This window comes from Chamaea fasciata, unplaced genomic scaffold, assembly GCF_029207755.1.
Source record: "Chamaea fasciata isolate MVZ Bird 193981 ecotype frontalis unplaced genomic scaffold, bChaFas1.0.hap1 SCAF_16, whole genome shotgun sequence".
NCBI classification, from domain to species: Eukaryota; Metazoa; Chordata; class Aves; order Passeriformes; family Sylviidae; genus Chamaea; species Chamaea fasciata.
Window position 1 is genome coordinate 10550863 of NW_027094101.1, and position 68399 is coordinate 10619261.

General features: G+C 53.1%; 3 protein-coding genes and 1 long non-coding RNA gene across 4 annotated transcripts in view; 2 read left to right on the plus strand and 2 right to left on the minus strand.

Moving 5' to 3' along the window:
• Window positions 1-2489: 2489 nt before the first annotated feature.
• On the minus strand, window positions 2490-13770 carry SCNN1G (sodium channel epithelial 1 subunit gamma). The gene is made up of 13 exons (XM_066198101.1): window positions 13691-13770; window positions 13172-13496; window positions 12119-12413; window positions 11477-11670; window positions 10977-11080; window positions 10283-10446; window positions 7416-7514; window positions 6115-6232; window positions 5375-5453; window positions 5239-5296; window positions 4849-4910; window positions 4578-4653; window positions 2490-4165 (listed from the first exon to the last, which is right to left on the minus strand). Exons 1-13 carry the CDS (start codon window positions 13719-13721, stop codon window positions 3776-3778), a joined length of 1995 nt encoding a protein of 664 aa, XP_066054198.1. The 5' UTR covers window positions 13722-13770; the 3' UTR covers window positions 2490-3775.
• Window positions 13771-14301: 531 nt separating this feature from the next.
• USP31 (ubiquitin specific peptidase 31) lies at window positions 14302-43158 on the plus strand. The gene is made up of 16 exons (XM_066197956.1): window positions 14302-14883; window positions 25028-25165; window positions 25623-25711; window positions 26592-26684; window positions 27798-27933; window positions 28449-28593; window positions 29365-29548; window positions 30056-30167; window positions 30406-30500; window positions 31016-31093; window positions 31284-31413; window positions 32684-32803; window positions 32960-33185; window positions 33569-33727; window positions 34410-34562; window positions 35572-43158. Exons 1-16 carry the CDS (start codon window positions 14302-14304, stop codon window positions 37110-37112), a joined length of 3981 nt encoding a protein of 1326 aa, XP_066054053.1. The 3' UTR covers window positions 37113-43158.
• A 13325-nt stretch (window positions 43159-56483) lies between these two features.
• Window positions 56484-58997, plus strand: LOC136297953 (uncharacterized). The gene is made up of 4 exons (XR_010723252.1): window positions 56484-56581; window positions 57275-57444; window positions 58263-58349; window positions 58942-58997. It is a non-coding gene; the product is annotated as an uncharacterized lncRNA (long non-coding RNA).
• The window catches only part of HS3ST2 (heparan sulfate-glucosamine 3-sulfotransferase 2), a 10874-nt gene continuing 1314 nt past the window's right edge, over window positions 58840-68399 (minus strand). The window contains exon 2 of the mRNA XM_066198308.1: window positions 58840-60108. Coding sequence (XP_066054405.1) covers window positions 59490-60108 — 619 coding nt within the window. The 3' untranslated portion in view covers window positions 58840-59489. The remainder of the gene's footprint in view (window positions 60109-68399) is intronic.

Here is a 68399-nt window from a genome sequence, read left to right on the forward strand (position 1 = left end):
CCACTGGATGCCACCCAGATGTGCCTCTCTTGAAGGGGCCTGGGCAGTTTTTAACCCTGTCGGTGCTGCCCGGCTACATCTCCTGGGAGCAGCTTTGGGCAGCTGCCCCTTCCTTGCACTCTTAGAGAGGCTGGGGTCACCCCTTTAGGCTGACAACCCCACACGGGCAGATTCCTGCCATCCAGAAAATCTCTGTGCCGCTGGATTTCCCTCCTCCTCAGCCACTTTCCTTCCACAGCTCCCCCACCACCTCCGGCTCTCTCCCCTCTGGCAGCGGCTGCTGCGGGAGTTGCGGAGGAGCAGAGCGAGGTTCTCCTGCTGTGCCTCCTCTCCTCGAAGGGCTGGTCCCGGTGTGCTGGCAGCCTTTCCCGTGAGTCACCAGCACCTGCTGCCGCAGGTTGGTTTCAACACCTCTCCCCAGCCTGTCGCTTGCCAAGGCAGTGTCGTGCCTGCGATGCTGCCTGCACCTTCTCTGTGTTTTTGGGTACTGCAGCTGCTCCCCGCAGCCCTGTGGTGCCACAGAGCTGAAGCTGTGGGTCTGTGGGTCTGGGGTCATTGTCATCCCTGCCCAAGAGCTGGGCACGGTAACTGCAGCTGAATCCCAGGGATGGGGAGCAAGCAGGGACTGTTGTGAGTGAGGGGTGCCTGCTCTGGAGCCCTGGCCAGGGCTGGCTGGGCTCCCAACCCCTGCCACGAGTCTTCTGGGAGCACTGTCCCCATGACAAGAGACTGGGCTTCCCACCTGACCCTGAGGCCAGCGCAGTGGGGCAGGGGATGTTGCTGAATCCTGGATTTTACAGCCTGTTGTTCCCATAAACTCCAAGCTGGGTGTCTCAGACACTTCGGGTTTATGATGTTTAGTGTGTGCCAGTCCTAATTCTCAGACTGTCCCTGGTAGTTTTCTGTGTTTGAGGTGACTCAGGAGTTTAGGACAGTTCAGTGTTTAACTCATGATGAAGTAAACCGTTTCTGCAGCACCGTGGCTCTCTGCCTTCTGAGGATTATTCATATATGGAGAAAAGATGTTGCACCTGCCCCAAGAATAACTGCCAACAGCATCTGCGAAACACTTGTGCTTTTCCAAAGAATTTAAAACCAGGGTTCTCCCAAAAAAGCGCCTGTCAGGACACATATCCTGGGTTTTCAGACATTTCTGCTGCTGGCCCACTACAGGCTAGCAGCCTTGTTCTCCACCAAAGGACATTCCCCTTATTGGAACTGCAGTTCTTGGTATAAAGTCTTACCAGTCCCTACACCTCCTTTATTGCAGGGTTGGCACCACTCTATTTATTTTCCAAGGTTTTGTTTTGTTCTGGGGACCCATCCCAATCTGTGTCAGGTGCCAGTGCCTTCTGTGGCCCCAGAGCCAGGTGTGGGGGGGTTCCGTCCTGTTAGGGGGCCGATTGCATGATCAGAACTCACTGATTTAACTCAGCTTTGAGGGCTAGAGGGTTGTTGGGGGTGGGCAGAAGTGCTTGAGCAGCCTGAGGAGAAGAAGAAACCCAGGAGCAGCTCAGCAGTGACAAAGGAACAGTACCAGCATCAAACTGAGCTTGGGCAGTCTCTCCTTAGCCCTGCCTGCAGCAGATGTGAGCAAGTCCTGTGGAGAGCCGTGGTTTCAGGTGCTGCTGCACACACAGGTATAGATGTGGGATGGAAGTGCTGTGGCATGACTCACTTTGTGGTGTTTTCCTGCTTTCCCCAGGAGATGAGCCCCACAAAGTTCCCTGTAGGCTGTGCTCTGTGGGAACTGGGGGCAGCTGGCCTCTCTGCATTGGAAGGCAGGTCCTCAGTCAGGTGTAAGGAGCCAAACCAGCTCCTGTGCCAGCAGCACCAAGCTGGCAAGGAAGGACTTTGTGGTGAGGTGTCCCTTAGCTCGGGACTTTGTTGTTACTGCTGTCCCTGATGTAGTGGGGAGAGCTCATGCCTGTAACACTGAGGGGAGGGGGGTTGCCTGGGCTGCTCTGTTTTCCTCTAGGTCTGTTCTGCTGCCCATGGGGCAGAATTGTCACGAGTGTTGATGTTTGATGCTGTTAGAGGTGATGGGGATGAGCCATGGCTTGCCCAGAGCACCTCTCTCGGTGCTGGACAGGGGCTGGGGCAGATCTGCTTCTCACTTTTCCTGTGGCTTCCAAGGGACTGCCCAGGTGTGGAGCTGTGTGGGGACACCTGAAATTCCGGTGGTTTTGGTCCATTGCTGGTTAACATTGCTTTCTGATAGGCCTTTTCAGTTTCTGCTTGTATCCCATGTTCCTCCTGTCTGTTCCTGAGCTGGGTCCCACAAAACTCCCTGCTCCATCTTTGCTGGGAGGCCTGGGGCACCTGGCTGGGAGGCTTGGCCCTGCTGAGAACCTACAACCCCCCGGGGAGGCAGAGACAAGTTCCCTCAGCTCTCAGGATACCTGCAGGGAACTAACTCATACAGTGGTGATTTTAAAATGAAAAGGTCAAAGCAGTTACTCAAAAATATATCTTTATTTTTTTTTCAGTTTATCATCTATTTAAATAATTCAGTTAAAATAGGTTTTATTGCACATAAAAGAACCTTTCTGGATTCTCACTGTCCTCTATAAAATAAGCTCATAGAGAAAGGAGAAACTCCTCCACTCAGACACTCTTCACATGCTCTGCATCGCTCTGTCTCCACAGACCCCAGCAGCCAGCGTGGGGTGGGCTCTGCTCATCATCTCCACAGGTTGCTGGAGGCAGCACAGTGGGCGGTGGCACGGGGAGCTGGGTGCCCCAGCTCTCCCAGGAGCACTTGTGGCTGGGTGGGCACACACAGCAGCCCCTGGCCCAGGGGGGCAGTAGCACAGGAGGTAAAAGGTGGGTGCTGACACTGCTCTGTGGATGCGGGCAAGGTGGATGAGGTACAGGTGAGGCGAGACATCCTCCAGGCAGTGCCAGGGCAGGCAGGTGGGGAACTGGGTGGCTGCAGGAGGAAGTCCTTGCCCGAGATTGAGCAGGAAAAGAGCAGCCAGCTAACTCCCTGTGAGGCTTCTGGGAAGTCATTTAATGAGCTCCTTGGAAGTTATGTTTAAGGGTTGCCTGAGTGATGTGGAATAGAACAAGCTTGCAGAGGATGCACTCCATTACTGTGCTCCAAATTGGATTTCATGCCCTTTCAGATGATTCTTTGGGGATGACTCGGGCTTTCCTACCCCAGCTGTGTAGCAACTTGCTCTACAAGCACGTTTCTGGTTGTCCTGGCTTTTCATCTCACAAGAAAGAGCTCCTCAGGCCACCATTGGAATCAGGTTTCTATTGAGCTTTCAAGTGAGAGCTTTCCTTTAATGCTCTTTTGTGCTTTATCCAAGCCCCTGTCATGCCCTTCCTACACATGCCATCCTAGATTCCTGACAGCCTGGGGTTTTTCCCACAAGTCCAGCCACACAGCAGAGAGCAATTAGTGTTAATGCTCAATGTGGCATCAATCTGCTGCTGTGGAGCAATTCCTGCCCACATGCAATGGGGTGTGTGCAGCTGGTGGCTAATGCGTGCCTTTGCCTGGTGAGACATCCCAGCTTAGCACCACATCCTGCTCCAGCCATCTCCTGCCATCATTAACTGGAGAGCTGATGTTGCTCGAAGCTCCTGCTGTCTCTGAGTCCTCGGCTTTTGTGTCTGAGCTTTGCTCAGGGCAGCTCTGACTGCCAGTTCAATCCCTGAGTAAGGGTGTGACCTGACAGCCCTTCAGTGCTTGACTGGCTCTGTGCCTTTTGCCCCGGACATGTGGGTGCAGCACCCACCTCTCCGGGCAGGCGGGTGACGGGTGTCAGTGCTGGCCGAGCTCCAGCGTGTCGGGCAGCTGCTCTGTGAAGGCCGTCTCCAGACGCAAAGTGCTGTAGTTGGGCGGGGGAGTCCTGGGCAGGGGGCTGTCCTGGGGCAGCGGCAGGCGCAGGGCGGTGGTGAAGGTGGGCAGGTCCTCGTCGATGCAGGCGGGGTTGTCGTGGCCCTGCCTCTCGGGGTCGCAGGCCCGCGGGGCCTTGCCCGAGCCGCCTCGCTGCCGGTCCCGCCACCACTTCTTTGCCTTCTGCCACTGGCGCCGCAGCACGATGGACAGCGAGTCGATGAAGAACACCTCCACGATCTCGATGACACACACCACCGAGCAGCTCATCCAGAGCCCCAGCTGGCCCCCGAAGTTGGACAGAAGGATGACAAGCTGGAAGACCAGAGAGCACAAGGTTAGACTCTGCAATGGACATGTGTCCATGGTGCCGTTACAGCAGGCAGGGAGACCGAGCCGAGGCACCCAGGGCTTGCCCAGCACTCCCAAATGTAGTGGGCCCATCTCTGCTGTTGTTCTCTCTGGCTCTGCTGCAGAAGGAGCTTGGAGCTGAGCTTGCTGTGGGTAGCCTGCAGGCTGCCCCTGCACAAGGCTCGGGGCTGGACAGGTAGAGACGTGGCCCGAGATAAGGGCTGGAAAGGGCAGGACCGGCCCAGAGGTGCGTATCTGAGATCAGCTTCCTGCCCCTGCCTGTGTGGGATTGCTCCCCTGGGCAGGTGAAAGCTTCCAGCCTGCGTGGGAGGAAGTGCTGTGTCTCCTGGGAGTAGGGACCAGCATGCTCACTCACCGTGTTGGCAGGATTCTCCGAAATGAATCTCTCGTTCAGGTCCTTGTAAAACACCATGAGGCTGGCAAGGTCTGTCCTGGGGAAACAGGAGGCAGGCAGAGGGTTTAGTAAAACAATAACATGAAACATACTGAAAAACTATGCAAATAACCAGTTGGACCAGTAGGGCTGGGCTGCTCCAAGGGAGCTTTTTCCCCAATTGCCATCATTAGGGCTGCCCAGATCGTATCAGAGCTGGAGGTGCGAGGCAGGAACACACAGGGGGACTTACTTGTTCAGCTTCTTGTTGAGTTTTTGCCCTTTGTCCCAAGAGAGAACTCGGAGCATCCAGTCCTGGGGAACAGACAGAAAATGCAATTCTAGCTGCAAGTTCTTGTGCAGAGACCCTTGGGAAGGGACTTATGCTCCACACCTACCATGAGAACCAGAACTGAGTGTGTGAGAGGCTGAGCCCACGGGATCCCCCAAGACAAATTTCAGATTAATGGTGAACTCCTGGAGGGGGAGTTCCTGAGCTGGAAACTACAGACTAGTCTCTGGGAGCAGCATCACTGAATGCTACTGACTACCCTAGGGCCTCCTGCTTTTGTGCTGAGCCTCTGGGGTTACTCAATGCCTTGTGCTAGGCTGCTGTTCTGGTGCAGTGCAACTGGGAACTCACCTCTGACACGGTGGATGGCCACTGAGCAATGCTGGTGGTGAGCGCCCACTCCTTGAAGCTGCAGAGAGAGGCAGGATGTCACTTGTGAGCTCCGACTCCCACACACACTTTACCTCTGGCTGTGGCAAGGACTCACCTGCAGGCATCTTTGCAGATCTGCTGGCAGCCCAGCTGCTCCTTCACAAACTTTTCGTGCAGTCTGTAGTAGCAGTACACTGCAGGGGAGGAATAGGATGTGTGTGAGAAGCCAGACATAAAACCTGCTACTTGGGCTGGAGTGGGATATCTGGGGTATAGCTGGCCTTTGTGGCCATTGCCTACATGGTGGGGATAAAAAGATCTACCCTATAAATATTGCAAAAGACTCTTGAGAAGTGGGTGTCACTTGATATGGGCTTGGAAACTGCCACACCTGGTCAAGCCCTCCACTCGACTGTTATGTGGTGGGCACAGGTGACAAGCCACCAGGGGAAGTTTCACAAACCAGCCAGTGTGAGCAAGGGAGGCACTTCTGGCTCTGGGTGTGGGGGCTTAAGTGGGTTAAGGCAGATTTGCCTCATCCCAGCAGGCTGGGTGTGCAGCAGCTGTGACAGGGACACTGGGGTGCAGGGCGGGTACAGGGGGCTGTGTGACAGGGACACTGGGGCGCAGGGTGGGTACAGGGGGCTGTGTGACAGGGACACTGGGGCGCAGGGTGGGTACAGGGGGCTGTGTGACAGGGACACTGGGGTTCAGGGGGCTGTGTGACAGGGACATGGGGGATGCAAAGGGCTGTGTGACTGGCATGCTGGGGGTGCAGGGGCTGTGTGATGGGTTGGTGCTGCAGGGGACAGGACTGGCAGCTGAGTGCAGTGCCAGAAGTGTTCCAATACTAACTCCAGTTTGGGTTCTTCTTGTAGTTGCAGTACTCGGCCCCAGCGGGTAAGGGCTGTGCGTACTGGGCACAGCCACATGAGTCCACCATGGCCTTCTGGAAGCAGGAGTGCAGGCAGATCTGGGGAGAAAAAACAGAGCTGGGGGCTAAGAGGCAGCAACAAGTTCCAGGCTCCTGTGCACCTAAAAACGTCCTGCTGATTGACAACAGCAGTGGGATGGAACCCTGTTTCCCTGGGCCTTCAGGCTCTGCTGTGAGTGAATACAAACAGGTGGAAAGTACGGTGGAGGGTTGAGGCTCTACTGCAAAAAATAAGAATATAATCTTCCTGGAGGATTACATATATGGAGGTTTTATGAATGCCCCCACTTCCCCTATAGCCACCAAAAGCTTCAGTGTTGCAGCTGCTCTTTACAGAGTCAAGGAGAGGGTTTTAGGCCTGCCATGGCACGTGGCCCATGAATCATTAAGTAGGTGTGGGAAGTGACTCACAGCAGCAAACGTTCACAGCTTCCACCAAACCCTGCTGGTGCCTACTGGGAGAGGTGAAGCTGGGAGGATTAATAAGGCAGCAGAACTGTGGTTTGTGCTAAAACACTGGGACATGCAGGAACAGAACTTCTCTTTTAAATCCCAGTCAAGCCTTTTGGTCCCAGTCCCAGCCCTCCTGAACACTGAGTTTCGGTGAAGTACTGTTATTAAAAACCTGAGATAATGTCTGGGTGATCCTACCTGGCCCTACACTACAACAGATTTCCTATTTCCCATAAAACAGAAATTCAGCCTAGACCTGGGCTTTGCAGCAGGCAGCAGCTAATGTAAGTACAATTCTTCAGGTGGAGGGTGCCAGAACAACTGACACTCTCCAAGAGGACCCAATTACGGAAACCATGCAAAATTAGTGGAAACTTACTCTGTAAACAAACATCCTGCTATCTGGATACTGATTAGATGGTTTCTGTTATTCTTGGAGTCCTAAAGGTCACAATTTCTGGCTTCAAGGGTTACTAAGCTGCAACCTTTACTTGGCCAATATTTTCCAGTCCCACATTGCTTGAAAATTGCCTAATGAGCTCATGTTCTCTCTTTATCTGACAGGGTGCCTGAGGGAACTTCAAACAGCAACCACTTAGGAATAAAAGTTGGATTTTAAGAAGTGCCATTGTATTTTACATCAGTGGTAAAAGCAACAACCCTGTGCTCGGATTTCTCCCAGTCGTGGGTCCTGAACCACAGACTGTTATAAAGCTTTTTATGCAGGTAGCTTTCAAGCAATTGATAAACCCAAATGTAATAGCTTTACCTGGAGTGAGTAGCTCTTGTTATAGAGATTTTCCACGGGTATGTCAGCTCCTGTCTCTGTGCAGTCACTGTAGGGTTTGCTCAGCTTGCGAGACCGAGTCTGAGAAACAGAAAAGAACAAAACTTGTGTTTTTGGAGTTTGCAGAGAAATCAAAGGATTCAGTGACACGTTATCCCAGCTCTGAAACTGTAAGTGATAAGGCAGCTTTGAATAGAATGTTTACCTTTTGCTACCTAAAATGATTTGTCAATCCCTTGTCAAAACAAGGGTTTTTTTGTTTCTAATATCCATTTCCCAAAAAACTGTTCTGGTGGGATTCTCTGCTGTCTTCCTGGAAAACTTCTGCAGGAATGCAAGGTGGTGTAATCATAGCAGTGAGGATTTTTCAAAGCAGAGAAATCCATATGCATGTTCTCTCCTAGTCTTAGAGGCTGTGGGTCGTTTACTCTGAGTGTTTGTGTTCTGAGGGATGGGGTTGTTGGACGGGGGTTTTGGGTTATTTTCTGTGAGGATCCCCACCTGCCTGAGCTGTTGTTGCACTGGCTGCTCCTGTGCCATGGGTAAACAGCACTTGAAGCTCCACTAGAGCTCAACAGCACCTCTCTCAATCCACTTTAAATCAAATGTTTGTGTCTCCCTCAAACCTTTTTCCAGGTACTGCTTTGACCCTTCCTCTCAAATGCTAATGACTTTTCCTGTTCTCTGCCCAGAGCAAAGAGCTCTGACATGCCAAGGCTGTGCCTGCAAGCTCTGTGAAACCAGGGCTGAGAGCCCTCAAATTCCCGAAATCTGGTTCCAGCTGCATTGCCCACTTCCTGCAGACTCCCTTACCCCCCTCAGCCCCTGCTATCTTTCTGCAGTAATTATCCACTTTACAATAGAGTGGCCTGAAACCACAAGAAACATCCATTTAAGAATCCATTCACCTGTCCTTCTCTACAGAATTTAAAATTAGAATTAAGAATTCTGTACAAAGGATCAATTTAGCAGGAACTTGGAAAGGCTCGTAGCCCCTAAGGCACTGAATGCAGCTCCTGAGGCCACACCTGATAGGAGCATACCTCACCACTTTGTCTACAGCAAGACAAGGCTCTGGGCCAGTTCTGTGCAAGTCAGGGCTTTTACAGATGCTCAAATCTCTCTTTGGAGGGAAAGATGGGATTTTAGTTTTAGAGATGCATTACTTCTGAAAACTGACTGAAACCAGTTTTTAAATTCCACATACAATGTAGTGCCAAGACACTGCCTCAGTCTGCTCCTGGGGCTTCCAAGAGATGATCGAACCTTTGTATAGAATTATTTTGTTGCGGCTTATGCTCCTACAAAAGCTTACTTGTTCCTTCAGGTACTGAAATAATTTCCAAACTAAATATTTAATTAAAGCACTGTAACTCTGACCAAGCAATGCCTTGTTTGCATTCCAAACATCTTGGAATATTTTTGGAGGTGGGGGGCAGTCCTAGTACCCAGCAGAAGCACACGAGCAATAACCAGACACTGATGCTGTGTTCAGAGCCCAGCAAGCAGCACCGTGTGGGACACAGCTGCCGTGTCCTCTTTTGTGACCTTGCCTGTGGGCACAAGGGTTGACCTGGCACCTCGGTGCTGCAGCCCTGTCTTGACAATCCCGACCCCCCACCACTCAGCAGGCGCTCTGGAGTTGTCCTTTCCCTGCAGGACAGCGATCCTCAGCTTTTGTTCTGAGACCAGGAATTGTGTCCAGCTTCTATTTTGGCTGCCTCATTAGGATGCAATTGGATCCCTTCCTCATGACAAATCTTTTATCCACAGACATTAAGATGTGGCCAATCTTGTTTTTTGTACTACAGCAACAGTCCAAACCTGTTGTGCTAAGAACCTATTACATTAAATATTGAGACTCTGCCTTCCGTGACTGTCTCTGTACGGTGTGATGATGACAAAGAAAAGAGTCTTGTGAGACTTTGTGTCCTCACACCATGCCGGTTCCCAAACTTCTCAGTCGTGATTGACCAAGGAGTTGCTGCCACAGTTTTCCACACAGCTGGAAGACAGTTAACTATTTGCATTTTGTAAAACATCAGTCCTCTTTTAATGTCTTTTCTAATGCAGGGCTTATCACGATGGGCACACCCAGATAAGCAGGATGGCTGATGCTCCCGACCAGACCACCAGAAAGAAAGGCAGCGCTGAAGTGCTCACTTAACAGCCCATCCAGATGAAAGGGGACCTGGCAAAGCTTTCGCTGCTGTGCCGAAACCCCTTGGGCCAAATGCCTGCTCTGAACTACACCAAATGGGGAAAGGAGGAGCTGCAGCTCTCCTGGCCTTTGCTCACAGCTGGCAAGAGCAAAGCCACTGCCCACGAGGGTGTTTTTACTGCTGGGGTAGACAGAAAACCAGCAAAATGAGACTTACATTCGCAAAACAGTTCAAGGGGTTGTGCTGCCACCATCCCTAAGGACCCGACCCCAACGTGGGACCCGAAGCTCCAGCTCTGGCTCCTCTGCCCCAGAACCCTCGTGGGATGAAACTCCCTGCTCATTGCTAAAGCCAAACGAGGCACTTGACAACACATTTCTGTGGTTGTGGATTTTGCTGTGAAAACAAAACCAAAAATCCCCTGGAAAGCCAAGGGGTGGAAGAAAAGGGAGAACAAACAATATCCCAGGCCGGTTTGGTTTATAGAGACCTGATTTTCCCACAGCCTCTTTTGTTCAGAAAAGTGCTATCACAGGATTTCCCCCAGGGCACTTCAGCCGCTGAGCTGGGAGGTATTTAAAGGCCTTCGAGTTGCTGGGTCTCTGAAATCACCCCATCAGTTCCTATCTACAGCTGTACCAAGGCAAAGGTGCACCTGAAAAGAACAAAAAAATTGTTGCCACTCACAAAGTGCATCCCTATGGAGGTGGCCGCTGCAGTCTCAATTTCCGTGCCAATGTCTTCAATGAAGGGATACTCGTTTTGGTCGTGGACGATGATCTTGGCTCCTGAGGATGTCACCAGGAAGGGGTTGTAGTCTGCCTCGTCGATGTACAGAACAACCTGCAATCCTGAACCACACAGACAAGGCAGCAAGTTACACCAGGAGCCAGAGATACGTTTTCTAGTCAAGGAGGGCAGCACAGTTCATTTCATGTTATCTGGCCTTAAGTAGAACTGTAACAGCCAAGCACAGCCTCTGCCCAACCAGACCACAGCACCTGCAGCCAGTAACATCCCTTGGTGGTACTGACTACAACAAACAAATAACATCTGCTGAGAACATCGCTGGAACTCACTTAAAAAGTTATATAACTGGGCAGCAGTAATTTCAGCTGGAAAACATTAGTGATGCAATGATATTATCTGTATTCTCAGGCAAGAGTTTGCACTAGTTCAAACAGGCATTTCCCCAATCAGCCTGTACATCTACAGCCAACACATCGCTCACGCTCCAGCAGGATCCAGTTTGCTGAACCACTTGTTATCAAACAGTTCCTCTGCAAACCAACAGGGAACACCACACATGTGCACAGTGCCCTGGAACACCCCACGTGTGCACAGACCCCTGGAACACCGCAGGTGTGCAGTGCCTGCTCACCGTACTCGCTGCCACCCGTGGAGGTGCTCAGGATGGTCCCGTTGTCGCCGCTGTTGAAGGTGTAGCAGTTGCCGTGGAGGGGGTGATGGAAACGAGTGAAGTGCCTGGAAAAAAAAACGAGTATCATGACATTGTTCCCTGTAGTTCTGTCTGGGAGAAAGGCAGCACATCTGGCTGCCTTTTGGCTTTGACAGAGACAGATCAGGACTGCATGGGGGGGTTTATTACTTCTTTTCAAGAAGTTTGTTTTGCTGAAAGATGTGGGTCTCTTTCTGAGTAACCTGAAACTACATGGCAGTATGATCTAGTTTAATATATCAGGAGATGGAAACTCGAGGAAGTTTTAATGTGGGAATGGGGGTTAATAGCATGGGGGAGGCAGATTCACAGAACTAGCAGTGGCTCCTGCTGGAATTCAGCAAATACCAAATATTCCATTCCTACATATTATGGGCTTGGAAATAAGCTGTTAAGGTGGCAGGAATTTTCTGTGCACTGACCTTTTGTCACAAGACAGGCCATCAAAGAAACATGTCAGTAGAAGGTCATCAGCAGAATAACTCAATTTTTCTTTAGTTTCCAGGGGAATTTGTGCCATGATGTTCATGTAATGCAGCTTGTACCACTCCTGGATAGCGTTAACACCCGAACTGAATGTGTACAGGGCACACTCACTGCTGTTGTTCGCGTCACACTGGCAAGCACAAGAGGGAAAAAGCATTTCAGATGGACTGAAATCATGGATTCTACAAGGCAGGTGTAAATTAAGGATTGTACAAGGTACATCTGATAGTGTTTCTCTTCCACAGAAATAACCGTGTATGAAGTTACAGTGGGCATCAAAGACCTTTTATGCAGGGCTAAGTGATAGGACCAAATATTTCAGGACCAAAAAAAAGGTCACAGATGACACTGACTCTATTTGGGAAGACTTCAGGAAAGTACTTCTCTTCCAGAGAGCTGGAGGTGAACCTGCAGCAGCCATGGGGGCTTGGGCAGAAGAGCAGACAGGGTGCTCTTCACCACTGTGCACCGAAAAGCCACCTGAGCAGGCAATAAAACCTGCCCGAGGGACAGTGACCCCAACACAGCCCTCTGCTACCCCACAGGGAACTCGCTGGCCAGGGCACAGTGACACTCACCAGCTGAAAGCCAATGATGTCATTGGAATCGCCCGAGTTCACGATGGACGAGTCCTTGTGAAAGACGCTTCCCTCTATTTTCCTCTTCTGCCCGCTGTGCAGGTCAGTTGCTGTCCTGGAGAAGTCCTCAACCTTCAGCAGAGGGATGTGCTGGAAGAAGTCACTCCCTGTGCTGTTCCAGTCATCCACTGACCGGCGCACCTTGGACTTGCCCTCAGAAAATCCATAGAAAGTTTCCAAAGCCTTTTTTGTCTCTTTGTCCAATTCAGATAAATATTCTTTCATGGCACTGTACCTGCATGGAAGAGAACATGACCGTGACATCCCATCCCACCTCACGGCTCAGGTGCAGTGCTGTGCCTGCTGCACGTGGATGCCATGGCTTGGGACAGAATTCCCCGTGGAGGTCTCACTGCAGTTTCTCACATCAGTGAGGGCAGACAGTTATATCCATGGGGAGATCTTGGAGCAAGGACTTCGGGAAGCAGAGCAGACTGAACTAGAGAGAAAATTCTCCCAGGACTCTCAAGCTCCTTATGTTAAGAAGTCTGAGGAGGCAGAGTATGTGGAAATAAGACTTCATCTGTGAAGAGTAATCAAAGACCTGGGATCCCTGTGGGGTGGGAATCTGGCAGTAGAACAGAGAGCAATGTAAAGCACGATTTGACAGGAGAAAAAGTATTGTTGATGGATCATGTCAAAATCTCCCATAAGGAAAGAAAGAAGCAAAAGAGGAGTGACAGACATCCCCTTTCCATCCCTTAGGAGATGATGTTGTTTGTAATCCTGGAACTTTGGTCTTGGGAAGAAGGGAATTTGAAGAGAACCAAAGAGCGGACAGGGACTGTCTAGTGCAGAAAGCAGCATGAACCTAGCCGAGGTCAGCAGGCAGCAGTGAGGGGTGAGAGTGTAAACCACACGGCACAGAGCGGGATGTGGCACAGGGAAAACCCACGGTTGGGAAAGTGCTGACCAGCAGCACCGGGACCAGCTCGGGAAGGAGCCTGGCGCTGTGCTGACCTGCCCGCCTCCCGCCAGCTCCCAGAGCCTTACTTGTAGGGGTTGATGTTGCAGATGGTGACGGCAGGGAACGGCAGCTTCTGGAACTGGACGGTGACGGAGACCGAGGCGCTGTAGTAGTTCATGAGGAGCTCCGCGCACTGCCAGAGGATGAGCCCCACGGCGCTGAGGGTCAGCAGGATCCAGAGCAGGCGGCGCAGGCGGCCGCGGGACACCACGATGCGGCGGCAGCCGTGCGTGTTGGTGTTGAGGCAGTACCAGCGCATCAGCTCGCTCAGCGTGGGCGCCTGCGGGCCCCGCACCGGCAGCGTCCGCTTCAGCCGCGCCGTGATCTTCTTACCGGGAGCCCTGGGGGCCGCTGCGGGCGAACCGGGCACTGAGGGGGCGGCTGGGGGATCGGCGCCCGCCCCCCGCCCGGTGCCCCGCCACGCCGCGACCGCAGGGTCCTGTCCCGCCCGCCCCCCGGAGCCGTCACCCGGCATCCCACCCCTTTCCCGGTGTTTGTTCCCCGGAACGGCCGTCCCGGGGGGAATCGCGCTCGCCGCGCCTCACCTCGGCCACCCTCCGGGCCCGGCGGCGCCATGGTCCGCTCCCCGTCCCGGCGCCGCAGCCGATGGGGCGGCGGGCGGCCGCCCCGGTACCTACCCCCGCTACCGCCCCGCCCCGAACCGCCCCGCCCCGCCCGCCCCGCCCTCCCCGCTCCACGGCCGCGCAGCGCCGCCCCACGGCGGCGACCGGGGCTGCGCGGGGTGCCCGCAGTAACGGGCCCGAGCGGGGCGGGCCCGGCCGGGCGGGTCCCGAGAGCGCGGCCGGAGCCCCCGGTGTGGGGCGCGGGCCCCGAGGGGCGGGGCCGGGGGTGGGACCAGAGCCGGACCGGGGGCGGGGCGTGGGCGGGGCCGGCCCCCGCCCTCCCGTGCCCGCCCCACGCCCGCACCCAAGATGGCGGCGCTGCGGCAGCGTCTGCCCGTCGCCAAGGTGGCGGCGCGGTCACGTGGAGGCGCGTCCCGCCCCGCCCGGTGCATGGCGGCGCCGTGAGGCGGCGGAGCCGCGGCCCGACCCGGCCCGGCGGGATGCGGCGGCCGCCGGGCTGAGCTCAGGGCCGAGCGCCGGGCGGGCTGAGCGGGCCGAGCGCCGGGCGGGGATGCGCGCTGCGCCGAGCCGCCATGTCGCGGGTGAGCGGCCCCGGGCCGGCCGGCAGCGCCAAGGAGAAGCGCTCCTTCAGCAAGCGGCTTTTCCGCGGGCGGGCGGCGGGCGGCGGCGCGGGCTCGGCCCCGACCGGCACCCCGGCCCCAGCGCCGTCCGGGCGGTCGCTCGGCGGGTTCATGAGCCGCGTGCTGAAGACCCTCTCCACGCTCTCGCACTACAGCAGCGAGCCCGAGCCCCGCGGCGCGCTCGCCCCGCGCCTGCCCCCGCCGCAGGCGACGGGCGGCCTGGGCAGCTGCTTCCCGCCGGGCCCGCCGCGCAGCCCCGAGCCCCCGCCGCGCCCCGCAGGCAGCTCCGAGGCCGTGCCCGGCGTGGCGGGGCTGCGCAACCACGGCAACACCTGCTTCATGAACGCCATCCTGCAGTGCCTCAGCAACACCGAGCTCTTCGCCGAGTTCCTGGCGCTGGAGCAGTTCCGCGGCGGGCCGCCCCCCGCCGACGGGCCGCCGCCCGCGCCCGGCGAGGTCACGGAGCAGCTGGCGCAGCTGGTGCGGGCGCTCTGGACGCTCGAGTACACCCCGCAGCACAGCCGCGACTTCAAGGTGAGCGGGGCCTCGTCCCGTCGAGGCGGGAGGAGCGGGCACAAGGCCGCCGGGAGCAGCCCCGGGGGGCCGGTGCCCGCCGTGCGGGGGTGCCGGGGCTCGGGGCTCAGCTGGTGGTGTGTGGTTCACAACAGGGCCAAACGTGACACAACGTGTCACCACCACACGGGCACCGCAGGCTGCCCCGGTCACCTGCCGTGGTGGATATCTTGCCGCTGGTCCGAGCACCCACGCGGTGGGAAGAACCCTCTGGTCGTGCCAGCAGCTCTGGAGTGCTGTTTCTGCCCCCAGCATCCTCCCAGAGCAGCAGGCCCTGGTCAAGTGACAGCCTTGGGCACCCATGGCATCGCCCTGGGCATGGGACAGGTGCTGCCACTGCTCTTTGCTCAGTGTCTGATGCTGGCTGACAGCTCTGGATGGTTTTTATGGGTGAAAATACCCATTTTACTGTTTTATTCCTCTACTGTGCTACCATTAGGGAAGTTTCAGCTAACTGTTGTTGGGGAGTTGTGAGCGTGCATGGAAGGAGGCTGTTGAAAGCTGTGCCTCGTGGTCTGCTAAACAAGAGCTTGTGAGTCTGGACTGATTTGGGGAGTGTGTTTCAGGAGTACCTGCTCGAACTCGCTCGTGTTTGGCCCCACGATGTTCTCCTGCCGCAGCCCCTGCCCTGCCCAGGCCTTGTGCCTGCCCTAGGAGCTGTTGGAGCAGAGGGCTTGGTCCTTGTGCTGCGACCCTGCCATGACTTTTGGATGAAATCGGGCACGGCTGTTTTAGAAGTGCTCTTGCCTCTTGGAATAGAGAGAAGTATTATTCCTGGTACAGAAGACTCTCTGGCCGTGTGAGAGAATCAGAGGGTGGGTGGTAGCTTCCGCACTGTGAACTTTGAGGAAATTTTAGGAGAATTTTTCTTGCAGAGTGACTTGCAGAGGAGATGTTCAAATGCATGAAAACGCAGCGAGAGCATCATTGACACAGTCTTGGACTCTCTGCCTGCAGTTCAGCTGGGGTGCACAGCAGGTAGACACTGTGTCCCCGAGTCAGCTCTCCCTTGGTGCCTGCTGGAAGGTGGGATGTCCTAGAGGGTCCTCTGAGGTGGCAGGGACCTTTGGCACCCTCAGTCATTTGGATGGATGCGTGGCCAGCACCTCTTCCCTTTGCTTCTCCTGTGTCTTTTGAGGCAGCTGTCCCACGGCTATGCCAGGGTATTCCCTGGAGAGCCCTGGCTGTTTGCCTTCGAGGGAAGGCGCCTGCCTGCTCTCAGGACGCCTGCCACAAGGACCACGTGTGGCTCTGCTCTTTTCGGGGGGGGGGTGTTTATGGGGCTTGGAAAGCCGATCCCTTGATGAGTCTGGTCTTGGCAGCACTGTGGGGCACTCGCTGTGACCTGTCAGAGCTCTGAGGTGGGGTGGCAGGAAAAGGAATTGTGGATTTCTCCTGAGTAATAGCAGGAAAAAAGGTTGTGAAAGCAGGATTGTCTTCTGACAGTGGAACTGATAGAAGGAGGACTAGCTCTCTTTCTAGGCCAGCCTCTGCTGTTCACGCAGGCTGTGGGAGCAGGGCTGGGATACAAGTGACAGCAGGGGAAGAGCATCAGGGCCAGGGATTAAATCAAGGCCATGTTCCGTGGGTGGTGATAGTAGAACTTTGCTGTTTCCAGGCATTGCTGATGGTAAGCGAGTGATGTTCTGCTTGTGGATGGAGCTGGAGCCCATCCATCTCCTACCTGACAGGTCCCTGGGGGTTTTAAGAAGCCTCTTGCTGGAGGGAATCTGGTCCCAGTTGATCCAGTTCAGCACTGCACAGTGCCAGCAGCCTGCTGAGGACTGTCGTTGTGTCAAGTGCTGTTCCCTTATAGAGGTCAATTACTTCTAATATGAAATTAATGTTTGTAAAGACAGTTAAGTTGCCTGAACCTGCTATTAAATTCAGTTCTTAATTAAACTTTTTCCCAGCAGCAGATTTGCACCGTTCATTTGCAAATGTAAACAAGGGGCTTAGTTTGGAGAAAGGCAAAGATTGGTGTTTCCATTCTGGAAACTGCTGCTTCTCCCCAAAACAAAGAAAACATCCCCCCAGCCTGTTATGCTTAGAGGGTGTAACATTCCTGATCTGCTTTGATGTAATTGTTTTTATGGGTATAAAGTGTTTTTGCAGAGTAATTTTGGGCTTTCCCTCCAACAGTAATAGCCACTGACAGCAATTCTGATTTGATAGGCAAAAGGCTCTTTATTCAGCATGCTTTCAAATCCGTGTGTTGGGGTTTTTTTGCTATTTTTCCTGTTCTGGCACTAAATATAACTGGGGAAGGGCACTTCCTAAATACCTCTCTGCAGGTGCTAAGTGTATTTTTGGATAAAGGTTAATACTTATTATCTTGCTCATGCATATATCTGTAGGCTTCTCTCTTGGAAGGGAGGAAATTATTTTCAAGGGAGCGAATCTTAAAGTCCATGTGATCGGGGCCTTTGAAGGAATGATTTTTGGAATGCTTTTTACCCTCAGCTGGTTTTCCATGGTAGTGTAGAGGAAAGTAGTAGAGATAGTGTAGGTTTCCTTGGTAGAAACCGAGGAAAATGCAGTTCAAACAACTGGTTTGTGATAAATGGTTCAGCTTGTGGTGGTGGCAGATTGAGGGGAGAGCCTGGCAGAGAGGGGAGGTCAGGAGTGCTGACAGAACAGGGGGTGTAGGAGGCTGAGGTAGGAAAAGGTTCTAAGGACTGGACTGAGAGGTGGAGGCAGAAGGCTTTGCTTCCTGGGTTGGGAGCCTGGGGAACAGAATGGGAGTACCATGGCAGAGTTGGTAGTTCCTGGGTTTCTCTGCTGAGGATGACTCTCCCATCGATCCTGTGCTCCTTTGCTGTTTGCTTTAACAGTCCTTCTCTTCCGATTGCTCAGGGGGTTTTGTTTTCCTGCCCAAACAAAGCTGCTGCTTTCATAACAGGGGCCAATATTGCAGCTTGTGCTTCCTCTTTCCCCCTTGTGATGGTGTGACAATGGTGACAAACATCTATTGTATAAGCAGGGCTTTGGGCTTGTTTTTTTGCAGGGAGCTGTCCGTCCTGCCTGCAAAGTTCCTGGGAGTGTCAGACAGGGAGGACAGAGCACCCTTTGTACTGGGAGTAGGTCTGCAACACTCGGGGGTGATAGTGGGGGTCATCAGCGAGAAGGATTTTGGTTTAAACTAATTGGGCTTGAAAAATTATGTTCTTATGTAAATCCTCTGCCTTCTGTGAAGTGTGGGTCTTCTGTGAATGATGAGGATCTTTCTGTTTTGAGACTTTCTTTGAGGCTCTAAGGCAGTTGTACATTGAAGCGTGCCAATGTCTAACGAGACCCTTGCATGCCGGAGCTGGGATTGCATTTCTTGTCCTACAAGAAGATAGCCTTGGCTGTGACCTGCAGCATGGTCAGCGAATACAGCACAGTCACCATAACTCATTTGGGTTGGATTGTCAGAATTGGATCTAAACCCAAAATGAATATCCCTGTTCGTAGAGCAGGGGTTATCGTGCCAGGTTAAAAGTTCTGCTTCCTTATTTATTTATTTATTTATTTATTTTTAAACTTACGTTTGGTGTGAGATTTCTAAGTAGCTGCTTGAAACTTGTTTCAAGGTGTTTTGGGAATGCATTTTGTGCAAATACCTCACTTTGGGACAATCAATCTGCCAGCTGTGTTGGGCACTTCTTTGGGGGTTAATCACTAACTCCTGGGTTATAAAGGAACCCCTGGCGGAGCTGACACGGTCAGATCTTTCCTGCCGTTGAAGGTGCAGTGAGAGCAGTTCTCAGCGGGGCTGCTGGGGCAACGTGGGTGTCAGGAGCCTTGGTCCTGCTCACGGAGCTGTCAGCCCCAGGCCCTTCTGCTCACCAGAGCCCCTGTGCCGTGCTAATGGGGCCAGTGATGTGTCAGATGTGATCTCCTGGATTGTATGTCATTGTCTTGCTCTCTGCCTTGCCCAGGATCACTCATTGTATTCTGCATAGGGTCAAGTGCTTATTCCTAAATATTTCCATAGAGAGGAAACTGTCCTCCCTCTGCACAGAGGGATGGAAGAAAGGGACATGAAAGAATAAATGTGAGACCCTTCACTCTTCCCTCCTGGTCCCTTGGCTCTTGGTTCCTGGTGCTTCACTTTCTGTGTTGGTCTAAAGAGGCTTTGAGTGGGTTAGGTAATATGTGATGTTGAGGTGTTTGTTGAAGTTCAGTCCAGGTGCTTCATCATACTGAGGAGGCTTGTCCTAAGACTGTTTTGGGAATTGGAGTTAACACCCTTTCCTTGAAACAAAAAGCAAGTTACAAATTTTCAACATTTTTGTGATGGTTCTCGACATCACGGAAGTGCAGTTCACTGGGGTCACAAAGGTCTGGCAGTCTTGCCATGTTACGCCCTTTTTTTTTTTAATGTTCATTATCAATAAGGTTATTGCTTTTTTTAGTTTGTTTTGCTTATTTTCTTGCCTATTTTTCCTTACAGTTGCTTTACTCACTTTCTGCACACATACTCCTAAACCCCCTGGGAAGGGTTTCCTGCAGCAGGTCTGGTTGCCTTAAGGCAGCCGTCTGACTTACCTGTGAAATCCAAATGCTTTCTGGGGATTTCTGTTTCAAACTTTGATCTGAGCGAGTGCAGCACAAGGCTGCGGAGTTGAGGCTGAGCTGCAGAGTCCATAGGTTGGATGTGGTTTGCTGAGGGGTTCTGCTAGAGGGGGCAGCAGAAATGTGATGTGGGTGCTCCTCTCCAGAGCAGAGGGTTGGGCGAGGCAGGAGAAGAGACCCCAGTGTGGAGCAGCTCTGCTGCTCCTCTGCCCCATGGCCTCTGGGAGGCTGGAAGGATAAATGTACATCATGGCCAAAATGTGTTTTCTGTCTTCTGAGCTTCCAGGTTCTTATTTCCATGCTGTTGTGCAAAATGACATGTGGAGAAAGTGTGAGAACTGTGTCGTGCCTGGCAGCCCGTGGAAGCAGTTCCCAGGCAGCTTAATTGGATCTGTGTTGCTCTGTGCTTTGTACGTGGCCACACTTGATTGGAGTGAAACCATTCTTCCTGCCATTTGAGCAAAGCATTGCTTAATGACCTTGTTTGCATATGATTGTGTCACTGAAGTGAATGTTTGTTATAAAGTGCAAGGGAAGGCTTCTCAGAGTGGTCATGATGGGATCCCCCCATCTCAGCTTCTGTGTCCACCTTGGGACCAGGAGCAAAGCCTGGAGAAAGCAGGAGAGGTGCAGGTGTGCAGCTGGAGCACAAGCTCCTTGGGCTACCGAGCCCAGCTTTCACATCCATCCTCTGTGCCAGCATTTACTGTCAGTCCTTTACTGAACTACTTCACGTTTGTGGCATTCTCCTGCCCCTCAATCCCTTATTCCTTTCAGTCCCACCAGTTGCTCCACTAGTGTAGCAGGAAAATAAGTTCTTGGTGAAAATATGGGATTTCTGCTCTTCATAAGGGTGAATTCTCCTGGCAGCAAGAGCTGCCCTCCAGGGAAGGGCTTGGAAAGGAGTGTGCCATCTGGGAAGTGCAGCACCCACAGCCCACCTCTGTGTGTGCACGCATGGCAGCCCTGGAGAGCATCATCTGGACAAACTTCACTCTCTCCTTGTGTGTTGAAGGAAGGTGGTTAATGAGGATTAACAGGCTTCAGCCTGAAGGATGAGAGTAGCTGCTGGCATGAGAGCTGTGAGGCAGGGCTGGTGTGGTGATGCTTCTTGTCTGGGCTTGTTAAACGTGGTGGAGAATCCCTCTGGTGCTGCTGTGCTGCTCCCTGTAGTGCTCCTCTTGCCTTTGCTTCCTGAAATATTCTCATGAGGGCTGTGCTTATTGCCCTCTGCATTGCACAGGGCAGGGCTGTGTGGGGACATGGGCTGCCCTGGGAGCTGCCATGTCCTGTGGGGTGCTGCTTGCAGAGCCCTGGTGCCTCTGGATGCCCACAGGGCAAGGGAGGAGTGTTTTGTCCTGCCCTGGTTGCTGTGACAGACCTCCTGTCATCAAAGCTCGCTTTTCCCTGCCTGGTGCCTGTGGTAAGTCCACAGTGATTTCTTCTGCCTCTGCTCTCTTGCTGAGCCCTGGGGCCTGAACCACGCTGCTGGCTGGGTATGGTCTCCCCAGGAAAGAGCATCTTCAGAGAGGGGTAAGTGCTGTGTGAGAACAGAGAGGGTAATTCAGGTCTTACTCAAACGCAAAACTGTGGTTGTGGGCTTAAAAAAGAGAAATAACGTGGTTGAGCGTAACTCACTGTTCAACAGAAGATAGAGAATAGCCTTTCTCTCTTGTGCATGTGTATCATTGGGTCAGGTCTCTAATGAGCTGACTTTATCTGTTCACGTGCAAAATCCTTCCACAGTTGCTTCCTAGCAGGGCCACACTGGAAAATAGCAGACTGGCATTTTTCCACTGGTTGTCTTTGTGATCTGGAGCAATAATAGCAGCAAAGAAGAGGCCAGTAGTTCAGCTCTGTTTCGATCTATTTATTGCATCTCTTTAGAGCAGTAGATGAATTATTATTAAACTTTCAGTGGCCTGGTAAAAAATGGTAATATGTCTTTGCTGTAAATCTGCTTTATGGGCAGGCATGGACTGATATGGTTGCAGGGTGCTTGCATTAGGGGTACATAAGTGGGATTGATAGGAAATTCTGATTTTCCCCCTTATCTCTGTGGATGGAGCCACTTCATTCAGGGTGTCTGTGTACCAGTGCATGCATGTCTGGTGGAATGGAGGATCCACCCACCTCCTGCCAAGCTCACAAGGACTGAGCTGAGGAGAGGGCTGGAGGTGCTGTGCATCTTGGAAGGTGGTGGGAGGCAGTGTCAGAGTCCATGCCCACTCCTGGTGCCCCATGGCTGAAACAGCTGCACCAGAATTGTTCTGGAGTCATTCTTAATACCCCGCAGTGCTGGACAGAAGCTGGTCAGATGTGCCAACTCTGCTTACAGGAGAGCCAGATTAGGGGCAGAGGATTAATGGCTCTTGGGGGTTGGTAAATGTGGTGGTTTTCATGTGTTTTTAAAGCATTTGCTTCCTAACTCTATCTGAATCCAGTTACAGTTGCTGTTGTGTTACTGCAGGAACAGGGAAATGATGTGTTTGTTGTCTTAAGTGATGAGCAAAAGAGGAGTGAAAGTTTAGGGTTATGGCAAGGGCGAGAAACCTTCTGCTGGGCTGGAAAAGTAGGCTTGGAAAGTAGATATGGAGAGGTGTTGGGTGGCCAGTGCTGTGATGAGGTTCTTGTTCCTTTGTCTACTTTGCCTGTCAAATGTTCCTGGAGCTGTTCAGGAATGGACAGTCTGGTTGCTGAGGGCCTGCAGTCCCCCATCCATGGCACAGGACCCCCCATGCTGTTCTGCCTGCTGCCCTCAGCCCACCAGGAAGTTTGCCTGGGGACAGGGAGTTGTGTGGGGCTGTGTTTGGTGCTGACCCATCAGGCTGGGGGGGCTGCACTTTAGGAGTTCCTGGTATTTGTCTCAATTGTTAAATTGTTTATTTGAGTCGGCACCTCTATACCTCTCAGATTTAATCGTGTCCCTCAGCACTGGCTGTTCTAACTCTGTGTCCACTGTTCCCTCCGCACCGCGCGTGTCTGGGGTTGCTGCCACAGCCCCCTGAGCGGGGCAGGGAGGAGGGCACACAGCTTTCCCTGGAGCTGCAGGGGCTGATGCAGTAATGGACCCACTTGTAGCAGCGCTGGCAGGAAGCGTGAGTGACGCTGGGAACATGCTGCTGCTGCTGCTGGAGTGTTTGTTCAGCACATCCTCTTGTGAGGAAGTTGCATCTGATATTTTGTAGTGCTTCCTGAATCACTTCCAACATCTTGTGATGTGTCTCCACAGGCAGCTCTTTATCCTTAGTCCACTCAGGCTGCAAGAGTGTTGAGGAAACCAGAGCAATTATCATGGAGATGCTTCTGAGCTGAGCAGTGACACAGATACAAAGCAGGGCACGTGACTGCTGTGCATCTGTGGCTTCACTGTGCTTGGGATTGGTACAGGCTGGCTGCTCTCTGTGGGACACTGCATCACCAGGGACACACATCCGTGAAAGCCAGGGAAGCTCTGGACTGGGATGATGTGCTGTGCCTTTGGGGAAGAGGCAATAACAAATACTAGCCTGGATTCCTGAAGTCCTTACGTTTCTGTACAGAACACCTCCATGTCCCCTTTTCACAAATACTGGATTTGCTTCATCCCAGCGAAGCCAAGAGCCTTTTATCATCATCTCTGTCTAGATGGGCCCTTGAAGTGCAGTGACAGTGGCTGTTGGCTGAGCCCAGTGGGGCAAAGGATACCAGACAGGGGCTCTGGCTGCAGCGTCAGTGCGGACCTGCTCCCCTCACACCTGTTTGTGTCTTGGCACACAGGGACCACACACTGCTGGGGACATGGCTGGTGCCTCAGCACTCCTTTCCCTTGGCTCTCTGTGTCACATCACTGAGAAGAACGAGCTTGGCTTTGTTGTGACCTGCAGTGCTGTTGGAGCCCTCCTCCCTCGGTGGGAGTAAGGGACATCATCTCCTGGGTGCAGTGGCTTGGGAAGGGTGGGTCCAGCTGTCAAAACTCAACTGTGTTGCTGTAGGAGCATGTGTAACAGTTCTGGAGAGATGTAGTGAGGTAACCACTAAATCTCTGCTTCATGTGTTAGTAATTGATTTTCAGTTTGAAACTTGACACAGTAATTTAAGGTCTAAATTTAATTTTCAATGTAGGTTTCTTTGAACAAAGTTAATGTTTGCAAAGCAAGTCTCCACAATATATGCCATACATTCTTCCCTGCATCATTGTCTGGGTGCCTTCAGCTCACCTCTCTGCTGAAGGAGGGTAAGAGGTATCACGCTGGTACCCGAAGAGACTGTTTTGGATCCATTTTATGGATTATATTTTATCAGTTTATGGATTATATTTTATAGTTTTATCTCTGCCAGTAGATTTTGCTTTGCTTAACAGGAACTAGGAGCAGAGAAGGCTGTTAGATCTCCGTTAGTTATCAAATGCACACAGACTGCTTCGAATTTCTCTCCCCTATAAAAAAATTTGCAGCAGCATCCCAAGCTGAGGTTACATTGGACACCAAGCAGAGGTACTGGGGTCACACCAGTGTGGCACAGGGTGTTGGCTGGGGACCACTCTCATGGTTCAAGCTGTGTGAACATAATTTATGTGGGAGGGTGCTGGTCCCTGCACAGCAAGGGCAGTAAATCTGCTGTCAGAAGGGCTGCACATATGTAATGAGGGCAGATTATTTCTGTTTTCCATTATTTTGCAGCCTTGAGACAGGTGGACAGATTATAGAGCATGGAGAGTATATGTTTATCAGTCCTTTCCTGCCTCTTTCATCACCACCCCCTCCCTGGTGACCCCATTTTCAGAGGGATAAAGCGAGCAACCCAACCTCATTTCTCAAATCTGTTGTAAAGTCTGATGAGGGGAGTGAGACGCATGTGCAGCCTGCTGGGCCGGGGCTCTGCAGCCTTCCCACCCATTCCTGCCCTGCAGGTACTGCCTGGCCTCTGCTTGTGTCACTGTCCTTCTTGAGGATCCCTCTCAATAAATTGGAGTCCTGTGTGAGCAGCTTTTCTCTCCGCAGGTGTGCCAAGGATGTAGGTGCAGCATGGGATGGCTGCTGCCCCAGCCGTGGTTGCTCTGGGATACCTTGTGTGGTTCCCTGTGTGCAGGGAAAGCTGCACCTCCCTGGCTGGAGTGGCCATAGAAGACAGTGTTTAGGATGAGCAAGTAATGCATAGTGGATTCTTGGTACCCAGTGGGGAAAATTCTGTGGTGGCCTGTACTACTCCTGTGCTTGACAGGAGGGAAGTAATTGTGCTCTACCTGCTCTACCTGCATGATGATGATAAGACTGTAGAAGCATCTGTGATTTAGATGCCCTGATCCTGGCTGAGTCCTGGAATTGTAGACCTAGGTTAGCATGGAAGACCCGCATCAAGGTTTTGGGAAATGTGTGACCTCACCAAAGCTGCAATGAGCAAAACAAGAGTGCGTGGGCATTAGGAGACTAAGTTCTTGTTTTGCTTCAGCTTGAACAAACAGAAGATTTCATGAGGGCAGCAGTGTCAGGTGCTGTGGGGCAGGGGTAGGTGGATGGAGTGGCCTGAGGCCTGCATTAGCTGTTGCTGCACTGTCTCTCCACAGAACATCGTGTCCAAGAACGCGATGCAGTACCGCGGCAATGCCCAGCACGATGCCCAGGAGTTCCTGCTTTGGCTCCTCGACAGAGTCCACGAGGATTTGAACAATGTGGTGAATTCTGGTGGCATGCCTCCACTCAAGGTAAGGGGTATGCTGGGAGACAATGTGGGAGTCTAACTTTGCACACAGGCTTTTCTTTTAAAGCAGTTCTCCCCATTGGCTTCTCAACTTTAATAGTTCAGAATGAACAAAAGTTAAAATAATATTTGTTTCTGCCCTGGGAGTGTAACCAGCTGTTCCACTAATCCCTGGCAAGTGCTCCCTGAGGCAGTCCTGTTTGAGTGGCTCTGCAATAGCCAGCAGGTGTTACCGCCTTGTCAGGTGTGAGCCCCCTGCCCTTCACTGGGCTGCCCTGCCCACCTCGCCTTCCTGCATGCCCACCCCTTGGAGCTGAGTGTGCTTGGTAGTTAAAATTCTTGTGGCATTTTGCCAGTGATTTTGGCTTAGGAAGGCAAAATTTGACTGGCCTTCTGGAGCCACCTGCTTGCTGCAGCCCTCACACCTGGGTGTGCCTCAAGGGTCTGTTCCTCTCTTTCAGCCGCCGCTGGAGGATGATGTGCTGCTTGAGGGCCCAGCCTTTCCCATCAGTAGCACTTTTGTGCAGGAGCTCTTTCAAGCCCAGTACAGGTACAGTATTGTAAATACGTTGAATGTGTGGGTGACCCCAGTATAATTCTAAACTGACACTAGCTCCCAGTACAGTTTGGACTGGTGTCATTGTGTTAACAGCTGTTTTCTGAATTCCTGCTGAACTAAGACCTTGTACTAGAGGAAAGAGAGAATTTCACTGCTTCATATTTTGTATGTTCTGTGTAAATCTGCAGTATGAACCACTACACCTGTTCCTGTGCATCCTGAAAGTGAGTCAGTGCTTCATGAGCAAAGGCTCAGGAAAGCTCGGTGCTATGAGGCTGACCGTGACTGTCAGAGGGAAAAGCCCATGGCAAGAGGTGCCTGGGAGTTAGGGATCTCCAGTGTGTGCAGAGTGCTGGTCATCTGGCACTTGGGAATCCAAGGCTGAAGTTATCATTGTCCCTTCAGGGCTTTCCCTTGAGTTTCCCTACTTTCTGGGAAGAGAACTTTCTAATGTCAGAGCTATTGGAAGGGAACAGCCGAATCACCAGTGTTCCTTGATGGCGTGTGCCTGTACTGCTGTCATAATTGTAATGGTTGGCTTTCTCCCTAGTATTTGCCAACTTTTCCTTTGCAAAGGAGAAACCTTAAGCCTGGTCTAAGACACAAAGCCATTGTGAGGTGCAGATTGATTCTGAATGAGAATGGAGTTTTGGAGAATGAGAATGGACTTTTGTCTGGAGTTTTTCCTGCGTAAGAGCTGTGTGCATTCCAGTGCTGACTGTCTCTGTCCCATCGTTTCACCTCTCTATAAAGACAAAACCCTTCCAGGGTTTCCTCTTGGATCTGCTGTTGGTGAATATGGGATTTGATGGTTTATACATTCCCAATGAAGTGAGGTATAACTGTGCCCTGTTCTCCTTGTTTGTCCCAGGTCCTCCCTGACGTGCCCTCATTGCCAGAAGCAGAGCAACACGTTTGACCCTTTCCTGTGCATCTCTCTGCCGATCCCTCTGCCGCACACTCGGTACGGGACCGTCCTGAGCGTGACCTTGGCTCTTCCCCGTGCATGTCATGTGCTTAATTTGCTGCAGCAGGAACACAGAACCAGCAAAATTTCTGATAAGTCATTAAGAAAGGTAGATAGGACTGTATGGGGATTAAATGTTTTGCTTTGCAGGTTCTGCTTTGCAGGTAAAATGGAAAATTGTGCCTTTTACTTGTTTTGGAAAGGCCTGTCCTTCCTATAGAATTAATTTTGGGAGAAAAAGTCTTTGCTTCACATAACCAAAATATTTTGCTTTTCACTTGATTTATAGCATTTTAAAAGTAAGAAAGGGAAAAGGATGAAGCACACTTTTTTAGAAGAGCCTCACTTATCACTTCAATTTCAAAAATTGAAGTTAAAATCTTTTCTGCAAAGTGTTTTGCTTTTTTGAAAGACAGCCGATGCAAATAAAGAAAAAAGCTTCAGGGGAGGAAAAAAGTCCAGATAAAATGTTCAAAGTGAAGATAGATATGCACAGCAAAGCTATCTGTGGTATAAGCAAACTCCTTCACCTGGTGTTTGCATCCAGAAAACTTGTGTAGGTTCCAGAAGCAATGGAATAGAGTAATGATAGGGCAGATTAAACATTGCTCTGTCACATTTGCTCTGGAAATCCCTGCTTCACCACCGGGTGGAGGCTGAGTGGGCCCAGGGAAGGTGTGCCCTCCCTCTTCTCTCCCCATTGGTGCTGCTGGCTGCTGTTGGAGGCAGGATTGAGGCCTGAGAGGCTGCCTGTTCCCAGTAGCAGCTCTCCAAGTACTTCAAGGTGCTGTCTTATACTGACTGTCCCAAGCTTCCTTATGAGATCCCTGTTGGAAAACTGAGTGCCTTCTCATAGACAGTTTTGGTTTTAACTTTGTGGGCCTTTTTTGAGATGTTCTGCTTGTGGGAGCAAGGAACACCAGGCCATGTAGTAAGAAAGGAGTCTGTAAATCAAACACCCTTGTTTGGCTGCAGCTGAGTGCAAGTCCAGTGTGAGGTGGATCTGGATAGTCAAGAGGGCCCTGGATGTGCCCAGGCTGGGCTGGGGCTGCTCCAGGCAGTGCCCAGGGGTGCTCAGCCCAGCCCAGCAGTGCTCCATGCTCTCCGCAGGCCGCTGTACGTCACTGTGGTGTACCGGGGCAAGTGCTCACACTGCATGCGCATCGGGGTGGCCGTGCCCATCTCCGGAACCGTGGCCAGGCTGCGGGAGGCTGTCTCCTCGGAAACCAAGATACCCCTGGAGCAGGTAATGGGCTGGGCTGCTCACTGTGTGCCCTCCCCGCAGTGGGAGGGAGAGTGAAGGCTTTTGTCCCTTGTTGGATATGTAGGAATCGAAATTCACTGCCCGTGGTTGAACAGGGAAGTGAGGCAGTGGTGGAAATCTGGACCATGCTTTTCCCTATGCATTGGCTGTTTGAATCTTAGTGATGTTGAAATAGCCCCCATGGAGTGTGCAGACCTGCCTGACCCCATGGTGATCTCTGCATCCTGGCAGTGAGGCAACCACTGGGCACCTATGAGAGTTCCTTTGTAGGAAGGGCTTCAGGAAAGCTGTTGAATCCCACCAAAACCTTTCCATATGTTGCTTTTACCGCAGCTCCTCATTTATGGCTGTCCTTTGCCCTGTTCCTGGCTCCTGGCTGGTGACAGGGTGTCTTGGGAATGCCATCCCTTAGCAGGAAAATCCCAGCTGAGAGGCAGGGCACTGAGTCGAAACAGTGGGTGGTTTGATGGGTTCTTGTTTGCTCCTGCTGCCTGCAGATAGTGCTGACAGAGATGTACTACGATGGGTTCCATCGCTCCTTCTGCGACACCGATGACTTGGACACTATCCACGAGAGCGACTGCATTTTTGCCTTTGAGACCCCAGAGATCTTCAGGCCCGAGGGCATCCTCAGTCAGAGAGGTGAGTCAATAACTCTGCTTAATGCCCACCTTAGGTGACTAGTGAGGGAGGTTTGTGTGGGAAGAGAATGAGTCCCACAAGCTGTTGATGTTCTGGTGTATTGATTTCAGCTCTGACTTTGTCCAGGCTCATTCCAGAAGATTTAATAGTGTTGTCAGCTGGGAGGTTATCAAGCAATGTTGTACACTCCTTTCTGCCTCTTCTCGGGGCAGATGCTACAGGCCAGGCTGGCTTAATGTGAAATCTCTTGTCAGGCTTAATTTAAAGACCTGCTAGGGACCGGATGAAGCCAATGAAATTGTGTTATTTAAAATCAGATTGCTAGTGATGAATAAACAGTCTCAGGAATGAACAAACACTTTCTCTTTCCAAGCTCAAACTCCTTGGCCTCTGCATGTCTCCTCAGTGAAAGGGTATCATAGTGTCCTGGGCAGATGGCGTGTAATCAAAGGCAAATTTTATTATTGAAAATAACAAGTTGGGTTTCTGGCACTTTAGTTTTTCTTGCAGGCAGTAAAAGCTGAGAGTGCTTGTATAACCTGCTGTGAAAAATCAGATGGGGAGTACTTGCATATAATGTCCTTCTCTAAAGAAACAGTCACTGTGAAAGGTAGTTGCTCTTTGAAGCTTTTGTACAAGTGATGAAAATGCTCCTGATTCCGTACTGACCTGCTGCTCTGTAGCCCAAGGACGGCTTCTTTGGGGGGGGGGGCATCAGGGCACTAAAGGCAAATGACATAATAAAATGTTTCCTTTCTTCTAATTTTTCAGGAATACATGTGAACAATAACCTGAATAACTTGAAATGTGGCACTGAGCACTCCCGAACAATAGCTTACTCTCAAGGAACAGTGAAGTCTGAAAAACTGGAACAGTCCTGTCCTAAACTAGCAGCAAATGACAAGATTGTCTTGCTGGTGTGTAACAGAGCGTGCACTGGACAGCAGAGCAAAAGGTGACTGGCAGCAGCATGGTTGGAGTTACTCTCTGGCTCCTTCCTAAACTGACCTGGATTTTACTTTCCTGTAGTACAGGCTCCAGGTGAAGGAGCAGCAGCTTGCATCCCTAGCTCACATCAGGTGCAAGAGAACATGTTGATCAAAAAGCATTAATGGGTGCAGCAAAATATTTCTAATTTTGGTGAACTTCAGGTATTGCTTTACTGTAAAGGAGCAAATGCAGCCCAGTTGGGAGGATACACCACCTTTGTCTGTTTTGAGAGCAGTGTGTTTGACCAGACCCTGTTATGAGTGGGAATTTTAAATTGGAGTGAAAACGAGGGGAGGGAGAGAAATGGGAAACAACCATGGCAAAACCATTTGTATCAGCTGGAGCCTGAGAACTGCCTCAACCTCTGAAGCTTCACTAAACTTCACATGAAGTTTTCCCGTGTAGTTTGGGGTTCCAATTGCTGAGCAGGATAATCTTTTAATTGTTCCTCAAATGCTTCTCCTTCCCATAGGTTTGGCTTGCCTTTTGTGTTGCACTTGGAAAAAACAATTGCTTGGGATATTCTGCAGAAGGAAATACTGGAGAAGATGCAGTATTTCCTGCGGCCTGCAGCCTGCTTGCAGGTGAGACTAATGTCCTCCCTGGCCCCCAGAGAGGAGCTGTTGGATGCACAGGATCCATTGCTGAACCTCAGCCCTCTGTCAGCTCATTTGCACAGGCATATTTGAGACCTTGTAGATTTGCATTTTCATGTCAAACGTGTTCTAGGGTGAAGTCTTTGTCAGCCAGTGCTGAGAGCAGTTTGTGTGTGGGCAGGTTGGGTTGGAGCCGCTGAGGTGGCCTCTGTTGTCTCTGTTGCAGGTTTGCCCATTCAGCTTGCGAGTGGTCAGTGTTGTGGGCATAACATACTTGCTACCTCAGGAGGAGCGACCCCTCTGCCACCCAACAGTGGAAAGGTGAGCTGGCCTCGGGTGCTGGGTGCTTCCCAGGGGTGGAGAGAGGTGTCTTAGCTGGGAACTCGGTGTTAACCATGCAGAAATGAACAGGAATGGATTGTAGAGGCCCGAGGAGCAGGGAAATAAGGGAGCATCCTCAGGAAGCTGTGTGAAAATACCTCAGTTGTGTGTCATGCCATCTGGAGTCTGTCCTCCCTAGAAATGGGGAACAGAATGAAAATACTACTCCCACTATTTTTAATTTTTTTCTTGTGCCTGCTATTCTTTGAAATGTTGGTAAATGCCTGTTCTGCAACAGGTGTATGTTGCCTTATAGAACTCACATATTTGGGTGAAGGCATTTACCAGCCTTGCCAAGTGTTTTGCTGTGTGAATTCCTTTTACTCCTTTGCAAACTTGCTCTGTGGGAGTGGAGAAAGGATGAAGGGCTTGTGGAGAGAAATTACATGCATGTAGAAGATAATGTAGACTTTGGGTTGAAGGCTGGTCTGACTTATGTCTGCTCCTCTCTGCAGGGCATTGAAGTCATGCGGACAGGGGGGAACCGCTCATGTGAAATTAGTGGTAGAATGGGACAAAGAAACTAAAGATTAGTAAGTATGAAGTAAAAAACCTTAAACTGTGTTCACCTCACAATTGCTGCTTGCAGCTTGTTTGTGTGAATTGTGCATCCTTCAGCAAACATGAGACCACTCAAGTGCCACCTGTGCCCAGCCCCTGTCTGCAGGCACAGCTTGGGGAGCAAGGGGATGTGCTGGTAAATGTGGTGTCTCCCTGATGCAGCTTGTTTGTGAATACAGAAGAGGAATATATTCCAGACTCTGAAAGTGTCCGCCAGCAGAGAGAGCTTCATCATCAACCTCAGATCTGCACTTTATCTCAGTGTTTCCAACTGTACACCAAAGAGGAACAGGTAGGTACAGACTGTGTACTCTGGCTTGTTCATGTGCTGCAGGAACTCCCTCACTCCAGAGCAGCTCTTTTCTGCAAACATTGATTCCTTGTGACAGGAGAATAGATTTGTGACACAAGACTAGTTGTCTGTGCTGGTAACAGAGCTCCTCTGCAGTGAGAAGGTTGTGGGAGGTCCTGCTGCTGGGTTCTTTGCTGCCCAGACATTGGTGCAAGAACTTAGTCCTCTCTTTGGCAATTTCCTTCTGTGAAATATTATAAATATTATGAAGGGTTAGGACACTGTGGCTTCATGGGAGTGTCCTGGAGCAATTGTGTGTTCCCAAGCTTGAGCAGGGCTGGAGTGGGCTCAGGCAGCCCCCACTGATTGTGACCCCTTTGAACAGCAGCACAGTGAGCACTGAGCTCAGTTCTGCAGGAATGGGGCAGCGCCCCCTGCTCTGGCTCTGCTTGTTGTGTGAGGCTGAAGAGACAGGAGTGGTGGTGTACCACAGGCAGGCTAAAGAGGGCTCTGACCTGGCCCTTGCCTGGCACATGGAAGCCATCTGAATTCCTTTGGCAGTCTCTGGTTTGCTGTACAAAGGGCTTGTCTGGAGTTAGTCTTTGGACCCAGGACTGAGCTGTAATAATTTGGGAGCCTCTCCTGTTTTTTTCAGAGGTGTGGGAAGAATTGTTTGACAGCTTAAATCTCTGTGGCTGCTGAGTTCTCTGAGCACTGGGCTGTGGAGGGAGGCTTTGGGGGGTACAGGGAGAGTCTTCAGTGTGTAACTCTGTGCTGTTGGACTAAGGAAGAGGGTTCCCAGAGGGCAGTGAGGTGTCAGAGGGGACATCCAAAGTACACCTTTCTTCCTTCTGTTCTGATTTTTTTCTGCTTTTTTTCCCTGCTTTTTTTCTACTGCTGGTTTTCTTGTGAGAATACTTTTCAGGCTGCCAATCCTGCTTTCTTTTTGCCTTGGTTTTTCCTTTTCCTTCTCCACTTCCAAGGCACTGTCATTTATAAAGGTGCAAAAAGGTCCTCTGCACAGCAGCACTGGCTGAATTCTGCCTTGCAGCAGGAAGTGCCTCCTGGATGAGGCGCACATGTCTCTGCTTGTCACTCTGAAAAGCATCATTGGGAACCCTGCATTTCCAGTGAGCTTATGAATGCTGGAGGGAGATGAGGCAGAGGGGTCAGTGTCTGCGCTGAGCTTGGGGCAGCAGAGGACCAGTGGTGTGGTGCGAGCTGCCTTGGAACTTGAAAACCAATACCCACTCCTGCCTATTTCTTGTAGCTTGCCCCAGATGATGCATGGCGATGCCCACACTGTAAGCAGCTGCAGCAGGGTAGCATCACACTGAGCCTCTGGACCTTACCTGATGTTCTCATCATACATCTCAAAAGGTTTAGACAGGTAAGGGTGCCTGTAGTGTTGCTGGAGGACTGCTGAGTGATGTGAGTACACTCCCCTCTTTAGAAGCAGCCACTCTGCCCTATGTGTTCCTCACCTGGGGTTTTCCCAGGCATGGGGGCCGTGGCCTCTGCAGCTCATGCTCTTCTCTCTACACAGGAAGGAGACCGAAGGATGAAACTTCAGAACATGGTTAAATTTCCCTTGAGTGGCTTGGACATGACTCCTCATGTTGTGAAACGCAGCCAGAGCAGCTGGAGCCTGCCATCACACTGGTCACCCTGGAGGAAGCCTTATGGCCTCGGCAGAGATCCTGAGGACTACATCTATGACCTGTATGCTGTCTGCAACCACCATGGCACCATGCAAGGGGGGCACTATACAGGCAAGTGTCCTGCTATGCTGTCCCTGGTGTAGCCTTTCACAAAGAAACTTGTTATATTTCTGTATGGGGTCAGAAAGGGAGTCACAGATGAGAGCAGTGTCACAAGTTACAGAAGGTGAAGTGAACGGAGCCACCCCAAATAATGTTCTATTCTGAGCAGTAATGTTGGACAAAGAAAGTCCTGAAATGTAAGCTGTTTATTGTGTTCTGGCAGCCTCAGGCTTCCATCTTGCTGGTCAGACTGGAAGATGCTGCAAGAATAAATCTGTTCCTCGCATTGTCCTCTGAGTCCATCCTAGCAGATAAGGTTATGTTAAATATCATACAGCAAACCTGAGAGCAGTAAGAGTGAGGGAGTCTTACAGTAATGTATTTTTTCTCAGCATATTGCAAGAATTCTGTTGATGGCCAGTGGTACTGCTTCGATGACAGTGAAGTTCAGCAACTTTCTGAAAGTGAAGTCTGCAAGCAGACCGCTTATATCCTGTTCTACCAGCGACGCACAGCCATCCCCTCGTGGTCTGCCAACAGCTCGGTGGCAGGTAAGCCCTGCTGCACTGTCCAGGGGTGGCACTAAGTTGTCTTTCATGTGGAGTAGTAAATTCTGGAGAATTTACTACCCAGCTCTGCTTAAACCCCCACTCTTGCGTCCCAGAACTCAGTAAGGCTTGTCTGAGTCTGTGGCTGTGTGCCAGAGGCTGTGGGAATTTTCTGCCTCTTCTGCTAAGGCAGGTTTGGCAGGGAGGCTCTGGAGGTGGGGGAAGCCCCTATGCCCCCACAGGTGACTGCTCAGAGCTGCCCTTGTGCAAGACATCAAATCATTACTTGCTCCTCCCTGCGGCAGCATTCCCAAGGAGGCACCAGTAGTGCATGTGTTGATGGAATCCAGGGTGAGCTGTGGGCAGGTGCAGGCTTGGTGACCTGCCCCCAGAAAAAAAGAGATTTTTGTGACATTAGGGTGGCAGCTGAAATGCTCCCACTGCCTGCATGCTGGCATTCACAGCACACTGGCACAAGTGCAGTTCTTCCTTCTTGTTCTGACCATCAATGCTCCATAAGAGTAAAGCCCCATTCCCTTGGCAGTGTCTGGGTGCTGGGGCCATGAGGGCCATCTCCGGGCTCAGGTGTAGTGAGCAGAGCAGTGCGGTAGTGCCCAGCTCCCTGGGCTGCTGGGGGTCTGTGTGTGTGTGCAGCTGCTGCTGACGTGTGTACTGGTCCCTGCAGGCTCCACCAGCTCGTCGCTGTGCGAGCACTGGGTCAGCCGGCTCCCAGGCAGCAAGCAGCCCAGCATCGCCTCGGCCGCCTCCTCGCGCCGCACCTCCCTGGCCTCGCTCTCCGAGTCCGTGGAGCTCACCGGGGAACGCAGTGAAGATGATGGTGTGTATCATTGCTGGGGGGAAAACTGGGCCGCTTGTCTCTCTGCTGCAAGATCCTTTCTAAAACAGCTGCGAATTCTGTGGTTGCAAGGGACTGTTACTCCAGCAGCTGAGAGAGGCAAGAGCTGGCTCGGTAGGAGCACAGGTGGGCTTCTGTCTCATATGAAAGTTTGGAGAAGAACAGGGCAGGAACCTTAAGGAGCCTTTCAAAGAAAGCAAATGCCATCAACAAAACCTCTCAGTCAGGAGCTTCTTGCACTTGTGTTCTCTCTGGGTCTCGCTTCATCACCTTTGCAGAGTGGCTGACATGGTCCTGACAGATTTAGCATAGGCACTAATTGCCTGCTGTTGTGCTGCTGGATGGTCCCAGGGAGGGAGGGGGATGCAAATTCACTCAGGTATGCAAGTTAGTGTTCAGTTCCTGGCTTTGCCTGGTTCCTCCACACATTGCCTTGTAACTTCTGAGAATGTGGAGCTTCATGGGTCAGTCAGAGCTGGAAGCTGGTGTGGAGATGTCCTTGCCACCGTGCTGTGAGAGCTGTCAGATCTGGCTGTGGAAGTCACACTTCTAAAATACTTACATTTTGTGTTTCTAAATACAGTTACATCACTTGATCTAGAGGTAGGAATCCTACTTTGCCTTTCTCAGAATGCTCTGGGAAATTTTCTTCAATATAGAATCGTAATCCTAGCTGGTGATTTTGCCAGTTTCAAGGACTTTTGAGGTGCAAACCTTGTGTTTGATCTCTTGCTGCTCAGGGATGAGAGAAGAATCTGAGTTATCAGTTAGAGGCTTCAGAGAGTTACTCCTGGGTGACCCCTAGCAAATAACAGTTGTTGGATTCCTCATTCAGCTTTTGTGTAAGAAGCTGTGCCTACAGCCTGCATGGAGAGACGCATAGTGTGGTGTGGGTGGGCTGCTTGGCTCTCGTGGGGAAATGTGAATGGGTGGGGTAAACTAGCTGCAGCCTTGGCTTTCCCATTGAGACTGTCACTTGCTTTCTCTGCAGGAGGATTTTCAACTCGACCATTTGTAAGGAGTGTCCAACGTCAGAGCCTGTCATCCAGATCCTCTGTCACCAGCCCACTGGCAGTGAGTGAAAATGGTGTCAGGCCCTCGTGGTCACTCTCTGCAAAACTGCAGTTCCGCTCCAACTCCCCATCACGCTTTTCTGGAGATTCCCCAGTACATACCTCTGCTTCCACTCTGGAGAAGATTGGGGAAGCTGCTGATGATAAAGTCTCCACCTCGTGCTTTGGCAGCCTGAGGAATCTGTCCAGCAGCTACTTGGAGCCCTGTGACAGCAGTCGGCGAGAGCACAGGACAGCTCGCAGAGCCCCTTTGGCTGTCATGGAAGGGGCGTTCAGGGAGGAGTCCGTTGTAAGGACATCTAGCTCAGACCTTTCAGATGGGTATGGTAAAAGCTCTGTGCAGCCAGACAGGAATCACCCTGCTCTGGACCCTTTTGATAACAACAATCAAATTGCCTTTGTTGACCAGAGTGATTCCGTGGACAGCTCCCCAGTGAAGGAGGTGAAAGCTCCAGCTGGGACGGGGCTGGCTGCAGAGAAGGCACATGACACCCCTAAAAAGGGTCACAGCTCCAAAGGAGCTTCTGAGCCAGATAAAAGTTTGAGGAAGGGAAGGACAGTCTTAGCTACCCAAGAGACCAAAGTCTCTCACTCTTCTCCTCCACTGAAGAGTTCTCAGAAAGCTTCCCGTTCTAGAAGTAAGACAGACTCTTCCAGGGTCAGCGGGCGACACGGGTCTCCTGCTCCCACTCAGGCTAGGAAGGACCACAGCACGAAGCCCCTGGAGGCATCTGTCCCATCAGCTCAACAGAAGCAGAAGTCAGGTTCTTCGCCATCCTCCACAGCTGCCAAGAAAACCCCATCAGGCTCATTGACTAAGGGCTCTTCCTCTGGGAAGAGCCGGACTTCCGACCGCAGCCTCAGCAGGGAGGGCTCCAAGATCAGTCTGGGGTCGGATAAAACGAGCGTTACCAGCAGCTCCAGGACGAGCTCCCCGCGGATCAGCCACTCCAGGAGTGACAGCAGGGCAGTGGACAGCAGGCACGTGCGCAGCTCCTCCATGGCCAACCTGCGCTCCCCAAACGTCGGGGCGCGGTCTGGGCTGAAGAGGGACAGCAAGTCCGAAGAGAAGGGTTTGTCTTTCTTTAAATCAGCCTTAAGGCAGAAGGAGACACGGAGGTCGGCAGACCTGGGAAAGACGACAATGCTTTCAAAAAAGACAGGGAGTGTCAGTTCCAAGTCAGGCAGTAAAAATGTGCTGGAGGACAAACTAGAGAAAGGTGGTGTCCTGCCAGCCTCTCAAACCAATGCCAACATTACTACAAAAGAAAAACTTGTCTCAAAAGATGCCACATCTAACAAACATTCTCTGCTATCCAGTCGCAAGTCCAAGTCTTCCCAGCTAGATCCCGGAGTCCAGTCTCCTCCTTCCAGTGGCAAGCAGTCTGCTGACAAGCCACTGAAAAAATTACCTTCCAGCATGCAGGTGTCTGTACGGCCTTCTCTGGAACCTCAGTGAAATGCTGCAATCCAGGTGTCTTTTCTTCTGCTGAGAAGCTAATTTATTCTGAGCTCTTGTTTTTTGTTCATGTGCCTAATGTATGTTTTGAGGAGAAGTTAACTGCGAGTTGTTAAAGCGCCTTTGATTCTGCCATCAAACCAAATAGCCACAGGCAGCCAGCACTGGTGCAAGTAGCCTAGCTGGAGTCATTGTTTAACATGAATGCAGCTGTCCCATAGCACTTGTACAGGTGTCTCTGTCGAAAGTGCAACAACTTTCTTCAGATTTGAGGGTTGGGACCTGAACCCCAGTTGCACTGACACTAGTGTGCTTTGTAGAGCTGTGAACTGATATTCCTTTGGTCTTGTTCTGAGTGGGCTGTGTCCACACTGGTGTATGGCCTTGTTCTGAGCTGTGGAGGATGCGAAGGAAACTGGAGAGACTGTCGCTTCTTTCTGCTCTCAACTCTCTCTCCCTACTCCCCTCCATTTTCAAGCTTTCTAAAGGGCAATATTTCAACACTAATGTTGTTTCTCAGGTATATACTCAGCCAGTATAGGAGGGACTAGCATTAGTGACGGACAGAAAGGTACCTGTGTGTCTGTGTGCACATCTGTGTAATAGATTTAATTTTTGCATTCCAACACCAGGAAGTTTGAAATGTAACCTGCAGTTTCTGTTGCTGTGTCTATGAAGAGTTTTGCTTTGTCCATACCTTAGGCAACCTCTACCCTGTCCTGTTTAACTACTTTCTTCTGAAATGCTGTGCTGAACAACAGAAGAAATCCCTGGGCAGCAGCTGCTGGCCAGCTCGTCCTGTGGAAGCAGTGCCATGGGAGAGTTGTGTCTACACACCTGGATGGCTGTGATGCTGTCAGGATGCCCCTGTTCAAACTCCTGGGAAGCATTTCCTTATGTGCTCAGACCCTTATCATAGTGGTGTAATTAAGCCTCCATTATCTCTAGGGGTGATGTTTAGGCCAAGTGTTGTCCTGCCCTCTCTGAGCATGCTTTGACAGGCCCCTTTGTCTGGGTTGGAGGGGCTGTACCCAAACCCCCAGAGCAGTTTTCCTGTTCTCCAGAGTGCTGTGTTCTTCCCTCTGGCATGCTCGTCCCCTTCCCATGGGTCTGGCTGCCACATGTCCCTCAGTGGAAGGTTCCCCTTCTTGTTTGGATGACAGCCTCCATCAGGGTCAAAACACTACATCTACTGATGTCTTTGTTTACATGCCCTTCTTACAGGGGAGATTCCTCAAGTTCTGTAAGGTTCCTCTTAAGGTGGATTTCTTAAGTCCTTTTACATATATGTGGTGTAATCTTTTTTTTAAAAATTCCATGTTTTTTTTATTGATGTGCTGCATATCCTTTATGTCCACAGCCTGTCATGTAGGTTGTGACAAGCTGGGCGATGTGCTGGGTACTCTCTCTGCTGAGTGAGGCCTGTACCTCTCCAGTGCAATGGCAGAGCTTCTCTGGGCATAGCTTGGGGCCAGGGACTCGTGTGCTCTGTCCCTTCAGCATAACAAACTGGGCCGTGCCACCTCCCGTGCTGAGGTGCTGCTATCGCCCTGCAGGCAGCCTTGTCCCCAGGTCTGCTGGGCACCTTGCTGCTCTGTGATCAGTTTTCTGCTCGCCACACAGCTGCAGCAAGCTTGGGAGGGAAGGGTTGGGGGTAGCTGGCTCCTTGGAGTGTGTGTGGGGCTGAGCTGGGGTGAGACCCCCCATTGAGCTGGGGTCAGTGTGTGGGCATGAGCCCACCTGTGATGTAACCCTTGCAGTGACCTGGTGATGTCCTGCAGCATCCCCCTCGCGTGCCCCAGCAGCGCCCACAGCCTGCAGGTGTAATGCCCTGACTGTTCCAGCCCGAACATAACTGTCCCCTCAATGCATTCCTTCACCCAGGCATTGTTCCAGTCTCATTTATTGCAGCAACAAGAAGCAAAGATTGCATTGCTTGCTTCTGAAATGTATGACTTGGATTATTCTTGGATTATTTTCTGTTATATCCAGCAGAGCAGATAAGACTTGCTTCACATTGCAGTACTTAAATTACTCCCTGAAATGTTGATGTTGAAGTATTTGTTTAAGGTTTTATCTGTATTAAGGTCTTACACTGTGCTGGCTCTTCTCTTGTAACAACTCTTCTAGCAAGAATGTAATTCCGGTGGCTTATGCTGACTCGGTTTGGGATCTTTTAATAGACAGAACTACTTTCTGTGCATTTTGCCATGGACATTTGTGAAAGGTTATTTTTATCAAATAACTTTTTTTTTTTTTTCCATGTCATCACTCACTGAAGGAGCTTAAACTGAAAGCTGGTGTGTGGGTTTTGAGGTGGTTTTGCTCCTGTGCTGCATGCCTGACTGAAGGGAATTTCAAGCCATGTCCAAACCCATGTTTTAGCCGAACATCAGTTCAGTGTTTGTATCCGGAGCAAGACAATGGTCCTTGGAGCTCTCGTTTGGGTAAAAGGGAGATGGAAGTCCTGGTATTCCAGCAGCTGATAAAAGTAGTTGAACCTCTACAATCTCATGAGATGCCAGTCTCACTCTCTTTCTGCACATTCTCCATAATTCCTGATGCTAATTGCTGCCAGCTCCAGCACTGTCTGCTCTCTTTATGCTGCCAAACTGGATTTCTCTGTCCCTCTGGAACAGCAGCTCTGGTGCACAGGCTCCTAGCTCTGCAGAGTGTGAGTAGGCAGGAGGAGCTGCACTGACAGTGCCCTCATCTCTGAGTGGGTGGGATGCTGCTCCTCTGGTGGGTTTTCTGCTCGGGAGGGCTTGGCTTGGGGTGTCCTCAGGCAAAGTGTTTGACTTACCAGGGTGCACCAGGGTTCATGTGGGACATGAGGCACTCGCCAGGGAACAGGTCACAGTGTGTGTGTGCAGTCTGGGGAGTGCAGCCCCTGCTCCGTGTCTGTGTCCACTCTGCGTCAGGGCTCTGGGGAGCAGCCACTTGTGTCACTGCTCTGCCTGTTGGTGTCACACATCTTCAGTAGTAAATGAACTTCCTTGCACAGAGAGGGTTGAAGGGTGTAGGTCTGGGAAACGCTGTTCACTGGGAGTGTTAGTCAAAGCCTTGTTGCTATTACAGTCATGACTCCATCAATGAAGTAGGATAAATGTTTCTGAAACAGAATGTAGGTTATTACAGGCCCTGCTTAAAGGGATTTGGAGAAAAGTCATCACTCTTCTCTACTTGCTTTAAAGCAGATTTATCTCTTGTCCCTTTCATGTGTAGGAACTCCTGTCCATGGTATTGTGTTGTCCAGCTGCCAGGCTGTGGCATGGTACCAGGGAACACTCGAGAGAGGGATCTGCCAAGTCCTAGATGCCAACACCAGCGTGGTTTTGCATATTGATCCTTCAAGCAGCAATGGCTTGAGGCTGTTCTGGAGCAGCTGCATATGTATGGTCATGTCCTAAAGTTCGGGCTGGCCATCAGAAGCACTCGTGGCTGTAGGGGAGGTGGGCTGTGGGCTTTGCCATCTCCCAGAGGCTGCTGCTGCTGCCCAGGGACCTCCACCTCCCCTGGGTGGTGGCATGTAGGGCCTGGAAGTCCCATGGGCTTCTGAGTGCAATGGGAGCAGCTGCTGCCAGGTCTGTCCTGCCCAGCCTATCTGGGGATGGCGGGGTCTGGGACCTTCCTGCCAAGGTCTTGGAAGCAAAGTTATGCCTCACAGTGATGGGAAATGCCTGGGAAGGGGAGGCCCAGCAGTGCTTACACACAGGTGAGCTCCAAGGCAAAGCAGGCGTTCGGGCAGTGTGTTTCCAGTTGGCTTTGGGTTGGAGTCACCTGGAGTGTGACTTGTGTTTTACCCCAGTCCCTAGTCTGCCACTTGTTCCTGCTCCTGGAATTGGCCGTCTGGGCGCAGGAGAGCAGCACCTTCATTCCAGTGCTCAGTTCCTACAGGAGTCACCTCGAGACTTTTTTTTACCCTTTTTGGGCTGTGTCTTTTGGATAGTGTTTAGTAGTAGTCAAGTTATAAGCACATTTTCAATGACGTGTATTGAAGAGGCACCTTTTATTTGTATTAATCACATTTGATAGACAATTTGGTGCCTGCAGTTCTCTGTAACTTGTGTCTCACTTCGGGTGTGTAAATTGTTAACCCTTTCAGACTTATCGAATATGGATTAATAAAAACAAGATGCTTAGGATAGAAAGCTAGCAGCTTAATTGCACTTCTCCCACTGCAAGTGCCCTCATCCGCCGTTGCTGCAGGGGTTTTGCTTTCTGAAGCTGAAACTTGAGCATGACCAACCATTTTCCTCCGTGTGAGGCAGCTTGCATGGCCGTGCTGTCCCCGATGCATGTCCCTACTAACTATGCAAGCCTCTAGCCCAGCTGAGGCGTGCTCGGTGTTAGAGCTGCTCTGGAGCACCGCTTGGAGTCTGTGCTGCTGCCTCCTGGGGTGGCTGCTGCTGGCACACAGGAGCATGTCCCTGGGTTCCTGCTTCCTTTGCACATCCTTGACTCTTTCCTTTGCAGGATTCTGCGTTACTGACAAGGCTGGAGCGTAATGTAAGGTTAGAGGGATTGGAGCAGGGAAATGAGAACAAACTGATTTCTATTTTGTGTTGTTTTTCCTTTTGTTAGCAGGGCAACCTGTTCAGGGTTGTAGCTTGCCATTGCATGTAATGTCAGGGAGCTGTGAGGAGGGGCAGGCAGGCCCCCGGGGCCCTGCGGGCACACGGAGCTGCTGTGAGTGTCCTTGTGAGGGTAGCGGTTCCCAGCTGCCCTCCTGCTGCCTACTCTGGTCTTGGGGCTTTTCCTGCCTTTCTGGGGGAGCTGCTGGGCTGCCTGTCCGTGCTCCAGGACCCTGTGGTGCTGGGGTTTGAGCCGTGTCCTGTTGGACAGCAGGTCGCCGGGGGCAGCCGTGTGTGCTGCACGGCCAGGGCAGCTGGTGAGGGCTGGCCTGGGCTTCGTGCAGGTCCCAGAACTCCTCCTGGCTCTTGGCCCCGCAGCTTTGGTGCCCTCCCCTTGGTCAGCTGGCATGGAGAGGGTTTGGAAACAACATTCCAAATAATTTTACTGTTGGGTGTTGTTTTTTTTAATTTTAGTTTGGCTTGGGTTTTTTTTTTTTTTTGAATCCTTGTCATTTGCCTACTAATCCAAAAGAATTTGGCAGTATCTAATGATACCTGTGGAGGGAACTGAAATTTAGTTTTAATCTGTGGTGAGATGAAAGTCCTACATGGTTTTCTCAACAAAAGCATTGTAAAGCAGTTACTATTAAAAGCTTTATTTTGTAAAAGAAAAGCACCTGAAGACTTGTACAATGTCTGTGTTAGATCTAAAGGCTTAGGGACTCTATTTTTTTAAAGGTGATAGCACTCAATTTATCTGCAAATAGTGTTTTTTAAAAGACACAGATTAAAACTAAGTGTAACCACCAGTCCCGGCTCACTCAGCCCTGCAGCGCACACGCGCCGGCCTCAGGCTCGTGTGGCATTTGTGAGTGCAATAACCCCTTTGGAGGTGCTACATTGCCTTGGGTAGGGTGACACAAGGGAATCCAGGCCACCAGTGGCTCCATTATTGTCCTGTGGCCTTCCAGGTATGAATTTGTACAGATTTGCTCACCACCTGTGCCTCACCATTGGTTAAAATTGAATTTTAAGTCCTGTTGCAAATGCAGTTTCTCTTCTGGACACAATGTCAGATTTTACACTGGAATATCTACTGTTCTCAAACTGCATGTCACATCACTGTACCTGGTACAGGGACGTGGGGCTTTCCCACATCTTTGATATTCTCCTCTGTATTTTAATGTTTTTGACCTGTACAGTAATTGGAAAGCAGGCTGTCTACTTGGGGTTGAACATTGTACCATAAATTTTAAATTATTTGAGGACAACTGCATGAGACTGTGTCAATGCCTTTTATTATTTATTTGTATGTTTTATTATTCAAGGTGTATGCACTTTTAATATGCAGAATTTATATTTTTATGTTAAAAATCATTTTCTTTCAGAAAGAAGAGTTTGAATATGAGGAATTGGAATTAAGTGCAAAAAGGGGAATATGTAATAAAATACAATAAATTTATTACTAGGCATCCTGCCTGAGTGAGCGTTTTTCCAGGCTGCGGGCCCAGGATGGGGGCACGGCCCTGGGAGCTTCCCTGGAAACCAAACCCAGGGGCCTGGCTTTGGGCACAGACCTGTGTGCTGGGGAGAGGAGACACGGCTCCTCCTTCCCCTGTGTTGTTCCTGATGCTTCTCTCTCCACAGACCATCAGTCCAGGTCCTGCGCTGCTCAGCCACGGTCCCGAGAGTGGCTGTGGGATCTGCACCAGAGCCGTGTGCTGGTGAGTTTGGTCTGTGAGCCCCAGGGCAGAGGCTGTGATCTGCTTCCTCTCTGGAGTTTGAGGGCTCACACCTGCTCAGGCAGAGGTGGGGTTTTCCCTGTCCATCCATCCATGCCTCATGTCAAGGCTCAGCCCCCTACATGAAGGGACTTCTCAGCACCAGAGCAGTCCTCTGCTACCCCCAGCCCCATCCATGCCCCCTGCCACCCACAGCAGTGAGCCCAAGCTCCAGACAGGAGGGACTCATGGACCCAGATCCTGTGGCATTTGGGGCCAGGAGACCAGACCCCCAGCCAGTCTCCAGGAGACCCTCAGGCCACCCCTTCCTACAACATGGCCAAAGGTATTGAGGGCAGGGGTGGCCTGAGGGGCTTCTGCCATCACCAGACACTGGAGGCTTGAAGTTCCTCCAGCTCTGTCCTAATTAAAGACTGTGTTTTTCCTTTAGCAGGGTGTGCAGCAGTGGCTCCAGACACGGAGGAGAATGTGGCTGCCAGATGGGAGTGTGGATGTGCTGCTCCTTCTGCCACCTGCCTCAGCCCAGCGAGGATGAGGATGGAGCAAGGCAGAAGGAGGACAGGCTGCTGCTCCTGGCTGCTGAACAGAAAATCTCTGGTGGATTGTTTGCACGTGACCCACCCCTGGGCTGGGAGAGCTGCCCCAGCTGCGGGCAGCAGCCCCTGCTGGGCTGCCCAGTCTCTGGGCAAACGGGGCACAAAAGGCTTTGGCAATCCTGAGTGTCCTCTGGGCAGAAGGATGGAAGATGAAGTGTCTCCCCATGCCTGGGGGCCTTTCCAGTGTGGACTCAGATCCTCCTGCTCCAGTGAGCCCTTGGATCAGTACATCAGGGTCTGGGTTGGGCTTCACAAACTCACCTTTCAACACAGTTTTTGATTCTCAAGGGTTCTTTTGCTCTCTCCTCCTCCATGCATATTTTTGCAGGAGGGGACTGTTGCACAGGTCAGCGGCATTATCAGTGTGTGCCCCATGCCCCTCTGGTGCTCACCAAAGTGGAAGTTGTCAGTGACTCCCCCTTGTTCCCCAAGTCTCCAGATGGGTTGTCCTGATCTCCCCTTGCCTGGTGGTGGTTACAGAAATGGTGATGTTGGTGTGTTTATCAACAGCTGTGCTGTATCACCCCTTGCCCACCAGGGTCCCCGGGCCTTGAGGGCTGCATGGCTCCTGCCAGGCCCTGCCATGGAGCCTTGGTCTGTGTTTCCATCCATCCTGCTGGGAATGCTGAGCTGGAGCTGAGCCCCTGGGTCAGTCACGCACACGAGTCCCACCCCTACCCTGTACCAGAGGCACTGCTTCACATCTTGTGTAGAAATGGGGGTGGCAGATGTCATATTAAATCACGGGGTCATCATTTATTTATAGGTGATTACATTAAAGAGAGATTAATATAGCCAAAGGCTTTGCAGAATTAGAGTTAATGTACTTGTGTTTATTATATTTGCCAACATATCTCCAATCCATCTGGGTTTTTCTGGCCACAGGATTTAACAGAGCCCACTGCCATCCTCCAGCCTACCTAGGGAGGGGGGTGAGAGGTCCGTGGGAAAAACTTGAGAACTTTAATGTCCGAGTGATCCAATCTATTGCCTCCCACTTTCTGAGGTCCATGGCAGGCACTTGGTGCTGCAGGACTGGGCAGTGCTGACAGTGGGTTCGGGAGGGGAGCCCAGGGTTGGGGCTCCCAGATGTCGCTCCTGGGCTGGGATTATGCTGTGTTTAACTGGGATTAGACTGTGCGGAGCTGGGCTCAGGTTTCTGACACCCTGGGGAGGGGCTGTCCCTGAGGAGCACTGGTGGGGAGGGTACCAGGTGTTCCCCCCAGCCTGGTCTGGGGACCTGTTCCATAAGCTGTAGCGTGGCTGCTGCCAGCTCAGGGGGCACCAGTGGAGCTCCCCTGCTGATGGATGAATCAGAGAGGCCAAGAACATCCTGTGTTTGGCTGGAGATGCCAAACCACATGGGAATGGTTACTGATTGTGCCAGCCAGGACTGAGGGTGCAGAGTGAATGTGCAACTTCCTGCTGCTGCCTGGTGGGATACCTGCCTGCCTCTGAGAGCCAGAACAAAACCCAAGCTTTGGGAGGCTGTCAATAAATTGTAACACATTAGGCATTGTCACCCGTATCCCTGGACTCCTAAATTTTGCTCTAATAGGACTATTGCTTTTCCCTCCTCAGCACTTTTTCCCCTCGGCCAGGTATTGATCCTGGCTCTGTGGGGATCTGGCTAACTGTTGGCAATTTATGGGAACATAAAACTAGTCCATCGTAGAGCAAAAACCCAGCTTTTGATAAGAAATGGTGACATCAGCCTCTGGCTGAATCCAAGGTGGGTTTACCGTTTGACAGTGGGTTCCCAGCTCAGGGGCATGGGGCTGCTGGGGGAAGGGGACCATTAGAAGCCCCTTGGGTTGGGCTGCCTTGTGGGCAGGAGAGGCTGGAGGGGCTTTTGGAGATGTGAGGGTTTCCTTTCTGGTGTCCTGTGCCCCTTCCCATGGTGGCTGAGGGTCTGGCTGGGGTCCCCTGACCCCGCAGAACCTGGGTCCACAATGTGTCCCCTCCTGCCTGGAGCTTGGTCGCACTGCTACGGGTGGCAGGAGCTGGTGGGCGGCAGGCTGGGCTGGGGCTGCAGGTGGCAGGGGACTGCTGGCAGTGGAGGGCTCTGGTGCTGGGAACCTCCCCAACTCTTTCACGTGCCCTTGCTCCAGCTCCCTTGTGGGGGTCTCCTCTGGTGAGGGATGCTGGTGGCTTTGCGGATTGAGGCTGGTTGTGGATTCCCAGACCTGGGGGTCTTTATCCTGCTGGTGTATTCCTGCAGGTTTGGGGCCGTGGGGTCCTTGGGGAGCAGGTCCCTGGGATTAGGAGGCACCTGGCACTCACAGCCCAGCTCCAGCCCCGGGCGGAGCTCCTGAGATCCCATTACTCCAGCCTGCAGACAGACACACTGCACTGTCTGTGTCACGCAGCGCCAGGGCGTGTTGTGTAGGGTGTCCTGGTGCTGTAACAGCTGCTCTCCCCGCCGTTTGCTGCCGTCTAATTGTGGTTTTATTGAAATGAGCCTAAATTGTCTGGGAATACATTAGCTGGCTGTCTCGCTGTGGCTCGCACTCTGTGTGGATGTGAGTACTCCGCAGAACGCTCCCGTTGTCAATCTCGCGGAACCGGCTCCCTGGAGGACGGGTGCATTTCCTAACAGCCTTAATGAGTTTCCAGAGCCGGGGTCAGATTGTCTCGGCAGTGGTGCTGGGGGGCCGGGGGGGGCCCTCCACAGCGTTGTGCTCCAGACTGTAAATAAAGCCGTGCCCGCTGGTGCTCCCGGGAATCCCTTTGCTCCTGTGGCAGGCGCAATGTGCGCATTGCAAAGCGATTCCTGCAGCCCCTCTGACAGTCTTTAAGCATTTTAATATTTTGTGAATGATCTATTGAGGGTAACGAGCAGATGATAGACTGCATTTCAAGGTGTGGGTTATCTATTAGCTCATGTTGAAGGCGTCTGCGCTGACAGGCTGCTGCCGAGCAAGGCAAGTACAAGCGATGTGTTGTGTTACAGGAGGGGCCAGCACCTCCCACCACAGCCCGGAGACAACGCAGTGCCCCGCTCCCTGCTCTGGGGACATCGGGAATTCCCTGCCCGTGGCCGGGTGGCGCCGATCCTGCCCACGGCAACAGAGCTCCCGTCGTGCCTGCTCAGGAGGAACCTGCCGACGGTTCCCGGCGGTGCCGGATGGGCTCAGGGGCTGTGGCATCGCCTCTGCAGCTCTCAGGGTCGGGGCGGGGGTGCGCAGGTGCTTCACTCATTTATGAAGGGATTTGTATGGCAGGGCCGGTCGTGCCGCCGGGCCCTGCGGTGCTGCCCCTCCCCGCGCATCCCGGCGGGCTGCACAGCCCCAGCAAGGGGCTGTGGAACACGGAGCTCTTGGCACTGCACGGTGCTGGCTTGGACTCTCACACCTTTTGCAGTCGGTGCTGCCCCGTCCCAGTGTGGCACAGCCAAGCCTGGGCCAAAAGGGGGCCCTGTGGGCTCAGAGTGACGGTGGCTGGGACATTGTCCCCTGGGTACCCTTGGCTATGCTGTGGGGGCGGCCGCCGCTGCAGGGAGGGCAGGCGCTGCCCTATTGCTGTGCTGGCTTCGTTACAGTGAGATTAATGCTGGGTATTGGGAGTTTTTATCACCTCAATGTTTCCTCTCAGCTCCTGAAACCAGCTTCAGCCTGGATTTATTACCTGGCAAATAAATACAAGTGCAGGTTTATTTGGGTCCTTGTTCATCAGAAAGGAATGAAAATGTAAGCAAAATATTAAAAATAAAATAGACTCAGTTTTTCTTTAATTGACCTTTGATTTTTAACGTAATACCTTCCCCATGTTGCTGCTTCAGCCTTTAATTTCTCTCGGTGAAGTGGCTGTGTTCAATGATTCATTCTGTCCTGAGGCAAAGCACACACTGTAATTGGTTTTTAACTTCCTGGAATGTCAAAGCCAGGATTGAAATTTTACGTATCACACCACCAATTCGATACTGGCTTTAATAATAATGTTGCAGAAAGGAAAGCAGATTTACAGCTGTAGAAAAATGTAATCAAATTTTGAGCCTGAACGCAGTAAGTCCAAATGCTAGTTTTCATTTGGAAACTTGTTAGATAAATGTGGCAACACCTGAGCGGTTCCCAGCTCATTTCTGCTTCTCCGTGCCTCAGCTGGGGGAGCCTGGAGGGCTCAGGGACCAGGCGGGGGCTGCGGGTCCGCCGCTGCCCTGGGGAGGAACCGCTGTCTGCCCCGGCTCGGGGTGCCCCGGCAGTGCCCGGGTCTGGCTCGGGCTGGTGGGAAGCGCTCGGCCGGGGCCGCTCGCTGTGGGTGCACCCCGAGGTCCGGCCGGGGGAGCGGCTGCCGCCGGGGCACTGCGGGGAAACACCCCGACAGCTCTGCAGGCACCAAACAAGCAATCGATTTTGGCCAATTAATGTCTGATAAAAACTAATAACCCTCCTCTCCCTTTCTTATTACCGAATGACCTCCAGCGATCCATTAGTTTAACAAATGATATGCGAACGTTCAGCATGGCTAATGACTCTGGATTAAACCCACTGACACCTAATTCATCAGCGTGCCCGCACCACAGTGCCTGTCGTGCCGCGCTCTCCATCACCGCCGCTTTCCCACAGCACCCGCCAGCGTGTCCCTGGCACCGTGCAGGGAGCCGGGCGCTGTGGCCCCTCCGTGTCTCCTCCTGGCACCCTGGAAGGAGCCGGGCGCTGTGGTCCCGGGTCTCCTCGGTGCCGTGTCCGGAGCCGCCGGCGCTGGGATGGAGCACAGCCCCGGGTGCCCGGCCCCGCTGCCGTGTGCCCTCCGTGCATCGCCCCGCTCCAGTGCCCGCCCTGCTGCCCGCAGCGCTGCGCTCTCTGCTCCCTGCTAGGATGTCCTAAAAAGCTAACTAAGCTGAAATTATTTTCTTTCCTTGGAAAAGCCTTTAAATAATGTATTGCCCTCTCTTGCTGTTTACTGAGTGTTTTTTATAGACAGGGAACTTTTCCTTCTCGCTTGTGCGTTGCATCTTTTTGTTGTAGGGTGTGAATTACCCTTGGGAGGATCACTGGAAATTCCATCTCAAGGCCAGTGCCCCGTGGCCCCTGAGCTCCCAGGCTGGCTGCTGGAGCGGAGGGCTCTGGGGCGGCCACTTGCAGGGGCTGAGGGGGGAAGCTCCCAGCCCTGTTAGCAGTGAAACGAGCTGAACAGCCCCAGAGACAGTGGGGAGAAGGATGAGAAGGGCCCCGCGGTCTTGCTCCCGCCTGACAGCGCTCCATCACCCCGGCGTGTGCCTGGCAGCTCTGGCTGCCTGCTGGGAACACTTCCCTGGGCTCGTGGATTGTTCCTCCCAACCAGCTGCCAGTGCTGGCAGCAGGACGGCACCGACTCCGGCCCCAGTCCCGCTCCTTCCTGCGGGAGCCCCGGGCTGATTGCTGCAGCACCGCGGCCAGTCCCTATTGATTTCGATGGTTGCTAATGGTCTTTTTCATACAATAAGAGGCTTTTGTGGGGAGAACTTAATCCAGTCCTATCACTGGGTGAAATTGTACTGCTCACTGCTCGGATTTCCAGGATGTGAGCTACTTTAATAGCAGAGGGAGTTTTATCTAATACATTTAATGCTCCAATATTTTTATGGTGTGACAGGTCCTAATTGCACTGCTGCAGTGCCAGGAGTGTGAGAGACTGTGGGCCTGTTGGGTGTGAGGGAGCTGTGCTGGCACATGGTGGTTTGTGGACACCTTGGCAGCATGACTGTCACTGTCACCAGTTGCTGTGCTGAGTCCCGGTGTAGCCACCACCACAGATTATTGAGGTGATGATGAGGCTGGTGCTGGAGATGAAGGAAATGTGCAGGGAACAGGAACTTGGTGTTCCCCAGGGGAACTTTTTGGTCTTTTCTCTCCCCAGCAAAGCTGCTCTTGCTGCTGGACAGTTGGGTTGGGGCCAGGGGCAAAGCCTCATGTCAGGAGGGGGTGATAGAGGCGACACTTCTTGGGTCAAGGGATGCCAGGGCAGGGTCAGGTCCTGTGTGCTGCAGGGTGTGCTCTCGTGCAGGGCAGGCAGGGCATGCTCAGGGCAGGTAGGACGTGCTGACAGCACGATGCACATGTGCCTGTGTTGCAGGACATTCTCCCCTTGCCATGCACGTGGCATGTGCCAGCCCAGACCTCGCCAGCTCTCCTTCTGTGGCCGAGAGCGGAGCTCAGGGGTTGGCTTGTGCAGGGTTGGAGAGGTGCTCCTGCCTTTGAACTAAGTGTGCAGAGAGGTCTCATGGACTGCTATGGCCAGCATCAAAGGCTAGGAAATTTCTCTCTGTAACTTATATAAATGAGGACTAATGAGGTTTTCATGATCACCTTTAATTAGTTTTCCCACAAGTAGCAGCAGTTTATATGGCGTGAGCCAGAACAGGTGGCACACACAGGTATGTGTGCAGCCAAGCACCTTCATTAAAAACGTGTTTAAAAAATTAATCTGCAAGATGCAAATTATCAATTAAATGCTCAAAAAGAAGGTTCCAAGTGGGAAAAAAAAAAAAAAAAAAAAAAAAAAAAGCACGAGGAAAGCAGCAGCTCTGCAAGCCCTCCAGGACTGTGGCGTGCAGAGCAGCAGGGTGGGCTGTGCCACACGTGCCAGTTATGCCACAGGGGATGTGTCTGTCCTTGAGGCTGTGGAGGACATGGTTGTCCCCAAGGCTGTCCCACACGGGAGAGTCTGGGGTGGCCCCAGGCAGGCAGCCATGCCCAGTGTGTGGTGCAAGACGTGCCTCTGGCAAGGATCCTGTGGTCATGGGATTTTCAGAGAGTGCTCCATCAGTGTGGCTGCAGGCACTGGGTGTCCCCTCCTCCCCTTCCCCACCTAACTCTGGCAGCATTGCCTTCTGCTCTGCTCATGCTGAGCAGAGGATGGTGAGCATGAAGGGAACTGTGCCAGGTCTGAGCTGTGCCAGGCTGAGGGGGTGAGCTGGGGTGGGTGCTGGTCGTGCGGCATGCTCAGTGCTGCTGCAGGGTCCTGGACAGCCTGGCCCTAAGGGAGAGATTTCAGCCAGGGTCAGAAGCAGCTCCCCTTGGAGCTTCCCTCTTGATCCTGAGGAGCTGAAGCCTCGTGTCGGGTGGGAGGAGAACATATACTAAGAGACAGCAGAGTGAGTGAGTGAGATGGTTCGGACAACTGCATCCAATTAGCCTGACATTAATCCTGGGCAAACATGTGGAAAAATCACTGCAAAATACAATTAATGGGAGAATTAGAGCCTGGGAACATAAATTCATGCCTGTCAGTGTGGTTGAGCAGAAGTAGGTCCTGTCAAACCAACCTGATTTCATTCTTTGATGAGATTCTGAGTTTGGTGGTGGCACAGAAATGGCCTGTGTCTCCCTCAGTGCCACAATGCCCTGGGGAATAAGAGATGAAAACGGATTAGAATGCAGGACTGAGGAACTGTGAGGGCAAGTCCTGTTCTGCAGCTGGGTGGTGATGGCAGTGTCTTCCTGGGGAGCTGTGTCCCCATCCAGGTGTGAGACCAGCAGTGCCGTGGGGCAGGAACGCCTGGTGCTTGGGCAGTGTGAGTGGAGGAGAGACACGAGTGCTGCTCCTGCTGCTCCAGGGCAGAGAATCACCTGGCTGGCATGGGAGCAAGAACTCCCCTCCCCACAGCACTGACTCTCTGGGGAAAACGTGTGTGTGCACAAAATGTCAAGTTTGCTTTATTCAAACTATTACACGAAAATGATTCTGTGTGTCGTGAAAGCAGCAGAAACCCAAGTCTCTGGTGCCCTGGCAGGAGATGCCATGATGCAGGTGGCATGTCATGGCCAGAGCACTCACTGCCCCATGCCTGGGCATGCACTGGTTCTGCCTGGCTGGAGGATGCTCCTATCCCAGCTGCCTGGGAAGGTGACAGGCAGCCTGCAGGGACCGCTTGGCTCCAGCACCGCCACTAATGTTTCCAATTTCCCTCTGGAAATTGTTTCTGTCAATATTTTAATTTCATTTGGGCTGAGCAGGTGGAGCCAAGACAACGCATCCTGAGCTGATCATTTGTCTCCTGCTCTGGATCTCCGTCGGGGACCCAGCACTTGACACGATGCCAGCAGCTCCCCACGGATGGAACCAGGGAACAGCTGGCAGGATGGCCAGAGCAAGAGGGGATCTGCTCCCTGAACCCAGTGCCCTGCTGCAGGGCTGGGCTCCAGGGCAGGACTCACGGGCAGGGACCCACAGGTCCTTCCTGTGGGGCCACCATACTTCCCCAGTGTCACGGGAGCACCATCAAGGCTGGAGCCTGGCTCAGCAAAGCTCCACATGGCAGAAAGTGGCAGTGGTGGCAGTGCTGGTGCTGCTGGAGCACTGAGGCCACGGAGGGCAGGAACCCCTCATGTCTCCTCTGCACTCCCAGGTGCCTCCAGCTGCTATCCCTGCAATGAGGTGTGTTTGTCTGGGGAGAGGAACAAGGTCTAACCAGATGGGGGGGTGCTAATAAATTGCCCAGGAAAAACAAACTAGTACATGCAGCTCATGTTTCCTCTGCGTGTCCATTGCAAAGTGCCAAAAGAAATTTGTCTCAGGAATTATTTCAGAGAGGGTAATTTCTGTTTCCCAGTTGCTGTCATACATTAGGAATATCTGAAATGCCTCCGGTTTCCAGTGGTGAGGAGCAGCCAGGGGCTGCCATGGATGAGAAGCACTAAAAGAAAATAAATTAGCCTCTTGCACTCAGCCCTTCTCACCACCGAACCACGAGTGACGAGCAGCTGCTGCTTAAGTAACGACCAGAATAATGAGCAGAATAAGATCCGCAAGGGAATATTAACTCTGAGAAATAACATTTTCTCCCCCTTTTGAAGTTTGCCCTGGCAGCCCCTGTCCTGGTGTGGAGGTGAGCCATGGCCTGTTGGAGCTGGCAGGGAGGGGTTTGGGGCTGTTCTGCAGCATCCTCTGCCCCACAGTACCACTGCCAACACTCTTCCCTTCCTTTCCCCTCATCAGTCTCATGCCAGTCTGTCTTTGCCTGGCCTGGCCAGGTGTAAACCTGCTGTGCTTCCCATACTACCCAGTCACCTGCAGCCAGGGGACCAACAGGATTGGCACTGGTCACTGCAGTGCTACATTGCCCATGGCCACACACTCACCCCAGCTCTGCAGCCAGGGAAGAGCCTGAGCAGATGGGACAAGGCCACACTGGACTCTGAGCTAAGCTGTGTGTTTGCAGGCAGGCTGGCCCAAGTTAATTTAAGCAGTAGCTGGAGCAGCCAGAGCTTCTTAGCAGCCATGAGTGAGCTCCCATGGCCTGGCACAGGGGTGAGGGGAGCCACTGGCACCAAGATCCCCTGTGGCAGCTCCCTGGGCACCATGAGCCCACCTGTCCCCTGGGCTTGTCCTGCTGCTGTTCTGTATTTCCCAAAGCCAAGTAGGTGTCTTTGTCCAGCTTGTAACAGGAACAACCCATTTCTGAGCTCTGCTGTGTTGGAATGAGCGTGTTCAGGAAGCTCATCCCTCTGAAGATGTAAACCAGCAGCACTCCTGAATTTCAATTCCTTTATCTCCTCTGGTTGGCTGAGTCATCCAGGGATCATTCCCCTGACGTGTTGCTTCATGTGTATACAATCACCATTATACAGGGCTGCAGTTTGGAGAAAGTGCCTTGTTTCCCAGTGGTGATTAATGATGATAATCTTCCCTCCCATTGAGCCTCTCAGGTACCTGTTGCAGAGCCTCCATCCCCAGAGGATGTGTGTGCACTTAATGTGCCACCGTCAGGAAAACTACACATCCTTCTGCTGAAGAAAGACATAGAACAAACCTAAACGGGGCTGGAGGTTTTCTTTGTCTTGTTTCCCACAGCACGCATTTCCACCTCTCCCACAAGGGTGAGCAGCAGGGAAGCAGCTGTTTTGATGAGCTCTCCCCAGGGGAAACACTGCTCTGTCTTCACCCTAAATTTTCCTGTGGCTGTGATGAATCCACAGAGCTGTTGGTGCTGGTGGGGCTGTGGGTGGGGTGGCAGGCACTGCCTCAGCTGGCAGGGGCAGAGCATCCTGCCCTGGATGGTGACAGTCACTGCAGGGGCCTTGGGGACATTTGCCACATTTCTTAGCTGGTCTGAGGGAAAGAACCACCCCATCATCTCTGCTGGCATCAGGTGCCACCAGCTGCTCTGCAGGGCTGTGGGGTTGCAGGTGGGACAATCCCTTGGCTAATCCCGTGGAGCTGTGAGGCTGCAGGTGGGGTGATCCCTCAGTTGCTCCTCTGGACAAGATACTGTTAGCAATAGTGTGGCTGTTGCACTAATAATTTGGACTTGCAGTTCTGTCTGTTTGCTGGTCCCAGGGAAGCAGCCCTTGGCAGAGTCTCTGCCTTGACAAGCTGCAAGTGCAGGATCGAGGGCATTAAAATGCTTGTGTTGATCTGGCAGGGACAGCGCTGGGACAACGACAGGCAGTGATTTGTTGGGAAAGAGGGAATGACAATATTCTCCATCAACATTATTATAGGGCCGTGCCTCAGGGTGGAGAACCCAAGAGCTGTGAGAAAGATTTTAATTTGTTTTTTCTCCTCAAGGAGAGCTAATGGCATTTAGTGCAGCTCCAGCCCCCAGCCAGCCAGGCACTGAGCCCCTGGGGCACCAAGCCCCCTCTGTGCCACACCAAGCACATGGCACTGCTGAGGTGATTGTCCCTGGCTGGGGCCGGGGCTGGCGTGGGTGAGGTGCCCCCCTGCTCCACTCAGTTCTGCAGAGACACAGCACATCTGAATGAGCTTGTCAAATGAAATTTTCTGTCTGGTTAGAAATGGGTTTTAGAGCTCCTTGCTCACATGTAAACATTTTTAGTGGTCCCCAGCCAAATCAGAGCCAGTGAGAGCAAACATCAGCCTGAGCAGACCCAGTCCCTGCAGGGAAATCACCGGCCACAGAAGGAAACCAAATGCATGATGTCTTTGAAAGGCATCCATTAAAGTTGTGCTGAAGTGATTCATGGTGCTGGTAGTTAGACTTTAATTAGATCTTAATCACGTAATTTTATCTTTGTTTTAGAGATTAGAGCTAAATGAACGGATTGGTCTCATACCAGTGCTGTGACTAAACACAGCACTGTCGCATGGCAGCTCTGTGGCAGGCAGAGATGGGGCTGAGAGCATTAGGCTCTTCGGGTGTTTTAAACAAAATTAGTGTATTTTAAATAAAGAAAGAAATTTATTTAAAGCCCACGAATCCAGAATTAGTCCTCTGGATTAGGACAATGCTGCTGAGCCACAGTCCTGCTCTGTGGGGCACAGAGACCACCCCGGGGCTGCCCCTGGAGCTGGGATTCACCCATGCCTGGCACAGTGGCCATGTCCCGAAGCACATCACCGGCAGCCACCCCTGGCTGGAGCTGCAGTAGTTCCATTCAAGTCTCAGCTTTTGCCTCTCTGAGCTCTGCCTGGACCTGAGCTGTGCCCGGGGCTTGTCCCTGAGCCACTGCAGGGAGATGAAGTGGCAGCTCTGTGTCCCATGGCCGTGGTGCCACCGTGCCAGCTGCCCAAAGCCGAGCCAGCTGCATTGTCCTTGAGCCCTGCCCTGCCCTTGTGCAATGGCAGCGGCCCCTTCCCACCTTCCCTCTCCTGCTTGATATGCCACAGGAGCCACTTGAACTCATTACTGTAGGAGATTATAGGTCCCCAGGTAATAACGAGTCTTCAGATAATTACTAACAGATTCTCTAATAGGAATGAACTCAGTTGAATCCATTCAGTCACTGGGTAAATATTTATCCCTAAGCTGTCCTTATCTCCAGCCACTGGAGCGTGCCGGAGTCGGTTTGCTGTCCTCACCCCGCGCCCGCTGCAGGAGCCAGCTGCGGGAGCGGGGATGTCGTGGATGAGCGTGTTAAGGTCCCTGGAAACCTTCAAACACTCACTGGCAACAGGGGACCGGCGCTGGCCTGGCCTCATGGCGTGGCTCAGGGCTGGCCGGGACTCAGCATCATCACACGGTGTGAGCCCCCGCAGCTCCCCCTTCCCTCCGGAGCCGCAGCAGCGCACCCATGGCCAGCCCGCGGGGCGGCTGCGGGGTCAGCGCTCCCACAGCGCCGGGAGCAGCCCCGGGCGGGGCCGAAGTGCCTTCGACAGGCAGTCCTGCAGCGCCCTGGGCTGCGACACCCACCACACTCTGGTGGCCCGGGCAGCTGACACCCCACCGGCGCCACGAGCTGCCGACACGGCCACGGGCAGGTGTCAGCCCCCTGGGGCAGGTGACAGCCCCCACGGGCAGGTGACAGCCCCCACGGGCAAGTGTCAGCCCCCAGGGGCAGGTGACAGCCCCCACGGGCAAGTGTCAGCCCCCACGGGCAGGTGACAGCCCCCAGGGCCACTGCCAAGTGCCAGCCCCCTCAGCCGCCCGCCTGCTGTGTGTGCCAGTCCCCTGCTGCCCGCACACGCAGCTCTGGCTGTACAGGAGTCACTAATTGGACCGGCCGGCTAATTAACTGCCAGGTAATGAATTATGCAGCGATGCCGAGACTCCAGCGCAGCACTGATGCCACCGGGTCCTCTCGCGGCTAAGCGCACCTGCTTGTGAAAGGCTGGGCAGGGCTCGGAGAGGAAGGCGGAAAACTTTCAAAGCAGATGGAGTGTGTTAATCCCGGGTGAGCAGGGCACGTCCCCGGGGTGCCGGGCCGGGCTGGCGGCCGCAGGCACAGGCAGCCCCCCCTCTGCAGGATTTGTGCCCGCGGGCAGCTCCCGGGCGCTCCGGGAGCCGACGGGCAGGACAGGGAAGGGCAGCGCTGGGCTCGGAGGCTGCTGGCACCGGGGAGCTCCGTGGGGATGACTTTCCCGGGACAGGTTCCGTAGAGAAGGGGAGGGCCGGCAGGGCGGCGCAGCCCCCAGAGCCTGTTGGTGAGCTGTGGAGGGGACCCTGCAGCTCCGGGGGCAGCAGGGCAGAGCTGGCACCAGGGACAGCCCCGCCGTGTCTCTGTGCTGCCCGGGCAGTTGACATCCAGCTGGACCCATCTAGGGTTCAGGGCAGCGGTGACAGAGCCCTGAGCCACACCGGCCCCGTGGTCCTGCTCCTTGCTGCAGCCTGATGAAATAATAGAAGGGAATTTGACCTACTTGAATGTATCTGAATCCCAGCTGCCCCTGAGCATCCATCATCTCCGAGGGGTTGAAGGTTTCTGTTAATGATTGTATTTTATTTGCTGCCGAGCACTGCAGTGGGGGACAGGGCTGGGAGTCCCCCACAGCCACTCCCAGGACTCTGCCTGCTGCCCGTAAACGTGGAGCCAGCACTGAAACGGAGTCATAGTAAGAAGTTAATCAAATTTTCTCGGTGCTCACAGTGCTGTGATCCTGCCTTGGTCAGAGGGATAACAATGCTCCTTGTGCACCTGGAAATACCAAGACTGAATTTAAGGAGCTGGTCCAGTGACCATGGGGAGCCACTGGAGTCATGGTGTTCCCAGGGGAGCTCCCACCTGGGTCAGGGCGTCCTCACCAGGAGACAGGCAGGGTGAGTAATGGGGACACTGTGTCAAAGATAAGATCCTTGACTGGGAGGTCCCGGGACAGTCCCAGTGGGGAGGGGACCGTTTTGGGAGGAGAAGCAGGAGCAGTGCTGTGACTCCCCTGGATGTCCCAGCTGCTCTGCTCTTCTGGGCAGGGCAGTGCCAGAGACGTGAAAGATTCCCCTGGCCCAGCTTGTCTCAAGAGCTCTTCAGCACGAGTAGGATGAAGGACCACTTAAATCACATTCATTACGTTTAACTATTTATGAGCTGATAAATATTAAACAGCTGCTCTCTGGGGTTCAGGCCTGAGTGAACCCATCAAAACAGGGCACACAACGTGGTGGCCATGCTGTGGGGGCAGCTGGGGCTGTGCTGGGCCAGGATGGCTGGAAACTGTCGCGTGACAGCCCTGAGAGCAGAGCCTGTCCCTGTCCCCTGTCCCCTTTCCCCCACGTGGGGACAACCCAGGCTGGGCAAGCAGGGGGGCTCCCTCTGGCAGCCCCTCTACTCAGTATCAGGTCACCAACCAGCACCACTCCACGTGCTCACCAAACTCTTCCATCCTCATCAATCCCACACCCTGACTCCTCGGAATGCAGATTGCCTGCTTGGGGCTTTTTAAGCCATTTTTAAGAGCTCCTAATGTGCTCTACATTTTCAGTGCAGCCCTGCCTGCGCCCTCATTTGCTCACCCTTTGGAAAGCTAATACTTGATTTAAGCACATTTCTGCTCCCTCCATTTGTAAGGACAAATGTAAAGTAATTGTTTGATATCGCAGCAGTTTCCTCAGGCTCCAGCTCTAATTTCCCACTAATACAGTATTGTCAGGAGGATCAATCTAACCTGGCACCTTCTGCCTCCTTGGAGTGGATTGGAAATGGCTTTTCTACTGCAAGGCTGGAATTTGTGAGTCTCGCTGTGAATGTTTTTCTCCTTTAAAGGAAAAATCATACAAGCAAATATCCCATTTTCCTGTCAATGGCCATTCATTCCCGTCTCTCCCGCACAAACCTGCCTCTGGATCTCCTCGCTGCTGTGTCTTCCCCTGTGGCTGGCAGTGGCAGAGATGCAGACAGGGCTCCTTGAGGGTCCACTAATTAACTCCAATTTTTTCCTATTAGAGCTCGCTGGTTACTAATCAGGCCTTGCATACTGGTCCATGGTGTGTTGCATCCCCACATGGCCACAGTGCATCATTCTGAGACATCCTCAGCCAGAGGATGAGCCTGGGGAGCCCCAGGCAGGGCTGTGCCTCAGTCCTCTCAGTGGTGTTGGGCTGACCCCCTGTCCTGCCCGAGCCCCTGCCCATTCCCTCACCTGCCCGTGGGTGTGGGGGCTCCCCATGGCCCCCCAGCTCTGCCCAGCCCTGTCCTAAGAACAGCCCATGCATACGGACTGGTGGAAGCCACTTTATTTACATGAAGGGATCACAAGTTGAACAAGGAAACTAGTGCCACTAAAGTACCCGTAACAGCAGGATTCTGTGCTTTATTCACAGGACAAAATATCAGTACAACATTTTCCATAGACTTCTTTGTCAAGCAGATACATCTCACTGTCCTCATGGGTACACATGGCGCACAAGTGACAAAGGCAAAGTGGAGTGGCTGCAGCTCTGCCTGCCCAGGATGGGGCCTGGCAGGGACAGTCCCACTGCCACTGTCCAGGAGCACCCATCTCCTCTGGGACACAGAGGGATGTGCTTTGGAGCAGCCTGAACACAGGCTGCAGGATGGGGCCATCACCGTGGCCCTGGGACCGTGTGGTGCTAAGAGCAAAAAGAACCCCCTGGAGGAAGCCATGTCACTGCTGGGACAGGCAGTGCTGCTGGGCACTCATCCCTTAGCTTGGTGGCTGCAGCAGAACTCGGAGTCTTCCTCAGTTCACTCCAGAGCACTGCAGGCTCCTAAGGGACAGGGAAAGCCCTTGCCTGCCTCTGGTCACAATTCTGGGCAGGATGGGCTGAGGGGGGTCCTGGCTCCAGCCCCTTGGGCCCTCCTCCCAGAGGACTGCAGCTCATGTCACTGCAGCTCTGCTCCCGGACGCTCACTCCCACCTGAAGTCCTGCCCGACTGTTTCATAGAATTTGATATTATAAGGTCTATAAAAGTCCCGAAGCTGCTCGATCACCTCGGGGTCTATCTGCACATGAGTCCTGCCCTTGGACTTGCCAAGGCAGCGAGGCAAGCCACTGCTCTCTGATTTCTTCAGGCACGGAAAACCTTTCGTCTTGTTGAAGTAGAAGTGCTTGTCTGTGATAACCCGTTTGATGCCCAGGAAGTCCTGGACTTTGCCCATCTCCCCAGCTGGGTCCGTGATCAGCTTCTCGCCACTGACAAAGTGGATCTGGGAGAGGGGGAAGTACTGAAGCCAGCTCTCCAGGTGCACGGCGTACATCCCGATGCGGATGGCGTTCCACGAGGTGTCCACCAGCCCCAGGCTGCGGTTGCGGAAGGTCAGCCCCTCGAAGGTGGGGATGTCTGGTTTTTTGGAGAGGGTCTGGGTGTAGTCCGAGATGGCTCTGGTGACGGGGTTCCGCACTACCACGATCAGCTTTGTGTCCCGGGACATGTTGAAGATGCGCCGCGGGGCCTCCTTGGTGACAAAGTAGCTGGGGGTCTTCTCCACGGTGATCTGGCTGTCAAGGGTTCGTGGCATCAGGCTCCTGCAAGGGATGCAGAGGGTGATGTAAGGAAGGAGCAGGGACAGGCACCAGGAGGTGGTGACCGTGCCGTGGGGCTGGTGACACGTCCCCTCCCAGAGGGACAACGCAGGCACAGATCCCTCCAGCAGCACTGTGGAGGACCTTGGCCATGGAGGACTTCCAGGTCCATCCCAGTCCCAGGGGACAGCCTGGGCAGAGGATGGGGGCACTGGCAGCCCCCCATACACAGCAGCATGTGTCCAGTGCCAGGATGCAGGAGTGTGATGGCTGTGCCACACCACCACCACAAGGAGCCTTGGGGAGCAATGGGCAGGCCCCAGGGGGCTGTGCTGGGGCAAGGGACTGCACAGGAACGTGGGGCTTGTGCCCACCATGGTATTGCCCACCCCACCAGGACCTGACCAAGCCCAAGAGCTCCAAATGGGCTCCTGGGTACACCCATCCATTTCTGGCACTGGGAGCTGGGCTTCAGGCCAGGCAAGGAGCACCAGACTGGGAGAAATGCAGCATCCCTGCAGCCCAGCTTAGCACTAATTAAATCATTAGCTTTGACATCTGAACATCCAAATCAAATAAAAACTAATGGGATGGAAAGATTTATAAATTGGTCTTGTATTACTAAAGTAAACTATCAAATCCACTGCAGTCAGATTCATGGCACTGGAGGTCCCCTGGCTGGAGCAGGCAGGGAGCAGGTGGGGAGCAGGCAGGGAATGCCTGGCTGGAGTGGACAGGGAGTTCTGGCAGCCAGGATGAGGCCAGCACCCTTCTGCTGTATCCACACCCCAGCAGTGCCCTGTGGCACCAGCAGCTCCTGCAGTGTGAGCAGGCACAGCCCAAATTCCACCAGTGGAGCTCCCTGTGAGCCCCCAGAACATCCCAGGCACTTTCTACCTGGCTGGGCCCTGCAGGGTGCTCACCCCTGCACAGGGAGCTGGCGCTGGCCCCGCAGTCACTCCACCAGCCCTGGAGCCCTGGGTGCCCCAGCGACTGTCAGGCCAGCAGCAGGCAGAGAAAGCAGACACACCATTCCTGTCTGCAGCCATTTCCAACAGCATCCCTGTCTGCAGCCATCCCACTGGAGAGCACCAGGCACTGAGTTATCCATGCCACAAACCCAGCACAGCTGCCAGGGCCACACCTGCACCACAACACCAGGGCTCCCGAGGCTGGGTCAGTGCAGTGATCAGGACCTGGCACCTCCAGCACCCCAAAAACAGCCCACGGGCAGCAGCTTTGGGCTGATGAAACACTGGGAGGAGATCCAGCACAGCCCACAACACCCTGTGTGACAGAGGACAGAGATGGAAGACCCAGGACACAGCGGGGACTGGTGGCACATGCCGAGGGCACCATCCCACACACCCTCAGGTGTTCTTGACCACCTTCCTAATTTGAGAGAAAACAAACTAATTAGTCAGCATAAATTAGAAGGGCTGGTTCACTGAGGTACCTGAGCATGGATGGCACTTAATTGGCCTTTCCCACTGCTCTGCTTCAAACTCCATAAATCCCAATTACGATTCCCATTGGTTAATGACTCTCAGGAAGTGCTAATTCAGTGCAGGCACATGGCTCTATCTCCCCATCACAAACAAGTTTCATCATAAATCAGCACAGGACAGCTCTGTAAGTGATTTGCTATTACAATATATTGTGGAGAATCATAAAACTGCTGTTTCATTAATGGCTCATCCTCAAGCCTGTTAGACTTTCATTACGTGAGTTATTAGGTCCATGCATTCAAAATACGAAATTACAGGTTCTAATCCATTATGTAAAACACAAAACCTCTGCATAGTAAATTACTGAAATGAGACAAGAGTTGTTTTTTTTTTTTTAAATGGACTCCCAGTGTTTGCTGCTCCAGAGCAACAGAGACTGCTGAGACAACAAAACACAGCACAGGCAGATAAATAAATCACCAGTGAAGCCATGCAAGGGAGAGAGATGTCATCCAGGCATTCATTTTCCCACTAACGGCAGGATCCCCAGAGCTGCAGGAGCAGAGAAATGCATGGCAAACTTAATTACACCAGACTTTAAAATAATATTTTTGGACTTCTGCATTCACAGGGTTATTTGCATACAAATAGTGTGTCACACAGCTCTAAGGCCCAGGTTCCCATGTGTAGGTGTGAAGATTCTTGGTGCTGACCACAGATGCGTGGCCAGGGCTCAACCAGGAGCTGCTCCTGCTGCTCCATGGACATGTCCTGTGGCTCTGCTGATGTCCCCAGCTGGCCTTGGCACTGGGTCCTGGCATGAGCTGAGCCAGCTGCTGCCAGCATGGGGACAGTGATGTAGGAGTGACACTGACAGGGGGAGGATGTCTGGGACACTCGCTCAGCACATTGCTCTGGCTGCAGGGACAGCATTAATTCCTCCTGAATTAGAGATTACTTTCACTAGAGTTGCCCAGTCCTTAAAGCCCTTTAGTGCCATTTGACATGGGCATTAACACTCCCCTCACCCAGATTCAGAGGTTGCATTTGCCCGTGTTGGTGACATGGGCACACGTGTGGGTACAGCCCAGGGCAGTTGCTGTTCCCTGCTGTGCCCTGCGGTCCCTGGGAGCCACCACAGACCCCACAGCCCCACCACCCCAGAGGTGCTGGGCAGCAGCAACGCAGAGCCTGACCTGGCTGTGGCAGCACGAAGGCAGCGACTGGCCCTGAAGGGGTTAACTCCTCACCCGCACCTTCCTGAGCCCTGAATTATTAATTCTGTTATAATCTGCCTTTGGGCACCCTGCGGCCCCTACAACACTCCCACATTAAAGAAACATGCGCTCCCTCACTGGCTGTGCTGCTTTGATGTCAAACATGCGTGAAACACTCTCCCAGGGAGGAATTTGTACAAAATCTCATCAAACAATTGAGATATTGCAGATAAGAGTGGGGAGGGCAGTGCCCGCTGATAATCCCATCACAGCCCCGGCCCTCTGGGTCAGTCCCTGCCGGCTGCAGCCCGCTGTGTGCAGAGCTTGGCGTGTGCCATCCTGGGCTCCATCTGCTCAGCGGCACAAAAACAAACTGTTTAATTTGGCAAAAAATCCCAAGCGCCAGCTCCTGCGGTGAGGGCTCTGTGCTTCCCCTCTCCCAGCTGATGTCACCAGCAGAGAGGGGTGGGCTGTGAGCGTGTCTCCAGCTTGATGTGCTGGGAGATGAGCACGGGAAGCAGAGTCAGCCCTGCTCCCAGCAGGACTGTGCCGTGCCACGGGTGCACACACAGCTGACAGCACCACCAGTTCCTGCCTGGCTCCTCTGCTCAGCAGGACGGTGGACGGCAGTGCTGGATGAAAGCTCCAGCAAAGACACTTTTGGTAGCTTCAGGAAGTTTAAGCAAAAGTGATAAACTGAGGTGTGACTAAAATAAAAAGCTCTGGCTGAGAGATGTCACGGGTGCTGGAGGATGCAGCGATGCCCTGGTTGAGGGCTGCACCACCTGCCAAGGACTGCAGGGAGCTGAGGGGACAGAGGGGACCCCCAGCAGCTCTGCAGCCCCTCACTGACAGCTGGCAGCACCGAGGGCTGGGACCAGCTGGCCCAAAGTAGGACACTGCCATGCAGAGCAGGAGAGTGGCTGCATACCCAGCCTGCACAGACAGCACCATGTCCATAGCTACAAACACCCAAAAGAGCCCACGGCCCTGGCAGCAGCTGGCTGGGCCCCCACTGCCACCACCCCACACTAGAGCAGCCAGGATTTAATGATGGAGCAGCTCCCTTTAATAAATGTTTATGTTCAAAGAATTTACACCAGCGCTTGCAGACAGCTAATGAGGGACATTTCCATGCATAAAAGCAGAGTGAACACAGTAATTAACTTTGTTGCTGATTCATTTTTAATCATTTAAATGCTCCAGAGATTTGCAGCGTCCTTTAAATCAAGAGATTCTTTTCCAAAGGGCACACTGCCATTGCCCTTCACAGACACACACCTCTGTGTGACTCTCACCTTCCTTAATGACCTCTCAGCACCGATGGAGGGTCTGGCAAAGGCCAAGGCCAAGGTCAGCTCTGAGGGCAGTGGAGCTGGGAAGGTGCAGGACACGAGGGCTTCCTGCACAGCTTTCACAGAGCCCAGCTCTCAGCCCTGCTGGATACTGCTCTCTGCTCATGGACACAGGCTGGAGTCTCCCCCTTTCCCATTTCCAAGGCAACTCCTTCCACAGGTGAAACTTCAGAACCGAACACTTGTTTTTAGAACCACTGCCTGTGCTCCAGCTGCTGCAGCAATTCCCACTTTAGAGTCAGAGCCCTTGGTGACCCCCTGTGCCAGGTGAGTGCACATGACAGAGGGGCAGTACAGGCAGGCACAACCCCCTGGGCACCCCCGGGCACTCAGAGGCCCCGTGGGCCACCTCTGACCCCTGCTCTGCTTCCTGGCCACCTCCTGGCACACCCTGTGGGCACAGCCTGGCCCCACCATGGGCACCCAGCCTCACAGTGCAGCCAAGCCCGTGGTGTGCCAGGTCACAGCTGAGTTTGGTGTCTCCAAAGCAAAGGTGAGAACAAACTGCAGCACTTACAAACAAGGTGAAGGAACAGAGCCAGAACACACATCTTTAATGCCGAGGCACCCCACATGAGCTCATCTCCAGTGCCTCTCGCAGCTCCTCAGTGAGGGAAGCTCTCCTGGCCTGAGTGAGGGTCTCGGCAGCACCTGGCCCACCCCGGGGCAGGACAGTAGCACTGCTGTCCACGGGCAGGTGGGCATGGCAGTGCTGTCCACGGGCAGGTGGGCATGGCACTGCTGTCCGTGGGCAGGTGGGCATGGCAGTGCTGTCCACGGGCAGGTGGGCATGGCAGTGCTGTCCACGGGCAGGTGGGCACGGCAGTGCTGTCTGTGGGCAAGTGGGCATGGCAGTGCTGTCCACGGGCAGGTGGGCACGGCAGTGCTGTCTGTGGGCAAGTGGGCATGGCAGTGCTGTCCACGGGCAGGTGGGCACGGCAGTGCTGTCTGTGGGCAAGTGGGCATGGCAGTGCCCAGGGAACGCTGCCTGGGCACTGCCTCATGCACAGTCTGCCACGGGTTCATGCCCATTCCCCAGAGCCTGGGCACTCTCTGAAGCCAAGGAAATCTCAAAGCATCCTTGAAGCTGCTGCCTTCCTCTCTTCTCACTAATTAACTTTACCCAAATGCGCTGTCAGTAAAGCCCACAAACATGTCGCAGGGCAAAGCCTAATGGGCTCGCATTTGTGTGCGCGCCAGCCCGGCCATTAGCCGGGAGCAATTAGCGTCTGCAGCGGCTCTGCCGGCTCCTTTCCTGCCCTCCCACAGCCCCGGGGCCGCGGGGACACCGCCGTGCTCCCGCTGGCAGGGCTGCCACCCAGGGCAGCAAAGGGCTCCTTCCCTGTGCTGCTACAGACCCGGAGCACCCCAAACCCGGGGACAAGTCTGGGATGAGGGGCAGAACTCCAGCAGTGCCCGTGCTCCAGGGACCTGTCACAGCAGCAGTTCATGGGGGAGCCAAGCTCAGCCCAAGCGCCATCGCTGGGATCAGGGGATTCAGGCAGGTGGGTCCGTGCAGAACCAGAGGGGCTCTGTCCTGTGCCAGCGCCTCCTCCGGGCTCAGCTATGGCAGCCAGCAGGATGGGTGGGAGCCAGGCTGCAGCCTCAAGGAAAAGCCCCTCTCCGTGCAAATAACTCTGGAGCATCTCACAGGATCACTCAGGAATCCTAAGGAGGAAAACTGCACCTCGACATGCTGCAATTAGAGCCACTACTCAAAGTTAACGGCAATTTAAATCACACCATCTTCCCTGTGCTCTGGAAAATATTGAAGGTTATTGGCCCACACTACTTGCAGCAGGAAAAAGCTCAATATTGAACATTTAGTGCAGGATTGGTAATGAATCGATATTCCCCAGTAGCTGCTGTTTGGTTTCAGTTGCCTTAAAACGGACCTTGCTAAAAATATCTTTCCTGTAGTGCATCTGTAGCTAATGAGGTGGATTAGAGACTGATGGGAACTGGAGCAGCACGGGGGCTCTGGGTCTGAGGCAGTGAGTGGGCAGGTCCCACACGGGGGGAGCTCAGGGGCCTGGCTCTCCCCAGCCTCCATCCCCTGCACAGGGGGGAGCTGGGGCAGCTCCGGGCCACGGCAGCAGCTGAGGCAGGAGCCACCACGAGAGCAGCTGTGAACAAGCATGACATTTGGAGAGGCAAGGACAGGCAGATCAGGAGGTGTCCCTCCCGCCAGCTCTGCCTCAGACAAATGCCAGGGCAGGGGAAAACGTGAGAAAAGGGTAACCAACGTTCCTGGAGCATCAAGGGGGCTCAGTTCTCATGCTACTTGCAACTGCACCAAAGACCAACTTGGTCTATCCTCCTGGGCTTCCACTGGGGCACAAGGGAAAGACACAGCTGACTTGGCACTCAGCAGCCAGGGGCTCCTGCAGGCAAAACCTCTACACACACGAGGGAATACCTTTAGCTTTGCCTTTCCAAGGGATATGTGCCCCGGGCAGCCTGCAGGCACCACCCTCCACCACAGCCCTCCACGAGCACGGCAGCACCTGCTCTCCCCAGTAGGAGTTGAAGACAGCTCCAGCCAGGCCAGACACAGCCCCCCGGCTCTGGGGTCCCTTGCAACCCCTCACAGCCCCCACATCTGCTGCCCCCAGCCTCCACTCTGACCTTCCTGGGCCGTGGCCACTGGCAGGACCGTGCTCTCCTGCTCCCAGGCTCTTGGCAGAGCGACAGGAGCTTATCCTGCTGCGGGTTACACCCGCTCCACACTTAATTGCTCCAGTTGCAAGGAGGAAAATCAATTCCACGTTTTATACTTCAGCAGCCTCTGTGCTTAAGTTTTGGCACATTCGTCAGTTAAAAAAAAAAAAAAAGGTAATAAAACCAAGGAAGTGTCATTTAATTGTTTTAGCTGAACTAATTTGGAGGCTCCGCTGCTCCGGCATGATCTCTCCATCGATCTGGGCAGAGCCAGCCCCGGGGCAGTGTGCTGCTCACCTGGCCATGCTCCCACTGCTGCTCACAGCCACCCTGCCACAGCCTGCATCCCTCCTGCTCATGGACAAGTCCCTTCACATGGAGAATCCCAGACTGAACAATGGCTCGGGGCGGGAGGTTGTCTGCTCAGCTGTGATCTGCTGCAGTCCCTCAGTGCCACAGTGTGAGGGGAGAGGACACAGCTCCTGCCTCCTGCATCAGCACCACTCCTGGTGTCCACAGGTGCTCCCGCGTGCCCCAGGCAGGGTCTGTCCACTCAGGGCAGGCTCTGTGTCCCAAACCTTGTAGGGGAGTAGTGTCACAGGTTCAGTCCTGCACTGCCCATGAGGCTCCCAGCCCCACATTTCTCATGCAGGGGAATCAAACAGCCCAGATCCGTTGCAGACACAAGGATGCAGGGAAAGATCCCAGGTCAGGATTTGGCGGGGTTGCTTCCCAGCTAGGTGTTGAGCCCATGCAGCTCCCCTCTGAACGAGGGACTCAGCCAGGACCCATATTCTGCTCCATCACCCATCCTGCCACTCTGGGTGTCTTTCAGAGAAAGCACTGTCCTCACATGCCTGTGCTGCAGGGCTGCTCACAGCTGCTGGCTTTTAGGGGATGCAGGATGGGTGACAGTGCCTGATGTTGGGGGGAGGGTGTGGGAATGACACAGACCTGCCAAGAGGCAAAAGCAGGTGAAGGATATTGCTGTAGCTACTCTCTGAAGAGTAAGAGGAACGGGGCATGCTGCAGGACAGCTTCAGGAGAGGGAAATAGCTTCAGTGAGCTTTACCTGTGCCTGCCCTGACTCTTCTGTCACTTGCCACCAGTACTGACACCAAAGGACCTGAATGTTCCCGGCTGCAGGGTCTGCTGTGAGCCCAGCAGGACACAGCGCAGCAGCGCTGCAGACCATTCTCTCCATGCAGCGCTTGAGCTGCACCTCAAGGCAGGAGCCCCAGCCCCAGGACCCGAGCAGAGCTGGGAGTGGGCACTATGTCACACCGACTTCCCATCTGCTTGCCACCGAGCACTGACCTGCTTTGGAACTGGGGACATCTCTGCCAGGAACCGCTGTCAAGATGGAGGGCAAGGGAGCTTGGTGCTGCCACAGGCTGCCTCCTCCACCCACCACCGCGCTCCGACACACTGGCAATGACAGAGTTCTTTCCCCTGCTGTGCGCTACAGGCAGCCGGGGTCAGGCCAAGCCCCCCTCTGCTTCCCGAGGCTGATGCCCAGCAGGAGCCCCATGGCCTTCCCTGAACGCACTCAGCACTCCACAACAGCACAGCCAACACCCGCTGGGTGAACGGTTGGCAGCACCACCGAGCCC

Excerpts from the sequence above, each read along its gene's own strand:
- USP31 (XM_066197956.1), top strand. The coding sequence starts at position 14,302 with ATGTCGCGGGTGAGCGGCCCCGGGCCGGCCGGCAGCGCCAAGGAGAAG. Across the intron at positions 27,934-28,448 it reads CCAAGATACCCCTGGAGCAG|ATAGTGCTGACAGAGATGTA; the intron begins GTAATGGGCTGG and ends TGCTGCCTGCAG. Across the intron at positions 33,186-33,568 it reads GCAAGGGGGGCACTATACAG|CATATTGCAAGAATTCTGTT; the intron begins GCAAGTGTCCTG and ends ATTTTTTCTCAG.
- SCNN1G (XM_066198101.1), bottom strand. The coding sequence starts at position 13,721 with ATGGCGCCGCCGGGCCCGGAGGGTGGCCGAG. Across the intron at positions 11,081-11,476 it reads GGCCTGTCTTGTGACAAAAG|GCACTTCACTCGTTTCCATC; the intron begins GTCAGTGCACAG and ends TTTTTTTTCCAG. Across the intron at positions 10,447-10,976 it reads CACGGGTGGCAGCGAGTACG|GATTGCAGGTTGTTCTGTAC; the intron begins GTGAGCAGGCAC and ends TGTGTGGTTCAG.